This window comes from Hydractinia symbiolongicarpus, chromosome 4 (genome assembly GCF_029227915.1).
Source record: "Hydractinia symbiolongicarpus strain clone_291-10 chromosome 4, HSymV2.1, whole genome shotgun sequence".
Taxonomy (NCBI): domain Eukaryota; kingdom Metazoa; phylum Cnidaria; class Hydrozoa; order Anthoathecata; family Hydractiniidae; genus Hydractinia; species Hydractinia symbiolongicarpus.
The window spans coordinates 9,981,578-10,049,145 of NC_079878.1; the positions used below are offsets into that span (position 1 = coordinate 9,981,578).

A 67,568-nucleotide genomic window follows, 5' to 3' on the forward strand; every position below is an offset into this window, starting at 1 on the left:
AGGAGAAATTGGTGAAAAGAAAAGAAGAACAAGTGAAGAAAAAGAATAAGTATACGAAAAGAGAAAAATAATGAAAAAACTAAGAAATATTTGAAATAAACAAAAAAATACAGCTAAAAAAAAGTAGAATGAGGCTGTAAATACATGACATCAGAAACAACCAAGGAAAGAGAAGGAACGTAAATGTGGAGAGGAACAATGACAAGAACGAAGTACACACACACAAAAAAAATTAATAAGAAAAATGCAAAAAAGAGAAAAAAAATCAATTCATTCATAAAAGTGTTTGGACCAAAGGAAAGATGGTGCTTGTTGCTATCAGCAACAAGGATTTAAAGCAATCTTGTCATTCTAGTGCATTAATCCTGTCATTCTAGTGTGTGCGACCAAACTCGCATGCCTCCACACACACCTAAAACCCAATTAGGTGTGTGGTCTTCAGGTCTTACACACGCATAATCCAATATAAATATGTGATTTACAACAAAATAAACTACATAAATTGTAGCTTCATAGTGAGATTATCTTTTGCTAAAATAGTTATAATATAAGTGAAAAACAAGACAAATAAGATAGAAACATTGTGGCTTCAGGATAAAATACCAATATTAGGACCAACAATGAGTATGTTTATTATTTTTTATTGACAATATATTTCGGATAAACATTATCCATCCTCAGGTCTAAAAGCAAATAAATAATGTTAAAAACAGTTAAAAACAAGTATAAAATTATTCAACATATCATACATAAACTACACCTCACACTACAACAAATCAAATTTACAAGAAAATCTAAAAACAAAACGAGTTTAGAAGAGAGTAAGGTAATTAAATTTTTATTACCAATGCTCTGCTTCTATATTCGTCTTTTGTATTTAAAACCGGTTTGATGTAATTGATCATTAACGCCTCAAGAGTCATTAAATGATAAACGTTCCGTGTTGATGAACATAAAATTGATACATTTTCCATTGTTAAAAGATTATTGCAATCGTCGAAATGCTTTCCCACCGGACCAGTTCTTTTATGTTCCTTAAGTCGTTTGATTAAATGTCGGCTCGTCTGTCCGACATAGCACGAGTTGCATCGTGGACATTCTATTTTGTATACCAAACAACTTTTGAAACATTTTTCAATTACAGGTTTCAATGGAGGCAGAGAACTTTTCAACTTTTTCAATGTGAAAATAATTTTACACGGAATATTCAACTTTCTCATAGAAGTTTCAAATTTCTCCGAAACTCGCCCACGATATTGAATGAAAATCATCTTCTCTTCAGACTCTTCTTTCTCGTTTTCTTCATCAGGATTCTCGTTATCATTATTTTCCATAATCTTAGATATCGTACTTTAAATTATCGGGTCATAGAAAGCTTTCGGATATTGATTTTTCTCAAGAACAGTTTTACCTTTTTCTAGACTTTGGTGAAAATTCGACCATGTGCTACACGCTCGATGTATTCGATGAACTAGGCCGGATACGACTGACCGTTTATATTTCCGTGGTGCCAGTGAATGAACAAGACAGATTGTCGTAACACCCTCCTTCGTTATGATTATTATATGTTTTTCTCCTTGTTGTTTACAAAAATACACTAATGAAAATTTAATATTTTATTAAGACTGTTGTTAAACAGACCACCTGATGGAAAAATCTATGCAAAAACAATGCAGGGTATGCTTGCTGTATTGCACTTTTTTCATTATAAATTTTAAATAATTTTAATGCTCCTGTGAACAGAATTGAAGGTACTGTTTTCAGGTCTTAATTGCATACATAAAATCCAATATCATCAACCAAAAGATATTTTTATACCATCTTTAGCAAAAGTACATGAACTATCACCAAAATAGTAAAAAATACAATGAAAACAAAACGAATGTGCTATAATAAAGATTCACCTATGTAGACACACCATCCTGATAAACTATCTGAGTTCATCACTAACATTGCTGCCATAGTGTAGTAGATTTGTCCGTGGCGCCGTAGATTAGTGGTTATGCCGGAGACCGGGGTTCGATTCCTCTTGACAGCGATTCAACACGGACAAGTGAATGTTAACATAGCCCCGGGATAACCCAAGCCATGTAAGTAAATTGGGAAGATGGCACATTATGTGGGCCGTTGGATGTTGCCGGGAGTTGTCTAGTAGAGCACGGGCCCTAATTGGGTTTACGTAGCTCCAAAAGAGCATTAAATACTCTAGGACTCTCCATCTAAGCCATGGTCCCTCCTGGAAATAATATACAGGGTATATCCCTCGATATTTGTAAGGCCAGCCATGTAAAATATGCACATCTCATCACTAAATCTAGGGATCATTGATCAAATCCGTTCGCTACCAGGCAGTATGTTAGTGATGACCAAAGTAGTTCTTTTTTAATATGGCATGATATGCTTGCCGTAACACCCTCCCTTGTTTTGATCTTGTGAAAAATTTTCATGTTGGGAAAGTCTTTAGCTAAATATATATATATGATAAAAACCATAAAAAGTTTTGTATATGACTTATATTATATCGTCTTATAGGACTACACAGCAAACACTAAAATAACGCTAAAAATTTCTATAATAACAGCCGTATTTTGTATGTTTAAAATGGTTGCATCGCAGCTTTATTCCAAGTACCGCAACAACAAAAATGCACAAAAATAATGTATGTATGAGTTTCTGTGAATTATTTTACAGGTTAACGACTAGTAAACATAATTTTTAGGACCAAAATAACTTGCTGTATAACTTTAGAAACAGTACAAGAATAATTCTCGCTGTATATAGCTAGCTAACTTTTTGAAACAACACAAGAATAATTCTTGCTTTTGGCCTATAATATTGATCCTAATAAACAGAACAAATTTATCCAAACATTTTTTGCCAACACAAATTTTCCTGTCGTAACAATAAATTACTAATTATCTGTGTGTGAAGCAAAAATACATGTAGCTATATAGTTAGCTATATAATTAAAGTGTACCAGCTAGCTATATGCGTCACCCTTGGTTATAAATCGGATAGTCTATATCATATTGTCTAATTAGGCAATATGGCCTAATTAAACTACCGTAGCCTCATATGCGTGAAAACAAAATGTTGGGTACGTGTAGTGTTGTCCTCAGAGTGCAGTAATGTTATTGGTGTTATTGTGGTCTCAACGTTTTGTTGCTTCGTTTTGCTCTCGCCGAAAAAAAAAATCCTAACGTTAATAGCGCGCATGACTTTTAGAATGCGGCACGTGTATATTGACTTATTGTTTTCACTATGCATTTGTTGACCTTAAAAACAACGAAACCCCTCCTGGAAAAATGCAACATACTTCTTCTGTTATCACCTTTTAAACGAACCTTGACAAGCTAAAAAACCCTCAATTAATCCATTGTAAATATCTGTTTAGCATTACATTACATTCCCGAAAGGCAATGAATTCACATTTTGCGACACTGTTAAAATCGTATTTAGTTTGAAAAAGCCTGTTATAACATCCATTTCAAAGCAATTTCTGTTAAGCCGCTATCTTCTCTAAAAAGTCGTAGTTTTTCGAAACGATGTCAAACTTATTTACCGTGTTTTTTCTTAGAAAGCACATTTAATAGGAGAGACTGCGCCTAAAGTTGCTAAACATGCATTACGTCACCCGGCTAATGATCAGCGCTCTCTACTCCTTTGCCAGGAGATAAGAGCCGCCATTAGTAAAAAAAGTATGAATCAAAATCGTGTAATATCTGTTAATTTGAGTGGGGTTATTTTGTGTGTTAGCATCTAGAAATGATGACTTAAATGTAATTTAACCTTTAAACAAATTATTTTTATACTTTAAGCAAAATTGGAATGTCATACATAAATGGAATTTTATATGGAAATTTTTGATTTTGTACAATGCAAAAAGGTATATAAACTTACTTTATTCTTTACGTACATAACTTTATGTTTTGCGGAAATTCACTGATCATTAATATACTTCAGCTCTAAGGGTATCACCACCATGCTTGTTAACTATAATAGAATAATCCTAAAAAAAGTACAGCTAGCTAACAGGAACAAGTTCCATTAATTGGAAATTTTGTTCTTATACATTTGTTTTTCTGTGTCTGTGCCATTTCTTAAAAGATAAATAATATTTTAAAAACTAAATGGCTAATAGTATATTTCTATGCAGGTCAATGGTTTCTCAAACACATGCTATGGCAGTTCACATCATAGTTTTTAATAAGGCTAGTTTTCTACCAGGTGGATTAGCGGCCTTCAACAAAAGATTGTCATCTTTTTTTTTCGAAATATGGAAATTTGTTTGGTTCCTTGTTTTTGCGAAGAGACTTTCAGTCAACCAGTTCGGCTCAACCTGCAAACCAGGGATCAGGTCCCCTGATCCAGGCATTAGATACCTGAACACCAGGAATATTGTTTTTTGCTTTTGTCGGCACATGCGTTTCGTAATCAGAGGTAGTTTGTTGTATAGTTCATCATCATCATTTTTGGCTTAACAGCTGTTTTTCATATTAGCATGGTTGGACGGGGTACGTTAATAACCCTCTTTCAATTGGATTTAGATTGTGTTAGATCTAAACTGAAATTCCTCTACATCAAGTCTGTTCTTGTTACCTCTTACCAAGTCTGTCTCGGTCTACCTCCAGGAACTATCAAGTCTTTACACTTTATTTCCCAATTATTCTCCGTTCTTTCTATGTGTCCCAACTCTCTCTAACAAGCCACTGTTGTACATCATTGAAGCTGGAAATACTTGTTAAAAATGTGCGTATTTTACATGGCTAGCCTCACAAATATTGAGGGATATACCCTGTCTATTATTTCCAGGAGGGGCCATGGCTTAGATCGAGAGTCCTAGAGTATTTAATGCTCATTTTGAGCTACGTAGACCCAATTATTAGGGCCCGCGCTCTACTAGACAACTCCTGGCAACATCCAACGGCCCACACAGGGTGCCATCTTCCCATTTTCCCTCACATGGCTTGGGTTAACCCTGGGCTATGGTAACATTCACTCGCCTACTACAAAGTCACACTTGGCTTCATTGCTAATAATCATCACTTTACACATTCACTCTTAACCTTTTTTCTTTTAGTCCTTTCTTCCACTTCTCAAACTTTTCAACTAATTCTTCCATCGACTCTGCTACGAGAACCAAATCATCTGCACACAATAACTCCCTTGGACAATCTGCTTTGAACTCCATCAGCAGTGCCTCTAGATGAAAACACCATAGGACTAAGTACAAAACCCTGATGTACATCAGCATTTTACACTAAATCCATCACATCAGATCAGCTATAGTATCTTTGTGGATTTAACTGTACCAAATCAGATGTTTTACGGTCAGATTGGCTGAAACTGGCATCCACTTTAGTTGACATATATTTGAAATAATCAAAACATTTAGGATTGACCCACAAAATTAGTCATCTGGCGTGTCATATGCCGATTATTTATTGTAACCAATGCTGGTCGTGCATTCCAATTAGGAAAACTAGGACACATATGACAGCCAAACTTGGGTGTGGAATTAATGTGTTGGTTTACGGTAGCGGCAAGTAGATAGAAAGTTTCATGGTATTAGTGACAACAGCTATACTGAAATATGGGTTACTTTTACCTGAGGTAATGAGTTACTGTATTTTCCGGTATATAACCCGCACAACGTATAACCCGCAGCTCAGCTTTTTTAGGGAGTTATAAACTAGATGCTATCAGATAGCCTGCACCTTCGTATAACCCGCATAAAATTTCAATCGATGTGTTTCACTTATCTGCATCTTTGCATAAACCGCATCGTGTTAAGAAAAAAATTCAGCGTATTACATGTACATGTGCGTGTGTTCTGTTTTTTTCATGATGGAGAGAAGTGGGGGACGTGTAAACTCGTGAACCCCAAACACCAGAACCGAGTGTCTGAACTAGCGACTCTCTTGGTCTCAACTTCCTTGTCTCCGATTGCCGAAATAATAATGAATTAAAATTAATTTGACAATGCTGTTTTCCTTTTATTTGTAAACATTAATTTCAGCCAACAATATCTCTTGCTTCCTGATATTAAACAAACAAACAAATAAAAAATGCTATTGGGTGATAAATCTAAAGTAAAATCTCTCTTTTTATGTATATTTAAGGTTACTGTAAAGGAAACAATTTTTTTTTAGGTTTTTTGCAAAAAATTCATGAAATATAGAAAAAAAAATCTCTTTCGAATGACATATTTTATATTCCATGAAAATATTTGGAACATCCTTTTTTTCTGGAAAAAGCCTTTTCAGAGGTGTTATATCCTTCACACCTTCGAGAAAATATGTGCAAAATGAGTTGAGCATATTTTTTGTAAACATTATGCATAATATGAAACTTCTGTATAAATATATGCATAATACAGGCCTCGTCAGGAAGAAAAATGCTGGCGTGCGAGCTTCGCACGTCATGGTACTTCTTAATAATTTTGAGGCGTGCGTTGTTCGCACGGCATAATTTTCAATGGCGTGCGATGGCGTGTGCTCATTTTTGTTCCCATTTTTTTTCCGAATAATCATAGAACTCGCATACAGCAACACTAATTTTGCCACGTTTTAAAAAGCAGGTAATTTGTTGCGACGAAACTAAAATGTGCGATGCGTTCATTATTTATTATTTTTGAAAAAAAAAGTATACGACGTAGCAACAGAACGAAGAAAAATTATAAAACATGCAAGTTACAGTCATAAAACTCTTTCAGTTAATAACTTTTTTGTAAATATTTTTTTAGAAGTAAATATTTTTTATTTTTATATTTTTCAAAAAAAATATATCATTAAATCTAATAATCTAATTAACTAATCTAATAATCTAATTAACGACATTGTTACAAAAAAAACAGAGGACCTTTTTGTTAATTTATGCTGAATGTAATAGTGCAAAAACGACAAGTCTGCAACTCGCGCTTGGAAAAAGAAGCCATTTTAAAACATACTAAAACATACATATAAAAATTTGATGTGTGTTTAATTCATTATATTTATTTTTGGAAAATTAACATCTCACGAAAATAACACCATCAAAAAAGTCTTTCATCAAACATTCAGAAACAAAAAAAAAATAAAAAAAATATAAAAGTATTGATAAATTATAAGGGTTTTTCTGAGACTACTCATCAAGTGAGTTTTTTCCTTTACAGTAACCTTAAGTTTTAATGGCATAAAAATAAACAACATAATAATTATCAGGATTGTCTGTAACATCAATGTACCGAACAATCTTTTTAAATGTTTATAGAATTTTGTTATCTATTTATATCTCAGCAATCACGGTGTGTATGATGAAATGAATGGCGGCAATGAGGAGGAGATAGTTGCATGTGTCTTATCAATTGTATTTTATATTTATTTTGATATTTTCAGCCACCTGTTGCCCGAATGTAGTGAAGATAAAAAAAGAAAATTATTATTATCTATACTTTAATTTTAATATTTTTCAATATTTTTAACAGGAATTAATTAAGTCCTGGGCACTAGGTTGTGAAATACATGTCAATTAAACCTAAAAATGATACCTGCTATATTGCTCTATTACCAGAAGCAAATCATTTCAATGTGCTCAATGTGATTGCAAAGATATAAATAGATTAGAATTACATTCAACACAAAAGAAAAATGATCTCCAGAATTGTGTTAAGAGAGAGCTCGTAATTAAATCACGTAGTTGAAGTAAAATTACGTAGATATAGGATCGCGCCTGCAGTTATATTATTGTACCATTCTATCCCGTTGGTACTATTTTCTTCATTGATTGTATAAACTTTAAATTTCACAATAAATGACAGAAAATATAAAACTTATCACATAACCCACACAACATTATAACCCGCACCAACAGTGGAAGTTGTAAAAATAAACTTATAACCCCCGGGTTATATAACGGAAAATACGGTAATGCTTGATAATGATTATTTGATATTGGTGCAGTGTTCAGAGTTCACTGCTACCCCTGGCTCCTAAAATAGCTGTCTTAATGTGTTGCACAAAGTAATAGAAGTACTTCTAGCATGAAATCAGATGAAAAATTGTTAATATTGTAATAATATTTATGTGAGTGATTTAATGCTCAGGCAACAAACATTCACACCTTGTGATTCATTGAAAGACCTGTAATCTCTTTAATAATAATCGCCGTCTGTCTGTCTCTGCACGGAGCCCGCGCTGAGTTAAATAGACGTGCTACGGAATCACGAATATCAAATGCGATATATTTTTATCCACTTTTTTGTGACAGGTAAATTTGAAGGACGGCGAACCGATGGATTTTTTATGGGCTACAAACTAGTCTCTTTAATAATAGCCGTCGTTTGTCTGTGTGACCGCGAAAGCCGCGTCCCGTAACGGAATCACGAAATTTTTATAATGCGCACCAATACCAAATGCAATATATTTTTGTCCACTTTGTTGCGACAATTAAATTTAAATGACGGGCGAACCCGTGGATTTTTCCACGGGCTAACACCTAATAATAGCCCTCGTCTGTCTGTCTCTGCGTGAAATGATACTGCAAGTAGTGAGACTTATAAAACATGGTTTATAAAGGACAACAAACCTGTGAATTTATCCAAGGGCAGTCTTCGAATTTCAGATATATTTGGTTCGGCGAATAATTGCTGAAGTAACTTCGCAATTTTTCTAAATCACTTTGGCAGTCCTTCGGCAGAAAAAATGCCAAAGACAATGGTCAAAAGCACTGAAAACCTTCGGCAATTGCCTCGGCAGACTTCGGCACTTTCTTCTGCACTTTTTAAAAAAACATCGTCGTGGAAACCAGGCGACTAATCGATTTTCGTGACACACTTTACATCATTCAAATATAAGCTGGGGGCATCGAGACTATATGTTTTTTATTTTTCGTCCTTTTCAAAGTGGGCAGTGGAAACTTATTTGTGTCATTGTTGTAGTGTCGGAGACTGCATATATACAGACTGTTCTATATTTGGATTTATAAGGCACAGAGTGAAGTGTTATAGCCTCTTTGTATTTAACTATATTACGAGACACACATGTTATTTCTTGTCCTGCTGGTATCTCTGCTGGTATCTCTCAATTATTGCGATATCTGTTTGGTGAAATCTAGGAGTATGATAATATGAATATTCATAAAAAAACAGATAATTCATAAAAAAAACTACAACAGTCGACGATCGAGTTTCGCTTCGGCAATATTATTGCCGAAGCGAAAGCCTAACAACTGCTAATACTTCAGCAATTACTTCGGTGCCGAAGCGAGTTGGTTTGTTTTGTTTTAATATGCTCTTCCTAAGGTGAATTTTCGGCTTAATGGAACTAGTCTTCTTACCTCAATACCTTTTTTCTAAACATTCTTTCTGCCTTCTGTGATTGCCAATAATTACTGAAAAATTTAACCCTTAAGATTTTTCAGAATTCATTTTAACTTTTACAAAATCATATTTTTAGAATTCATACCAAACCGAGGAGGGCAAGCACATTATCAAAATCAACAGGTTTGTTTATAAAAAAATATTTTATTCAATTACTCTCATACTTATAATGTTTCTGGTGTACTAGGTGGTGAAATTTACCCAAGCAGAAGGCAGAACTTGTTTGGATTTTTCCTATTTGCAGCTTTTCTGAATCTTGGTAAATGTATTAGTTCAGGGATTGTCTCCAAGATTGCTTCTTTTTTGATATCAAGAAAAACAAGATCTGGCATGTCAATGTCAATTACACAATATCACTGCATATATTAACAGGGTCATTTCACAAAACCTAAAAATTGACTTACAGCTATACCTGTTGTGAGGGATATGATGCATGGCTATAACACTTTTGACTTTTTAAATTTATCTATTAGACACCTGCATGTGAAATTTTTAGGTCCTATACCTCTAATAGCCTTTTGCCATTTCTCGAAACTAACACCTGAAAATTCTTATGAAATCTTTATATTAGGGAAATTGATTAGGATTATTCTTGGGAGAAACTCACAACAGAACTTTATTTCGTTAAAGGAATCATTTTGCAAAAAGAAAATCTAAAAATCATTTCTAATTCTCATCAATAAATACTTTCCCAAGCTGTCAAACTGGTTTTACAAATGATTGATATCAGAAGTCATAGGTTTGAATTTTGTCACTTTTGCCCCTGTACACCACACAGGGGTGGCTGTTTTGGCATAGGGAACCGGTATAGTACAAATTTCAGCAATGTGCACGGCTGGGAATTGCAACCTAGATATCAAAAAATTGTTCATTGATTCAGTAATTGAACTTTTTGATATTGTTCCGATATGTTTTTATATTTATATGACTATTTAATTTTTGCTGTCGTTGTGATGTAATACGACAGCAATAAGACAGCAAAAAAATTACCCACAGTAAAATGAAGTAGGACGGCAGTTGTTTTACAAAATATTTTTGTTACATTGTTATTTACGTTAATCTCATCCAAGACAGGAAAGTTCCAATTCAATACTGTTTTTTTCTTGACCATAATGAAAAAATTACATCTTGCGCGTTTCTGTTATGTTTCAGGCCATTTCGTAAGATTTTAGGTAGGCGTGCAATGAATCGCACGCCTTAAATAATTCTGCGCGTGTGGTTCGTGTGCAATCATCAAAAAAACAACTTTCAAGAAGGAAAACTAAGAACAAAATTTTTAGTTATTTTATTTATTTACCAAAAGAGGATTATAAATATAAAGCTAAAACGGAACATATAGATATTCGCTGATTCCTTTAATAATTGAAAATGCTATTAAAAATAGTAAAAAATGTTAAAATTATGTTCAAATGATAGTCTTCTTTCCTTTCTTTTTTATATTCGCTACTTTCAAACAACAGATGGCCACAAACAATGTGAAAAAGTAAAAAAATGCAATTAATAAGGCACATGAAACTTTGTCCTCCCCATTACTGCCACTCTCTTTATTATGCACACTATGATTGGGAAAATAAAAATATAATAAAATTATAAAAACATGGGAAAAAAATCTTTTGTATGTCGTTGTTACAGACGATCTGTAATAATATATATTTTGTTTCTTTTTAGGTCAAGAAAACTTTTTATGATAAAAGATCTAAACATAAAATTATAAGTGGCATCTCTTGCTTTCTTGTTATTAATTTATTTTTTCTTCTATTTTTACTTCGTTAGATCTCTTTAAATTAAAAGAATTGGCAAATTTATAAGAATATGTATTTTTAACTACACAGTTTTCATCGTACACTAAAAAGAAGGGTTGCAAAGCCATTTTAAATTATTCTCTGACTTCATATTTCGTTTTTTTTTGTCATTGCGATCATTTCAGAAAGCTATCACAGACATAGGAAGCAAAGATTAATCGCATGCCTAAACAAATCTGCGCATGTGTAGGGGCATGCGCATGCCTCTTACGAAATGGTTTGATGTTTCCAGAAATACTTTTGAACTCCGATGTTCGATTATAATTCTTCACAAGAAGTTAGAAATAAAATAGAAGTATTTTCCGATATTGATTCGGAAGTTTTAGAAAACAATTATTTTGACTATTTTGTGAAGTGTCAGTATGTTACATTTACTAAGTCCCTGTAATGCATATGTTTTTCAATGTCAGTTTATCTTGAACTTGTATTTGTTTCATCATTTGTTTTTTTCTTCATGTCTATTGGTAGCTACTTGGTTTTTCGACGAGAATTTGTATTTTTGACTTGCAAGCTTTACTTTTTCCTGCGTTGTTATTTTTTCTGTTGGAGATAAGTAAGTGGGGAACCCCAAACATAAGAACTGAGCGTCTGAACTAGCGACTCAGTTTTAACTTTCTTGTCTCCGATAGCCGAAATAATGTTGTAAAAATCAAATAGTTTATTTTTGTAGCATGCTGTAAGAAAATTATATTATAAAAGCTTTTCTATCGCCGATCTTCATTCTTAAACTTTTAAAACGAGATCTAAAAAGCTTTTCTATTGCTGCTTTTCTTTCTTAAACTTTTAAGATGCGATCTAAAAAAGCATTTCTATCGCCGTTCTTCGTTCTTAAACTTTTAAAACATGATCAAAAAAGCATTTATATCGCCGCTTAAAAATATTCGATTCGCAATTTCATCATTACCTTTGCGAATTGCGAACTGCTAATTGGAACACTGTTAATTTCTGATTCGTTTTAAATGGTTTCGTTATAAAGCTAAATTTGCTTCAAAATCGTTTTGTTATGTTATTTTGTTATTAACTAGATTAAAAAATTGAGCTGGGTTTAACATAAATTTATTTAAATAGACGATCAGCAAATGTATGTGTCATAAATAATTTGAAATGCAATGTGTAATATTTCTAATTGATTTTGATTTAGGTAGGGAACTATCCACCTGTTATGCAAAGTCAAATGCCGCAAGTGTATGTGCAAAATGGCCAATCTATACGAATGCCTCAAATGACTCAATTCACTAATGCACAGTCATATGTTCCAATTCAGGTATTTAAAGAATATAGTAATTTTACTTTAAAAGGGAGCCCATTTTTTCCGGGTCTTATTAAAGTAGTCCCCTCCTATCTTCAAGTCTTAGATAATTGGATTATTAAAGAATTCAATAATTATTTTGCACACAAATTTTTTTTACACGTTGCCTTTATTGTGTAGAGTGAAAAACTCTGACCAAGATAATGAATAGAATTAAGTGCTTGCAACAAACAGGAAATATAGCAAAAATTCATCAATGCACCAAAAATATCTCTTTAGAATTTCGTATTACAGATACTTCCTTGTATAGAGCTTTGATGACGCTAATTAAAATAGTAAATAGGATTGTGTGGATTTGATCCCTTGTTAAGGAAATATCACACTTTAAATAGTTTTTTGAGGTTGAGGTCTCTTCATCCAGTTAAATTATGATTATCATTCCTAGAACACATATAATTTGCCCCTAATTATACAGCACTAGAATGCGGTATGGCTTTAAACTGTTTGGTTTTAATTTTTATTTTTTAACACATAGAATACACAATATGCTCCTCGTGGCTACATGCAGCCTCAATATAATGCACAATATCAGTATCAGCCACAGCCTTACTTCACTCCTCGAGGTGGACAATATCATTCAGTATATGTGGTACCACAAGGTTTGTTGAGAGATTGCATTTTTGTTGTTGTAGCTTTTTTTTTGGTTGCTATCATGATTTTTGACTTTGTTTTTAGGACAATTTCCTGTACAACAGTCAATTGCTACAAGCCAAAATCAACATATAACTGGTCAGCGCATGTACAATCAAATCCCTACTCCTCAACAACCAACTCCACAGCATACTTATGTAGCACCTCAAGAGCAGGCGCCACAACAGAAAAAAAGGCCTGCTATTGTTTTAAAAGATCCTACAACAGGAAAAGATGTGACAAATATAATTTTAAAAAAAGTTGATAAAACTACTCCAAGTAGTGGGTATTCCAGTGCATCAAGTACACCACCTTTACCCCAAGATGATAAAAAAGCTAAAATACAGGCAGAATTCGCAGAAAAGGTAATTTTACGTTGAAAAGAATTACTAAAAACTGGTAAATTTTTGTTGTGCAAAAGTAGTTAAATTTTAAAAGTCACATGTTAGGAAGCATGATTTAAGGAACATAAGAGATTACCTTTAAGCCAACTCAGTAGTTCTCTCAATACCTATGGGGTCATGTCATAATCGTTTTCACATAGGTAAACTTTTACGTAGTAAATCACTAATAAAAAAACATAATTTTTTTATTTGTAGCTGTAGGTATTTTGCGCTTTGACTTCCCCCTAGTTTTACAACATTAACTTTTTATCAGGCATCTGTTACAATATTTTATAAAAATAATCTGTTAAAAAACAGTATTATTAATAAATAAATAATTAAATAATGATTATTTGCCTTTCAATTGGCCATTCAATTTTATAACCTGATGATCAAATGCCAAATTTGTGTCAAAGGTATTAAGTCCTTGCGAAGTGAATTTTGTTGTTCTCTTTTGATGCTGCTATTAGTACTATTTTGTTTTAAAAATATGTCAACCAATGTGTAAGTTAGAAGAGGGTGGCCACTCTGTACACTAGTACCATCAATGATGACAAGCTTTTTCTTAGTCTTCTGCTGAAAACAGACTCGCTGACTGAGGTGGTATGTGTTTTACAACCTTGTATTTGTTTTCACCCTTTATCATCCAGCATAAATATTAAAAATAAATGAAAGGAAATTTTAAAGCAATGTCAAAAAAATATATTTATTTTGCAATAACTACATTACCAGTAATTCTGTAGTGGGAGGAGAATAGACCTGTATTCGCCAAGAATTTAAAAGAGGGGGAAAATAATACTTAACGAAAGAGAAAAGCTTATTTTAAACTTTAAGACTGCAAATACATATTCAACATACATACATAAACACATATTCTAACAGTTTCCTGACTTCTGTTATGCAATTGTTGCATCAATACCCGACCACCAAGTTTCTGTAGAGCTTTTGTTTTACCGCAATATCCACCATTATGCATGCAAAATTCAATTTTTTTCATTGATAAAAACTTAATAGCTTGGAACAAGTTTAAAGGTTTTAAGTAACTCCAAGTTCTAGTTGTTATCCCTGACTAGGGACATGAAATTGTCCCATTTATTATTAATGGCAAACATGGCAACAGGAATTTGACACAGAAGTGAAAAATAAAAAAATGACTGTTACAAGTAAATGGTGAAAATATATTTGCCAAATATTAATACTCTTTGCTAAGAGAAAATCATTCACACTATTTAAAGATCAGAGTAACGACCAGATAACAGAACAATCGTTATCCCCAAATTTCATGCCTTTGTATCCAATAACAGTAATTCACTGCCACTTTCAGCCGCCATATAGATACCGTCGTACATTGCCATTAAGCCTTTATTTTGATAGCTGGTTTAAACAAATACGAAAAAACTTTTTAATGTTTTTGTAGCTATGTAATTATTATGTATTGCATGATGATATGCTTAAGGATAGTTGTGCATTTTGAAGCCATCTCTCTAAGCATCTGGATAAATAGTGTGAAAGATTATCCCCCCTAAAAGAAAGCCAGTTTAAATTTGCGAGTTTCTTTAATTGAAAATAATTTTAAAGTGCATATGAGGTCACAGACGTTAAATGTGAGGGGCCTAATACATTATTTTTATCTTCAATCCTATAATCCTATTTAACTTAAGAATCAGCGCAAACCTGTAAATCAAAGTTTATTCAAATACCATCAGTGATGACAAGCTTTTTCTTACTCTTCTGCTGAAAACAGACTCGCTGACTGAGGTGGTATGTTTTATAACTTAGGGTTTGCTTATATCCAATATAATCCAGCAAAATTATATTTAAAATGTTTATTATTCCATCAACATTTTTGTGAGAACTTTTGCATAAAGTTACTATTAGGAAATAAGTATTTATTGCGTTTTTCAAGTTAGGCTGCATCCAGATAAGGGGATAGAAAGTCAAAATTTTATGATTGTTTCAAGGATGGCATATTTTGACCTTCATTAAAATTGTAATGAATAATGAAACATTTTATGAGAAATCTTTTCTACAGGAAAAAAAGTTGTTACGAAGAACACTTAGCATTAAGTTAAATAAATTGTAAAACATAGTTCAAGGTGGCACTAACCCTTTTTTAGCTGTTTAAGCTGTGTTATTTACTTAGTGTTTTATGGACGCATATTTTCGTACTACTTTTTCAAAATGTAGACCTTAACACGTACGAAAACGATTTTGACTTTTATCTAAATTGCTAAATCAGCAGAAATTTGCACTTAAAAATGCCCAAAAAAAAAAGAAAAATTCGCTTTTATAAGATCAAATATTTTGTAACCTCATGATTTTTTGTCTACTGTTTTAAAATGAGTTTTGGGTTAACAGTGATGAAATGGTGTGAGGATTTTTTTCATTTTTTTTTTAAACGGAAGGCTTTTCTTTCTTCAAAAGATTTGTAGGTGGCATCCCAAACTGCATCAACCCATGTTAAAAAAAAAATGTATAAAAAATATAATTCTCCACACCTTTTCATAGCTGCATAATTTCTCAGATGTATGAAATTCATACAGAAAAACAAAGATGCTGTTGAAAGCAAAAGGCATACAAGTGTTTTAGATGTGCCTTCCAGGCATGCATCGTTGGTCAAACTTCTAAAATTTTACGTTTTGCATGTGCTAAGAATAGCATGCCTTATTCATCTTGTGTCCATCATGTGTGTGCTTTTTTAAGTTTCCAATTAGTAAATTGCTATTTAATGGTGTTTGAATGTGAATGGCCCAACAAGAAGTCAATAAGTTTTAATTCTGTTATTATTATTTCCATTTTTTTTTCCAACTTATTTGTGTTTGTGTTTTTAAACTAGAATATGCCTTAATTAAACACATAATGTTGCTCTTACAAGGTAGACTTTTTTATTAGGTTGCTGCAGTGGCATCAAGCTCAAGTCCATCTCAAACCGACGTTAAAACAGTTTATAATGGAAAATCATCAGAAGTCACATCAAATACAGATGCAGTACAGCCATTAACTTTATCCATGGAAAGCAAACCTGTAAAAATTACAAAACCTCCACAAACAGAAAATTTGCATAAATCCAAAGCATCAGAAAATGCAATTGAACATAAACAAAATGAGGTAGAATTTAAAACAAAAGAAGTAAAAGTAGATGAGAAAAAATCTTTAACTGATAACTCTGAAAAACTTGAAAGCTCTGAAAAACTTGAAAGCTCTGCGAAAGTCGAAAGCTCTGAAAACATTGAAAGCTCTAAAAAAGTTGAAAACTCTAAAGATATTGAGAGCTCTGAGAAAGTTGGGGACTCTGAAAAAGTTGAAACCCTAAAAAAAGATGTCTTAATACAAAGTGAAAACACAATTAAAGCGAGCATTGCTGAAGACAGCAAACAAATAATACAAAAAACCGTTGTTGAAGAAACGGTCACTAGCCAGGTTGAAGATGTGTTGGAAGCCCAACCAGAGAAAGGCATGCAAGATAACTCTCAGAATGATAATAATACAATTGAACAGGAGGATTCAGAAAAACCTGTTTCAGCATTTAGTACAGGTAATATGTCCTAAAGCCATACTTTCCTTGTAATTTATACTATGCGTCTGTGAGGTGCACCATTAAAATAGTGCACTTCACATTTATATAAAAAATAGTTTAATTGTTCTTACATGCTATTATCATGTTAGTCTGTTTTTCGACATCTCATAAAATCTGAAGGTCCATGTTCATTACTCTTAATCTACTGTTATCAATACACATTTAAATAGGATATTTTAATAAATTTAACGACATGACCGAAATAAAATAAAGGTGGTAAGTATTGTTTTTTTACCTGCATTTCAAAAAGTTAGTTCATCGTCAAAGCCCACGTTTTGGATACTGCCATGTTATGCTTTGATAAATTCCATTATTAGTGTAAAGCTATAAAATGATGATGACTAAATTTAGGATAAGGAGAAAATAAACTTTATTAAACTGCTTATTTTTATTCTGCTTTTTTAATAGTTTCAGTACCCAAGAAAAAGAAGCCTAAGAACAGATTTAAAGATATGGATGCTAAAGATTCAGCAAACAACAATGATATGCTAAGTGCATTTGTTGATAACCCTGTAGAGGAAAAAATTGTTAAGCAGCCTGAAGCTCCAAAAGTTCTTGAAAAGGCTCCAGAAGATAAAACATGGGAGGAAAAGGTATGCAAGGCAAAATTCTTAAAGTCAAATTAGCAAAAAAGTTTAAACATTTAATAGGTTGATGGTTAGGTACAGCTGTTGTATAAATGTGTACAATTTTATGGTATATGTTGTTTTTGTTTGTTAAATAAAATACAAACTTTATTCATATCTATTTCTTCTGCCAGGAAAAAAGTATAGAAAAAGAAGTCATCAGAAACGAAGACGCAGAAGAACCAGAAATACTTCCAAAAAGAACTGAAACAAAAATCATTAAATCAGAAGGTTTGTCACTTATGGTTAACATAACATCTTCACATAGTATTTTGCTAGGAGGCAATACAGGGTTTTAGACGATTTAAATTGTGGTCTAGGTAAACTAGGAGGGCAAGGTATAAATCTTACTAACATAACTACTTATTTTAGGGGATCATTAAATTACATACATGGCGTAGACAATTATAATTGTCAAAAATATAAGAACTGTATCTAGTCCATACTTTGTTTGTTGATACAAATGTGATGCATAGAGGGCACATGTTTACTATTGTGACCTGAATTTTGAAGTTCTGTGTCTCTTTTTCAAATTTTGCATTCTATTTTGTTCTATCTTAGTATTTTCTATGTTTTTAACTTTCCAGAAATTTTATTGGAATGGTTTATGTTATCTCTGCTTCACAAGAAAGTTTTTTATTTCAATTGTTCTTTTCGTGGATTTTTTTCAATGTAAATTTTAAAGAAGAACTATTGAAAAAAGTTACATGCTCACATGTTTAGGCGGTGAACTATTCGATAAATTATACATCAAGTTTACTAAAAATAGCATACTTACGGAACAGCTGATTGTGTATTGTACCGAAAATTATTAAAAATTATTACAAGAAGCAAAAAAATAGTTTGTTTAACGAGGAATAAAATCAAAACGTTTTGATTTTATTCAGCAGTAATTAAAGGAAAACCCAGGTATAAATTGAATAGGCTATTGTTGTAAAGGTCAGGTTGCGAAAAACTCTTTTACAAGGAATTTTAGATGTTCGTTTTTCACGATGTATACATCACGTAAAATGTCCGAAACTCCCCCCACAATGGAGAAACTTAACAAACCTTTGCACACGTGCTCATCGATACCTGTTGCAAATACTTTGTCACATTTTATGTATATTTTGATTATTTAAAGAAAAAGACAGGTTAAAACATAAGAGCGAGCAAAAATTCGTTTTTTCACAAATGTTTAAATAAAAAACGAACAACGCGTTTTTTCGAAAAAATGTGACAGTAATGCTAAAGTGTAATAAATATACTGAATACGTATCTATACCCTATAAAGCTCTTTTTCTTCTCAAGATATTCACATTTAACCTTAAAGCAGGAATAATTACCAACAGTTAATAACATGCAAAAAATGAAATATTACTACTTTCAAAAAACAAATAACTCCGAGGCTCGTTTTGTTTTACAAAATCAATTTCTGGAATGAACAATTTAAGCCCAACTTGTTATCAATTGTTAGTTCCCCTTTAACAGTAGGGACTTTTCAGCTTGCAAAATAAATTAAAAAGCCTATTTATTTTGTAGATACACCGAATACAACAATTTCTGATGATGAAAAGCTCCAATATGATCGAGATTTTCTTCTCAAGCTTCAATTTGCATCTATAAGCACCTCAAAACCTCAAGGACTACCTGATATAGATATTGTGTTAAATCAGGCTCATGCACCTGTAAAAGCATTGGTTCCTGGACAAAGGCAAGTTTTTTTCAACAAAATAGAACCTGATTATTTTTTTTTTATTCTGTGGTTGGTAAAGTCAGCTTCCTCCTTGGTTTACCGGCTTTTTAAACAGCAGATCATATCTCCTGATGCCTGTTCGGGAGTATGGCTTTGTGTTTGTGCACAAGAGCCATACTCTGATTTGAAGACTGTTTTTAATAGGCTTGTTTTGACTTTGCATAAAGTCTAATGCTTGTAACTAATCTATGTAAAAATATATCTTGTTTAAGTTTTTAAGTATAATGTCTTTAGGATTTCTGCACCAAACGATTTTATGCCCCAATTTATGCGCTCCACAAGTGGTGGCAGGTCATCTTCTGGTGGAAGATCAAAAGGAAGTGGAGGTGGACGTGGAGAAGGGCGACCAAAAAAAGTAATACAAGCTCCAGTATTCCAAAAAGTGGAATTAAAAAAATCAGAGAATGCCTGGGTTAGGCCTAAAGACCAGGATAAGGAATTACCAGAAGAAGAGAAAATAACAAAAGTAAGTTTCTGAAAGGTTCAATTCTTTTTTTGACAGTTAGTTAAGTTCATAGTATGTGATCGGATCCACATTTTCTGTCCATCAATAGAATAGTTTACAATTCTTTTAGGAACTGGAGCGTAATGTTAGAAGTGTACTTAATAAACTCACACCTCAAAAGTTCAAGACTTTGGTCGCTAAAATGTTAGAATTGAATATAGATAATGCAAAGAAATTAGAATCAGCCATAGATTTAATTTTTGAAAAGGCTGTTAGTGAACCTGGTTTCAGCGTTGCATATGCCAACATGTGCAGAGTTCTTACCGATAACGTAAGTAACACATTTCTCAGATTTTAACGGGAAAATGTTGCTTGAAGTATGTGTTAAATTTATCTACTGTTATTCATTTAGTTCAAATTTTCTGCTACAAATACAGCCGAAAAAACGTCGACAAGTACAGTTACGTTTAGAAAGGTTTTACTAAATAAATGTCAAAAGGAATTTGAAAAAGAGAGTTCAGATGAAAAATTGTTGGAGGAAGATAGGCTGAAAAAGTTTGAAACAGTAAGTGGTACATATGTAACATTATACACTGGAGTTGTACTACATTTAATTAAAATTTTCCAAATGTTTGTAAAGGCCACAAAATTTATTTTAAACTAATTTTGTTTGAATCAACTTTGCATGGATTGAAGTTAAAGTTAAAGCTTATTTTGTTTATTTCTGTATAATTTAACCTATGCAAACTTCTAGTTGCATAATGTAATTGAACTCGAACTTAAAATCATAAAATAAATTTTATTGTTCTTTTTCTGTGTATGACTATGATGATAAAGATTCCCCTTCATGTTATTGTCATGCATGAAAAATCTTTTCTGAGTATACATTTACACACCTAAGTAACAGGTTAGTTAGAGTTACGTTTTTTGATTTTGAAAATTGTGATATTCATTTTTATAGGAAGAAGAGAAAAAGGCATGGAAAGAAGAACTTGATTATAGAGAAATGATGAATAGAAGAAGAATGCTTGGAAATATCCGTTTCATAGGTGAACTATTTAAATTAAAGGTGAGCTGAATTTGTATAATACAAACTTTGTAGGGTTGGTGTGTCTAGTGCTTAAGGAAATGATATGATAAGGAAACAAATTTTATCTTTCATTTTTTAACTTATTAAGTGTAACATTTTCCGCCATACTTTTAGCAGGTAAAAAATCTTGATTTGCTTTTTCTCCAAATAAAATTTATATTTTTTCCAACCCATCGTTTTGCCAAAAAGCAAATTTGTTGTCATGATAATTGTGGCCTACTAAACTTTTTTAAAACAAAAAGCAAGGTCATAATACAGTTATCGCTAATGCTTTAAAAGGGGTAAATCAAAAAAGACAACTATTTTAAAAAAGTTTTAGAACTGAATCAGAACTTTCAAACCATATATTTTTCGATTCTTCCAAGTGTCCCAACCAACTCAATCTTCTTATCTAGATAACATCTTCAATGCTATATATATTTAGCCTGCTTCTTAGCTTATCTGAACTTTTTCTGTCTCTCACACTAACGTTACACATCCACCTTACCATTTTCATATCATTCCTTTCTAAACAGTCAAGATCTGCCTGTTTCACTGCCCATGAATCACATTTGTACAACTTACACTTCCTACACAGGCCTTATACAACCTACCTTTCACCTTAATCGACAAAACTATACTAGTCAACAAAGCCAGTAACTCTCTGGATTTTTTCTAGGCAGAACATCCCACAAGTTACATGTCTTACAACACCCCTTCACTACCCAACATATCATCTAAGGAACAAAAGTTCTTATTTCTAACGAGCCACTGTTGTACATCATTAAAGCTGAAAATACTTCATTCTCTATAATCTCACCTTCGCAATGGTTGCATACAAACTGATTGTGAGCTATTAACCTTTCTTCAATACCACTGTACTTTTTTTGTACTTACAAGTCTGACAAAAGTTTAAGTTACTGCCAATCCCTTTCATGCAAACTCCACAAGGCCACTTTCCAACTACAAGGTCACACTTTAGACTGCATTCACTCTTAACCCTTCTTTTCTAGTCCTTTCTTCCACTTCTCAAACTTTTCAACTAATTTATCTATTAACTTAGCTATAAGAACCAAATCATCTGCATACAATTACTCCCATGGACAACCTGTTCTGAACTCCATCGGCAGCGCTTCTAAGACTAGAACAAACAACAAAGGACTAAGTACAGAAACCTGATGTACATTAACATTTACACTAAATTCATCACTAAGTTAATCATTAATTCTGACACGACTTCTAGCATTGCTTGCTGTACATAGACTGTACCATCGCAATTGGCCACTTATTCACATCTAATTTTCTCATAGCCCACCCAATAACTTTTGTGAGGCACTCTATCACAAGCTTTCTTTTATCTACGAAGGCAGGATAGAGGTGCTTTCTCTTTCCCAAATATTTTTCCTGAAGCTGTCTGGGTAAAACTATTGCTTCTGTAGCAAAACCAAATTGCATCTCCTCTATATTAATTCTTTTCTTAAGTAACTTATCAAACACTTTCCAAAACGTTCATTACTTGATCAATCACCCTTGCCATAGAATAATTCACTGTTACACTTGATTACCAGTCACTCCTGATAACACCATCCTTTATAATTGCCTACTACCCATTCTGTCTTAATAGATCTACATAGTTGGCCCATTTTCAACATCATCAGGCAAATTATCCTCATCCCAATCAAACTTAGTATTAGGCAACCTCTAATAATAACTCTTCTAAGCTGAGTTTTTCTTCTTTTGCTAGCCAAGACACCATCATTATATATGCATTCTCACCTACAACTACTTCATTTGCTCTCCTATCTTGAACAACTCATTGCACTGGTCTTCCCATCTTAGCACATCTGCAGATCTGTTTCTCTCTGCTTCTGATTTTGCCGTATTCACTGCTGTACGAGTATGATGCTTGAGTTCTAGGTAAATATTTTAACTACCACCTGACTTTTCTCTTTCCAAAGTTTCCTCTTTTCCGTTATACACTGCTCAACCTCTTTATTCAACCACCATTCCAAGTCAAACCAGAAGCTGCCAATCTTAAAACAAAAGAGGGCTATCATTTTTAAAAAAAAAATATTTGCCTGCTTTGTTGTTTAGATGATTTCAGAAAATATCATGCATGATTGTATTTTAAAACTGCTGCGAGCCGAAAAGCAAGACTCTTTAGAAGACCAACTGGAATGCTTATGCAAGCTTTTGTCAACAATAGGAAAAGACCTCGATCATGCAAAAGCTAAGGTATTGAATTTAGTTGTTGTTACGTCCATAGCTTTGAAGAAATCGCCATAATATTGACAAGCTAGTTCACTTTTACTCTTGTTTATTACAAAAGTTAGTCGTCATCATTTTACTTTTGTAAGTTAGCTCTGTGGGAATTCACTTTTTTTTATATTAAAATTTTCGTAATGTTTATTCAAAGTACCACTAAGGTAAAGTTACAAGGGTTTATCTCTGACAAACTATACCACTGACTTAAATTGCTGTTTGCGATTTTTTGTAGGGGTTTGTTTAAATTTGGCATTGTTTGCATATATAAAAAGCAAATCTAGAAATAAAAATTAATGTTGTCTTTGTAGTTGTGAAGTGGGTGGTATAAATAAATTTTTTTTAATATATCCTGCACAATCAATCTCGTTTTCATAGCCAAGAATGGACCAGTACTTTGTTCAAATTAACAAAATAATAGAGAAAAAGAAAATATCCTCTCGCATAAAATTTGCCCTGCAAGATGTAATGGATCTCAGAGTGAGAGATTGGGTGCCAAGACGCGATGAAGGAAACCCCAAAACCATTGATCAAATTCATAGGGAGGCTATACAGAAGGAGAAAAAAGAGGAAATGGCTCGTCAGCAAGACAAATTGCAACGAAAACTAGAACCAAGAGGCGGGAGAGGTAAACTTTCGTGTGCAAAAGTAAATTTCTTAATTTATGTCATCTAATTATCATATTGATTGTACATATCATTTTGCATTTAGGTGGACGAGATAGTCCAAATGTACGATCAGGTGGCCCAAGTAGTGATGGGTGGACAAATGTTGCTGGTAAATCAAATCGTAGTACAACACCAATTGTTGCTAGTAAATTTAAATTGACAAAGGTCAGTTCTTCGTTTTCAATTTGTACCACTACAAAACTTAAAATAATTTTAAAGAATATCATAGCTATCTATAAAAGTATTGTTTTCAGTATTTTCTTCTGTTCTGAAGATGTAATTATAATGGTAAAATACGTTTTTTAGTTTGTATTTTCTTTAAAAATGTACCTTTGTTATTGTTTGTAGAAAGTTACAGATTCAAATGAGATTTCGCTTGGACCAGGTGGTGGTAAACCTGGAGCATGGTCAAGAGGTGCAAGTGGTGGTGGTAGCAGATCTGGTTCTGGTGCCAACACCCCTACCAGTGAATTCGAGCAAAGGCCTAATAGATATGATCTTCTCGCTGATCAAAGTATGATGCCAACACCATCTGATGGAAAATCACGTGGAGGGTAAGACTGATTTTTATTTTAGGTTTTAAATTTACTTTGTAATTCAGGTGCATTGGTTTTTAATTATTTAATTACACAAAAAACTAACTGTTTAGTCGTAATAATGTGCCATCACGCAGAGGAACTCCAACAAGTGGTGGTGGACGCATGGGTAGTGACGATGGCCGCACTTCTGCTTTACGAGCAGTTAAAGATATGACTAGTCGATCAAGTAGGAACTCGTCACCAGCTCGTTCAAGTCCATCTGAAGAAACGTACAGTGCACCTTCGTCAGGCACACAAACTCCAGTTGAAAAATCACAATCGCCAGTTGCATTGATTACAGAAGAAAAGATGAGAAAAACTACTAAATCAACTGTGGAAGAATATTTGAGTTGTAGAGATGTGAAGGTTGGTGCCCAATCCCTTTTCCATTAGTTTATTGTTTTACATTCGTCGTACTTATGTTTGCTTTTGTTTCCAGGAAGCTCTGTTGTGTATAAAAGAATTGAGTTGTCCGTCAATGCATCATGTATTTGTTGAAGAGAGCATTTGCGTTGTCCTTGAAAAAAAACCCGAACATCGTCGTCTTGTTGGCACATTGCTGCATTATTTTATTAGGGAGCAGTTACTTAGCACAGAAGATATGTGTCAAGGGTATGTCGTTATAGTGGTCACTAGCTCCACCCTTTTTTCCGGTTTTATGCTATTTTATACTAGTGTAATTCCTCGGATGTGCTGAAAATAAGCTGAACTACCGAATATATAGTTGTGGTTTTATTGTTTTTACTTTAGCTAGTTTAGCTAAGTGAGTGATGTACTTTCTAGGTTTGCGTCCATGGTTGAACTTGCACAAGATTTGGCATGTGATGTGCCGTTAATATACAAATATCTTGGTGAAGTTCTTGGGCCAGTCGTATATGATGGAACCCTACCTTTAAACAAAGTAAAAGACACGCTAGAACCACTCGTTCAACGAAGTAAAGCAGGACTTGTAATGGCTGAAGCGTTGTCTGTGGCTGTTGAACTGGCTGGGGTAAGAGAAATTTTAAGTCCTTGAAGTATTCTGTTATGGACTATTTTGCACTGTTTGAGGGTGTGTTGAAATTTAAATTCACCAATTAATACAAAATTTCTCCGAGAGAACCCTGACTTAAAATCAACCGATGACAACAAAGGCAGCGTTTTCACATCTTACCCTCTTAATTATATTTTTAATTAATTGTCAGTGTTTTTTTTTTTACTTTGCCAAATGTTCAGTTTGAGGACTTTTTTTCCGAGACCAAATTTGATGGTAATTTAATTAGGCAGTTCACTCAGTATAAAGGGTTTCAGAGGCAAAAAGGATTAAAAATTCCATTTTCTTTTACCCAGAGCTAAACGTATATACCGTTCACTAGATACTGATACTTTAAGTCTGGAGCAATTAGGAATAAAAAAATCCACTAAACAAATTGATGAAAAATTCCAAGGACCATATCTTTTGAATTTGAAGTACTTGTACGTTCAAATTTAACACGAAGGGAAGTTTGTATTCCATTTCACTTTTCTGCAGGTTAAAACGGAAAAAGAGTGCATTTGGAATAGCTATTCCTAAAAAATTAAAAATATTTACTGTATTAAAGTGCCCTGTTACCAATTCTGCAGCAGGAAAATTCATGCTATTTTAATTTATCCTAATGGAGAAAGGTTTGTAGAGTCACAAATGAAATGTTTTATTCCATTGAAGCACCTTAGGAAAGAATGAATTATTCCATAGAACATACAATGGCCTAAAATTTCCAACGTAAATTGGTGTTTGTCTTCGATCCTAACATGACTAGTGGTTTTTGAATAAAATGTTAGTAATTAGCAGTGTAGCCTTCATTAAGGTACGTCACAGCAATGAAAGAAAAAAAAATTATTTGGAGCTTCCTGGGATGAAATATTCCAAAATAAAGGTAAAATAGGCTCTTGAAATTTGGAATTATGATTCCTTATTTCAAAAATTTATCCACTCAAATTGATTAATGAAGCTGAAAGCATACAAAAAATGTGAATTAAAAAATATAATGGGAGCATTTATACGAAGAAAAATTCATCAAAATAATCTGTTTTCCCTAGAGAAACTCTTATAAAAAAACTCTTTCGTTTGAATTTCGAATGTTTTAAATTTTCGAACTTTTTTTAAAACATTTGAATTTGAAGTTCGAATTTCGAATGTTTTGTTACTTTTAAAGAAAACAACGAACAAAAAACATTGACGGTAAAAGATGGTTTTTCCTTGTCGTAAGGACACTTGCGAGAAAACATTTTTAACGAAATTCAACAGGAATAAACATGAAAGAACTAAAGGACACTTTCAAGAAACAAGGAAAGTCCATATACTGTACGACGACAAGACAAAACTCTTCAGTTGCCCAACAGATACGTGCAATTCATCTTTAAAAAACAGATTCCAATAGTAAAAAGAAAACAGACAACAAGACATGCAATATTTGTAAAAAGAAATTTAAAAGAAAATCAAACCGAGACCGACATGTCGCAACTGTACATAGTCTTGAGGAAGATCTGCCAAGAATAGAAGATGACAATGACAGTGAATGCCCTAGTATGGCCTATCAAAGCATGTCAACACCGATGGAGACATTATTTTCTGAGATGGAAATCGAAGCAGTATCGTCAGGTACAAGCTCAATTACTACATGCCCGCTGCCTACTGAACCGCTGTCTTCCGACCGGCTGCCTACAGACCAGCTGTCTACCGACCCGCTGCCTACCGAACCACTGCCTACAGACCAGCTGTCTACCAGCCCGCTGCCTAGCCTGGCTCACATTCTTCAAAAGAAATATCGTTTAGAAAGCATGATTCAAAGGATATTTACACACTTTGATTAGAACACTTTCTTAGAACTTTCAAATATATTACACATGACAATGTTCGAGAAGAAGCTAAAAGACGAAAAAAGGATCGATGGTGAAAATGATCGTGGCTACTAAAAGAATTTATACCGATTCTATCAGAAAGGTGCTCCAGCGATTCAGCTAAACCCAAGAAAGGCCTATTTCACTGTCTTCATTTTTCAAGCTGAAACCCTTTTATTGCCAGAAACCCACAGAAAAAGAAAAGCAGAGCTGTTTATGCATCAACTGCCTCAATCCACACATTGTGTTGAAATACACCAATGGCTTTCGAATCAATCACAAACTCGCACCTCATGATTCTCTGACCACATATTTGAAGAATTTGGAATCGAGGACAAGATTTGAGGAGATAGAAGCAACAAGCGACTGCAAGTATTATGAATATCGGCGAGTACAAGAAAGTTACATCGGGAAAATGGGGAAAATGTAGAATAGGACCGCCAGAGTTGATCTGGAATAACCAGTTAATATGCTTGTCGAGAAACTTAAGGGCTTAAGTGAAAAATACTTGAAGCATAGAATTTATGTTGATAACTGTAGTTCAGTGTTGCCTCTGTTGAAAGAATCGTACACTGGGAAATATGTTGAGCTAGATTTTTCCCAAAATTTGTCATTGAGACCAAAAGATGAGGTACATTGCACTGTGATATCGTCGAACCCGTCCAATATCGCTATCGCTATCACATCAGTAATGACACGAAACATAATCCAGCTTTCGTTGATCACGTACTTCGGAATATCATCGAAAAATATGATTTCAGAAACGAGGATCTTTGGATACAAAGCGATAATGCCCCCTCCCAATATAAAAATATGTATGCCCTTAGATTCTCCCAAAACTTGGCCGAGGATTCAACTTAAGAATAATTAGAGTGATGGACGCAATGTCAAGCTTTGGGGCAAAAAACATTCTCAGGCACGCTCTTGTTACACAAGATGGGTTTTTTAACGATAGTGAAGTCATTGTCGACTACCTAGCGATGAAAAAACCTGAATTTTCATACACAAACGTTTGTAATTACAAAGAAAATGAGACCAAATGTTCCGTTGGAGATCAAGAATTGCATAAAACAGCATATGATGGTATATGAAAAGGGAAAGTACGTTCTGCTGAGGGAATATTTATGCGATTGTGTCTCATACCGTTTATTGGACTTTGGTACATTGCGAAAATGACGAAGTTACACTTAAAGAGAATGATGGGGAGGATCAAACCAATGATGCGAATCTTGAGGATGGAGAATTTTCCGCGGATAACGAGGATAAGATTTTTGATTTCGTTGCTACTCCGTCCTTCGTCACGCTTTTTACAGGAGTCAGTGCTGAACCCCTTTATTTTCTGAAAATTTCAGAGAAAAGAGTTTCAAGTGATGCAATTTCCGACACGTTATTCCTTCAGGTTAAAAATATTTCAAGGGTAACTATCTTAAGACGTACGCTCTAGAAACATTTCATTTAACAAATTTTGAAATTCTCCCACTAGACGTATGTATAAGGCCCAACGAAGTTTTCGACACATATGTCGAAATTGATGATGATTTATTATTGAATATAATGATTTATAAAGAGTTGATTAGGAACAATTTTAGCAATTACGTGCTTTAGTTATTAGCTAAATTAAAAAACTAATGTTTTTGGAATATTCATTTCGAACGGACTCCTCAAAATTACGGGAAAATTTCGAGGGTCTTAAAAGACAGCACCTCCCAAAATTTTGTTCTGTAAATCCTATTTGTTTTTATTTATTATTCCAAAAAAGCTGATTTTCAAAATGTTGAACCCTGAACATTTAGCAAATTAAAAAAAAAACAAAAAAAACACTGACTCTATTTGTCCGAGTGAATGAGGAAATTCGTTTGCCTTTGCGATCCAGCATAATTTTTCCCACCTCAACTATTCCGATTTCCTGCTGGGAACAAAATTACTCTGGCTAATGTGTTCTAGATTTTTTTGATAGAAAGAGTCTAACAAAAGGGAAAAATTCAGTGCTTTGCAGAGTAAAGGAATTAACTTTTTATCTAACGTGATTTTTATTCGTAGCAAAATATAATGAAAATCCACTGAAAATATTTTTAAAATGCAGTTCTGTTCCAAAAATATATCATTTATATGTGATTCTCAAGACATTTTTTAGCCTAAATCTATGCTTCCTTTTCCTAAAAGGTTTTGAGCCCACATCAACTGTTTTTTTTTAGAAGGAAGATTCCGTTGTAGCTTTATGGTGTGAATCTCGTGTCACATGGGATATGCTTTTGAATAACGATGAAAATGTCGAAACATTTGTAAAAGAAAAGGTAAAGTAATTAATTTTAAAGGAGTAAGAGTTTGCTATTTTTTGCTGTAATTTTGGAATTCAAACCCATGTACCTGTGATATTTTTACAGAAAATGGAATTTACTCTAAAGACAGTCTCCACGCAGTCATCTCCAAGTCATTCCAGTCAGATACAAGAAGAAATGCTAAAAATATTTAAGGAAAAAGAAGACGTAACGAATGAAATTATGAACCTGATCACGGTAATCCTTTAAAAATGGATAATTTGATGCTATTTGTGATGACAAATTCTTGTTTTTACGTGTCCGTCACATAGACTGACTCTTTATATTGTTATTTTACACTGAAAAATATTTATAATACGCGGTTAAAAAGGGATTCGTTTTTTAAGAGGCATTTTTTTTATATTGTCTAGTTTGTGACTAAAAGCATTTTCATTTTTTGTGGAAGTATGGCTCTAAGGACAATTGCTTGATAATTTGTATTTTAATGTAGAATAAAGTGCCTGCTGAGCAGCAATCTTCTCCAGATTTCATTCGACAATTGACTGGAGTTGTTTGCAATTCCACTATATCAACCTCAGGTATAATTTCAAACTATTTATATCAAACAACAAAAAATAATTCCTAAAATTTCCAGTATGACAGTTCAAAAATTTTTCTCTGCCGGAGGCTTTAAAAAGTTCAAATGATGAAAAAAATATTAAAAATAATTAGTGCGTTTCACATGGACTCGTATAGAAGTAAAGTTTGATGCCCAACTGTCGTTTTGACCATTAATGTTTGCTAAATGTTCGAACCCAATTGCCGCATGCCACCCGAATGATGGTAGATAGTTAACTTTACCATCGTGATGTTGCATGCAAAAACAATACTTGGTTTACCGCTAGACTTGCACGTGACACGGCAAGTTTGGTTTTAAGGCTGAGTAACAGGTGTATGTTTTAATTTTGTTCTTTGGTGATCTTTAAGGCTAGAAAACCTATTCTGTAATATCTCTTTACTAGATAATTCAACTACGTGCTCCTGTAATAAAGAACTATTAAAGAAGCGAAGTAATATTATGCGCCGCTACATCAATAAGAATAGGACGCTAGAGCTACATGCATTATACGTTCTTCAAGAGTTAGTGACAGATTTGAACCACCCTCGAGGTAAGACTCGCACGGGCAGGAAGTTGCTCCTATAGATGAGATTACAAAAACGTACAACGCATTAATAAGTAATCGATTATGAATTTGCCCACTCTAAAAGCTGCGAATTTTGGTGGCGCGTGTCTTAGCGATCCAAGTGGACAAGCGGCCATTAAATCTCCATATGTCACAGCGAAGTAAGTAAACGACAAAAGTTGAAAATGAAAACATGGATTCTTCGGCAGAAAAATATTTTCGCTCACTTTTTTCAGCATGTTTATAATTTTCATTCTAATTGGCTCCTAAACATTTGTGACGTCAAAGTCGCAAAAAATCGCTGAAAAAGTTCAAACTGTTCGATCTCAGCGAACAGCCCCTGTTGCACAATTTTACGTAAACAAATCTTATGCGCATGCCCACATTCCAATCGCTATAGCGGAGCGACCAAAATTCGCCTAATGAAGATCAGCCTTAAAAAAAAAATTGTGTGATCTGTGAAATTAAATACAAGACAGTAAATATTGGCAGTAGGCTGACTTGAGGTGACTTGGATTGTTCACTTATTTTCATGTCTTTAGATCTGCTGCGAGTGTTGTTTGAAGAATTGTATCATGCGGAAGTGATATCTGAAGAAGCCTATTACGATTGGGAGGACAGTAAAGATTTCCCGGACGGCAAAGGTGTTGCGCTTAGCACTGTTAAGTCATTTTTAGAATGGTTAAAAAAAGCAGAGGAGGAACAGAATGAAGAGGACGTTAGCGCAACACTGACGACAAATGTTGCATAAATAAATTTAGTGGCTTGAGGTTAAAATTTATACAGTAAAATATTTTGGATAGCTTCTACGTGTCATTAGCGCTTCTTTTTCTGGATTTACAAATTTACATATAATTTTTATTTTTTGTTTTCAAGTATGCAAATGCTTTACAGCCGTTTGGTTCGCGTTTAATTTTCTTTTTTATCATCGCCATTTTTTTTTTTTGCAAATACTTTCGACCCTACTCCCTTGATATAAATTTTATGTGAAACAGTTCTCAATGTGTTTTTGTACGTGTCCTCTTGCCGTGTTATTATTGTACTGTGTCTGTTTCGTGAAATACTTCAGCGTTTTGGTCGACAAACAAAAAAAAAATTATCAAGCTACATATTGTCTAACCAAACGTGATACTTTTTTGTAAAATAATTTATGTGAAGATTAGTGGATCGGTTATTTAAGCGATCTGCTTGAAAGCCTTTTTTGCGATACTGCGCATTTGTAGATTTCGGTAACGTAAAAAAAAATAAAAAAAATTCAACCGTTTAGATTCAAGCGGGAAGTCTCCATTATTGTATTTCAGATATAGATTATATTGTATTTTTTATGAGAAAATACAGAAAATATGGTTTGGCCAACAATTCGATTTCTTTTGTTAATATCTCATTGATTGTTCTGTATGAATTACGATACAATGACGCGCTTTGTATACCTTTTTAGTTGTTGTAGGTGATATAAGAACTGTTCTATAAGAAACAATACCGTCATTCAGCAAGGTAAGAAAAACAACTAGCTAACTAGTCTGTATCTTTACCAGTGTCATGCAGTGAAAAGGGCCCAAATTTCGTTGCCAGAACTGCTAATCTTGCTCAGCAGTACACTTTCGCTTTCATCATATGTCCCGATACTCAACCTTCTTGATTAGATTTAGAGTGGCGCAAATATTCTTAGTGAATCATTACTACACGAATTAGCCGTGATAAACATAACATTAGTAGTGTCATTTTTGATTAAGAAACAATTATAAAGCTTTTATAGTCTAGAGCAAAAAATCTATACAGTAACCCATGTTACTCGATCATAAGATCTCTTTTGTTTTTCACGTCTTTACGAAGATACTATGTTCAACATTGTGGTTACAACGGGACGTAATAAAAAAAAACTTGTAGCGTTACGTAAGTGCTGGGAAAATGTGTGTTCAAGGAGGACGCCCTTTTCTCTCATCAAATATATAAACCTTTATTTTCATTCAAAATACCAACAATGGAAATCTGCTAAAATAACATCTTTTATAAAAATATTTACTGTTTGGCTCACCGTTTTTTAGTCAATTTTTGAACATTTCTCATTGTCAGAAATCCTCTTTTATTCATTGAATGTTTTTGTAACAAAATCCACCATCTTTATAGAAAATCGTTGCATATATTATGACGAGGGAATAAATTTATGTCAGGTGTAAACCAATGGCATTACGGAACTCACCATCCTGTACCACGAGTTTTATTTTCACCGGCGACCTCAATGTAAAAAGGGCAAAAGCCCCTGGGGACGAGGTTGCTGCTATACGTCTCTCGTACGCGTTTCTTCCGACCTTTTATAACCTACGGCCCTGACCCTGAGGTCGAAGTTCGACTGAGTCTATTGTTCAGTCTTCTTTGATCGACTTTGTCTTCCCACTTTCACTTTCACTACAAAGAGTTGGTTTGGGTAAAAAACTTGATGTCAACAAGTAAACGTAATGTGGAATTTTTTTTGAAAATCTTGTAAAATGACGGTAAGTGACAGAATACTGGGGAAATACTAGATGATGTTAAAAAAAATCAAGGAAACTTGACTTAGGGATTATAGTTTCATGTAAAAAACTTCTTAGCCAGCTAGTTATAGCAATTTTGACTAATTTATTTTATGATATTTAGCTATGTGTAATTTGTTAGGAAAAACACTCTGGTTCACTGCAAAAGAAAATAATGCAGAATTAATGTTTGCCTTGTTTCAAATCATGCCATTTTTAAAGGTACGTAAATCACCTTCATCGAAAAAAATTAACGTATGCATTTTTTTACTTTATTTCAAAGCCCCGAACAAGTTATGACTATCCTAACAATTTGAAGATCTAAAAGTTACTGGAACTGAAAATAATGAACTGAAAATTTTTTTTCAGTCACCGTATTTCACGATTTCCTTGATCACTTATTCCTGGCCAAGAAGCCGACATCACAAATGGATTTTTTCCGTCCTTGGTAAACAGACATCCTTGTTTTTTTATAAGCGCGAAGACAGAGTTTGCTAGTGTTAGTTGTTTTGGTAAAACAATAAATCAGGGGCAAAACAAAACAACAAAAAGAAATTGTGGGATTGCCTTATTGACTTATATAACACAAAAACTTTGATTGTTTAGTAGTTTGTTGGTATATTTATAAAAAGCATAAACATCATAAGCCATAAGGGATAAAATGTTTAGCTGCATTTCCATCGTAACTGGAGTAAGTAATGGTACAAGAAATGATATCTACAAATGGTTTTAAAAAAGCTAATCTTTTAACAAAATAATTAAATGTAATAAAAATGTAATTAAAAATGGAGGTGTAATGTAGTGAAAACGAAGGAGTGCAAGCCGTAAAAATGTAAGAAGGAGTGTACATAAATATTCTATATATACAATTAAAATCATCTACCAATCAGCAATTTTAGTTTTTTGCGTTCTGCTTTTGCGACCTCAGTCATGATAGTTATTCAATCCTTTGTGTATGGCACATAAAGTGCCAATTCAAAATTTCTCCTTTTCAATTAAAATACTTTTGACATGTTCAACATATTGTCATTGTCAACGCTGTCTACTAGTATAAACCTCATAAAGCGTGTTGGGTACTCACTATCGCAACAATTTTCAATAAAATGGCGGGCAATGCTGCATGATTTGTAATTCGCCAATCTAGCTTTCCAATTGACAGTGGAACCAACTTCTTGTAAATTGCATTTAGTTCAGTAACATAAGTTACTGACATAAGTTCAGTAACAACGTTTTTGCTTGCACAAGTGAGTGATTTTCTTATCTTGAAAACTTTGCCAGTTGCGTGGCATTTAAAGGAAGTAGATTTAACATTGTTTTGATATTTGTAATAACAGTAATAATGTTCATTTACTCAGGCGTTGTTGTCATTTCACACCCTAGGATTTTGATTTACCGCCCTCCAGTGTCATGCATGCCTATGTCATGTATTGCATCAGGCATAAATGGCACTGTTTGGCATAAATCAAAATCTATGGGTCTCAAATGACAATGACGCCCTTGAAATTAACATTTTTATATTAGCAAGAGATTAGCAATTTTCTTAGCTTTTATGTGTATTTTTTAGTGCAACAACATATTTTTGTGTCTTCTTGCGTTAAACTGTGCTTTATGTACTATACTTTTTTTTGTCCAAACTATAACATGCTTAAAAGAAACAAAAATTCTTTGTTTTGTTCTAAGGCACAAGTTTATATATAGGCCCTACCATGAGCAAATTGTCCCCTGAGTTATTTTGCTTGTTCTATGTTTGCCCTAAGACTTCCACTGAAGTATTAAACCATCACAGGGCATGTAACTTTTTAGTCTACATTTGACTGTTGCAAAGTGGATTGAAGTGATTATTTATCTTTAAAAGTTTTTTGTGGAGCTAAACCAGCAAGCAAAGACATTTAAATGAGCGTAAATATTTCTTACCAGGGAACATTTTCAAAAAGTCAGCCAGTTTCTTTGTAGAATGAATTAAAATTCGAATGTTTTATATTTTTTAAATTACACGAAGAACGGCTGCATTTTCAATGAAAATTTTTTTTAGGAATTGGAGCGTAATGTTAGAAGTATACTTAATAAACTTACACGTCAAAAGTTTAAAACTTTGGTTGCTAAAATGTTGGAATTAAACATAGATAATGAAAAGAAATTACAATCAGCTGTAGATTTGATATTTGAAATTGCTGTCAGTGTACCTCTCTACGCCGTTGCCTATGCCAACATGTGCAGAGTTCTTACAGATAATGTAAGTAAATTTCTCATATTTTAACAGGAAAATGTTGCTTGTAGTATGTGTTAAATTTATCTACTGTTATTCATTTAGTATAAATTTTCTGCTACAAATACAGCCGAAAAAACGTCGACATGTACAGTTACGTTTAGAAAGCTTTTACTAAATAAATGTCAAAAGGAATTTGAAAAAGAGAGTTCAGATAAAAAATTGTTGGAGGAAGATGGGCTTAAAAAGTTTGAAACAGTAAGTGGTACATATGTAACAACATACGCATATAGTTGTATGTGCATTTGTAAATAATTGTATATACAATCATGTTTGTGAAAGTTTGTAAAAGCCACAAAATGCAATTGCAACAAAAATTATAAAAAGAATGTCGAAATCTATTTTATTTGATGATAACAATAAATAAGAAAGTCAGAAATTCTGTAAAACAGATAAATTTTTCTACGAATTAAAGTTTTGCTAATTTTGGCCTAACTTATAAAATTGAACCCATAAAAACTTTTGTTTCCATAGTTTAATGCAACTAGATGTGCAAATTTAAAATCCTTTAAAATTTTGTGGTGATATTTCTGTTTATTTCTTTTTCTAAGAATAAATAGGGTGTGAATGGTACTATGATGATAAAGATTCCCCTTCACGTTATTTTCATACATGAAAAATCTTTTCTGAGTATACATCTACACACCTAAGTAAAAGGTTATTTAGAGTTAAGTTTTTTAATTTAAAAAATTCTGACATTCATTTTTATAGGAAGAAGAGAAAAAGGCATGGGAAGAAGAACTTAATTATAGAGAAATGATGAACAGAAGAAGAATGCTTAGAAATATCCGTTTCATAGGTGAACTATTTAAATTAAAGGTGAGCTGAATTTGTATAATACAAACTTTTTAGGGTTAGTGTGTCTAGTGTTTAAGGAAATGATAACCCTCTTAAGGGTCTTTCTTTAAATTTAATTCTTTAGTATATTGTTTTTAAGTTTTTAATAAAATATTAAAAATCTTTATTGGTAAGAGGGAGTAATTGAGAAAAAAAATCTCTTTTATATTTATTTTTTTCAAAATTGTGTTTAAAACATCAAATCCCTTAAAATTTCTTGAATATTTTTACTGTACGTGAAAATTAAGGAGAGTTAGAAAAACGCATAATGCAAAATTTTTCCTTGTTATCCTGTTATCAGTGTTACTAAACTCAGAATCATGAGAAAATATCTTTAATTTGTAAGAAAATATTTTTGATATATTCATGGCGTTTAATTGGTTGTAGCATTTCTCCGGCGTCCTTTTTAGCAGGAAAAAATTCTTTATCTGCTATTTATAAATTTTCGAAAACCAACCTCCATTTTGCCTTAAAAGCACAAAAACAAATTTGTTGTAATAGTTATATCACAGGCTACAAAACATGGAAAGCGAGGACATATATAGTTATACTTGATGCTTGAAATGAGAGAAATTAGTTTTAAGACGACTATTTTAACGCACGGTATGTTGTATTTTTCTAACAATAAGCTGTTTAACAAAACGTGTTGTTTTAAAAAAGTTTTCAGAACTGTATAAGAGCTTAGACCATAATATTTGTCAACAAACAAAAGTTTACTAATGGAATTGTTTCAGGAAATAATCTGTTTCTCATTTTTTTATTTTTGCCATAAAAATTATTCTAATCATTATTCTGTACTTTATTTGTGTGGCTTTCAGAATATACATAGGGTTAGGGTTGTTAGGGTTATATTAAGGTTCAGGGGATTACTGTATCCCTTAAGTAACAGTTATAAAAACGTGTCATTGTCTACTATATTTGAACTTGCTTTATTTTAATTTTATCTGCAGCACATATGGGAGTAAAAATATTTTCGAAATAAAGTTGTATGCAGAATGTTAAAAGAGTTTTTTTTGGGGGGGAAAGTTCATTAATTTCTTGACAGGTGGTATTTCTGCCAGAAATAATAGTATTTTATTTTAACCTCTGTTCTATAAGTTAGTTAATTTGTTTGTTAAACTGTGACAATATGTGGTCTCCTCAACCAGAAGGAAGGCACTTAAGTCACAGATACCTGAAATTTTAATTTTCCCCCTTTCCTGGGGTAAGGATGCTAAAACAGGTAGATAAAGAAAACTGTTCAATATTTACATATTTACTTCTCTTCTAAGGAGACATATTTATGCAACAAAATTTCAAGTATAGTAAATTGAAAATATTTTTTGTAAAAGCACAAGAAATGTTAACATAAATTCGACATTTTTTTAAAAAATTATGACGAGATGAATAATCGCAACCCAGTATAATAATTATTGCGAAAGTTTTTTATAGTGGAACATCTGGCTATTTGGTTGACCTTAATTATAGTTATCCTGCCCTTAGCAAACCAGTACATTTGCTTTAGCCACATAACTTGTCCATAATATTATGCTATAATGCTATGCTACACCTAGCATGCGGTTTAGTGTCTACTTAATATTTATCTCATTGATAGAAGTGCTGCTCAATTTTATTTTGATTTTGCCACATTTCAACTATTGTCAACAAACAAATAGTTTCTTCGTCCATTTTTCTAAAACCAAGAAAGAACATACATCTTTTTAAATGTATTGTAAGAATGAAACCTAGATTTAGTACAACAGGTGAATGTGTTTGTTTACACTAGCAGCTGCCAATCTTAAAACAAAAAAGTGCTATCATTTTTTGAAGAAATATTTGCATGCTTTGTTGTTTAGATGATTTCGGAAAATATCATGCATGATTGTATTTTAAAACTGCTGCGAGCCAAAAAGCAAGACTCTTTAGAAGACCAACTGGAATGCTTATGCAAACTTTTGTCAACAATAGGAAAAGACCTCGATCATGCAAAAGCTAAGGTATTGAATTTAGTTGTTGTTACGTCCATAGCTTTGAAGAAATCGGCATAATATTGACAAGCTAGTTCACTTTTACTCTCGTTTATTACAAAAGTTAGTCGTCATCATTTTACTTTTGTAAGTTAGCTCTGTGGGAATTCACTTTTTTTTATATTAAAATTTTCATAATGTTTATTCAAAGTACCACTAAGGTAAAGTTACAAGGGTTTATCTCTGACAAACTATACCACTGACTTAAATTGCTGTTTGCGATTTTTTGTAGGGGTTTGTTTAAATTTGGCATTGTTTGAATATATAAAAAGCAAATCTTGAAATAAAAATTAATGTTGTCTTTGTAGTTGTGAAGTGGGTGGTATAAATAAATTTTTTTAATATATCCTGCACAATCAATCTCGTTTTCATAGCCAAGAATGGACCAGTACTTTGTTCAAATTAACAAAATAATAGAGAAAAAGAAAATATCCTCTCGCATAAAATTTGCCCTGCAAGATGTAATGGATCTCAGAGTGAGAGATTGGGTGCCAAGACGCGATGAAGGAAACCCCAAAACCATTGATCAAATTCATAGGGAGGCTATACAAAAGGAGAAAAAAGAGGAAATGGCTCGTCAGCAAGACAAATTGCAACGAAAACTAGAACCAAGAGGCGGGAGAGGTAAACTTTTGTGTGCAAAAGTCAAATTTCTTAATTTATGTCATCTAATTATCATATTGATTGTACATATCATTTTGCATTTAGGTGGACGAGGTAGTCCAAATGTACGATCAGGTGGCCCAAGTAGTGATGGGTGGACAAATGTTGCTGGTAAATCAAATCGTAGTACAACACCAATTGTTGCTAGTAAATTTAAATTGACAAAGGTCAGTTCTTCGTTTTCAATTTGTACCACTACAAAACTTGAAATAATTTTAAAGAATATCATAGCTATCTATAAAAGTATTGTTTTCAGTTCTTTCTTCTGTTCTGAAGATGTAATTATAATGGTAAAATACGTTTTTTAGTTTGTATTTTCTTTAAAAATGTACCTTTGTTATTGTTTGTAGAAAGTTACAGATTCAAATGAGATTTCGCTTGGACCAGGTGGTGGTAAACCTGGAGCATGGTCAAGAAAAGTGTAAGACAGATTGTTGTTTTTAAGTTGTTGTTCAGGTGCATGGCTGTGTATATACATTATTTAATTACACAAAAAACTAACTGTTTAGTTGTGTTAATGTGCCATCACGCAGAAGAACTTCAACAAGTGGTTGTGAGCGAATGAGCAATGACGATGGCAGTAGTTCTGCTTTACAACCAGTTAAATATATGACTGGTCCATCTGAAGATACATACAGTGCACCTTCGTCAGGTGCTCAGACTCTGGTTGAAAAATCTCAATCGCCAGTTGCATTGATTACAGAAGAAAAGATGAGAAAAACTACTAAATCAACTGTGGAAGAATATTTGAGTTGTGGAGATGTAAAGGTTAGTGCCTGGTCCCTTTTCCATTAAGATATTGTTTGACATACGTCGTACTTATGTTTGCTTTTGTTTCCAGGAAGCTCTGTTGTGTATAAAAAAATTGAGTTGTCCGTCAATGCATCATGTATTTGTTGAAGAGAGCATTTGCGTTGTCCTTGAGAAAAAAACCGAACATCGTCGTCTTGTAGGCACGTTGCTGCATTATTTTATTAAGGAGCAGTTATTTAGCACAGAAGATATGTGTCAAGGGTACGTCGTTCTAGTGGTCACTAGCTCCATCCTTTTTTCAGGTTTTAAGCCCACTAGTGTATTCACGTGTATGTGTTGATTCTGGTAATAAATTGCAAAAAAGAATATTTTTACTTAAATGGAAATATGCTGGACTACCGAAGAAATAGTTTGTTTAGCTAAGTGAGTATATGCTTTGTAGGTTTGCGTCCGTGGTTAAACTAGCACAAGATTTGGCATGCGATGTGCCTTTTATATACAAATATTTTGGTGAAGTTCTCGGACCGGTCGTCTATGATGGAACCCTACCTTTAAAGAAAGTAAAAGACACGCTAGAACCACTCGTTCAACAAAGTAAAGCAGAACTTGTAGTGGATGAAACGTTGTCTGTGGCTGTGGAACTTGCTGGGGTAAGAGAAATTATAAGTGCTCTTTGTCTCAACTGAGAAATATTCTAGTTGTATTTTCTGGTATTATTGTTGTGTTTCTAGCCTAGTTAACTAATGTTTTCTTTGAAACTAATAAAATTCAGTTTCTCTCGTACGAATGCTTGACGGAAACGAATGTGTCAGAGTAAAATCCCTGAAATTCAATTCCATCAATAAACACAAAATAATTTCTGACAGTGAACCCTGACTTAAAATCAACCGATGAGCACAAAGCCAGCGTCTTCACATCTTACCTTCTTATATATTACGAAGAATAATTATATTTGTCCGAGTCAATAAGGCTATTCGCGCTTAAAACAAAGGGTTTCCAGATAATCTCTTGAAAGAGGAATTTCGTTTGCGTTTGCGACCCAGCGTAATTTTTCCCACCTCAACTATTCCGATTTCCTGCTGCTAACAAAATTACTCTGGCTAATGTGTTCTAGATTTTTTTGTTAGAAAAGGTCTAACACAACGGAAAATTCGGCGCTTTACAGAGTAAAACCTATTACCTTAAGTGATTTTTGTTCGTATCAAAATGTACTGAAAATCCATAAGTATTCAGATTATGAATTTGCCCACTCTGTAAGCTGATCTTCATTATGCGAATTTTAGTCGCTCTGGCTTTAGCGATCCGAGTGGACAAGCGACTATTAAATCTCCATATGCCGTAGCGAAGTAAAGATGAGCAGCAAATGTTTAAAGTGAAAACATGGATTTATTATTCTTTTGCAGAAAAATATTTTCCCTATTTTTTCAGCATAATGTTTATAATTTTGATTCTGATTAGCCTCTAAACATTTGTGACGTTAAAGATCACCAACGATCGCTGAAAGAGTTCTAACTGTTTAAACTCCTTCGGCGATCTCAGCGAAAAGCTCATGTTACGCAATTTTACGTAAACAAACCTTTCGCTAGAATCGAGCGACCAAAATTCGTTTAATGGAAATCGGCCTTGGGAAAGAAATTTGTGGTATCTGTGAAATAAAATACACACAACTGAAAAATGAGCGGTTATTATTAGCGGTAGGCTGACATGAGGTGACTTTGATTGTTCACTTCTTTTCATGTGTTTAGATCTGCCACGAGTGTTGTTTAAAGATCTGTATCATGTGGAAGTGATATCTGAAAAAGCCTATTACCATTGGGAGAAGAGTAAAGATTTTCCAGGCAGCAGAGGAGTTACGCTTAGCACTATGGTTAAAGAAATAAGAGGAGGAACAGAATGAAGAAGAGGTCAGCAAAACGCCGACGATAAACGTTGCATAAATAAATTTAGTGGCTTAAGGTTAAAATTTTTACAGTAAAATATTTTGGATAGCTTCTACGTGTCATTAGCGCTTTTTTTTCTGGATTTACAAATTTACATATAATTTTTATTTTTTGTTTTCAAGTATGCAAATGCTTTACAGCCGTTTGGTTCGCGTTTTATTTTCTTTTTTATTAATACACGCATATGTCTGTCTGTCTGTCTGTCTGTCTGTCTGTCTGTCTGTCTGTCTGTCTGTCTGTCTGTCTGTCTGTCTGTCTGTCTGTCTGTCTGTCTGTCTGTCTGTCTGTCTGTCTGTCTGTCTGTCACGCAAAATGGTAGCATAGCTGCGCAAGTAGCGAGACGCACGCGATGCGGTATAAAAAAGGACGGGCGAACCCGTGGATTTTTCCACGGGATACCGACTAGTTATTACAAGCTCGTGAGCTTGTATTAAAACGCAAATGTGTCCTACAAGAATGGAAATTTTTGCCTCTCTGAGCACCGACACGGGAGTCGTCGTGTGTTCGAATCTCATCTTGGTAACTATTTTTACTTTTTTTTTCTTTTTTTTTTTTTAAAAAAGATAAGACAAGTGTTCAAAACACTTGTTTAACTAACTAGTAAATAAAGGTGTTTCCACCAAACTTTTTAAAAGTGAATGTAGGCAGAATTAACTGAATTAATGAATTTCGCAAATTTTGGGGTTTGTGGGTTTGTGGTCTTTCTTCTTCCTGTCAGTCGGTTCAGCCAAGACGGACCCATCGAAAATTAAAAGTTCGAGGAATTTTCCGTTCAGGAAGGTCTCACAAATCAATTTTGAAAAATAAGTGTGTAACAAATATTATTGCGTATCTGAATAGTAAAATATGTCGTGTCTAACTTGTAACAAAAATCCCAATTTGATAGACAGCTTTTTGTAAACTTTATTCGCGAGGTTGTTTGCGTATATCATACGTCTTGTTGCAATTACTTTAGACCCCACTCCCTTTATGTAAATTTTTATGTGAAACAGTTTTCAATGTGTTTTTGTACGTGTCCTCGTGCTGTGTTATTTATTGTGTCTGTTTCGTGAAATATTCCAGCGTTTTGGTCGACAGACAAAAAAAAAACAAAAAAAATATCATGCTACATAATTGTCTAACTAAACGTGATACTTTTTTGTAAAATAATTTATGTGGAAGAGTAGTGGATCGGTTATTTAAGCGATCTGCTTGAAAGCCTTTTTTGCGATACTGCGCATTTGTAGATTTCGGTAACGTAAAAAAAAAAAAAAAATTCAACCGTTTAGATTCAAGCGGAAAGTCTCCATTATTGTATTTTAAATATAGATTATATTGTATTTTTTATGAGAAAATACAGAAAATATGGTTTGGCCAACAATTCAATTTCTTTTGTTAATAGATGAGAATTGATTGTTCTATATGGATTACGATACAATGACGCGCTTTGTATACCTTTTTAGTTGCGGCGGGTTTTAAAAGAAACAGTTCTTTAAAAAACAATACCGTCATTATGCAGAGAAAGAAGAACAACTAGCTAACTACTCTGTATCTCCACCAGTGTCATGCAGTAAGAAGGGCTTGATGTGACGCCACCAAAACTGCTAATCTTGCTCATAATATATCCCGATTATACTCAGGTTCAGATTTGTAGTTGCATTTTTGACCAAGAAACATTTACAAAGCTTTTATAGTCCTGAGCAAAAAATCTAAACAGCATCCCATGTTACTCAATCATAATATACATCTCTTTTGTTTTTCACGTCTTTACCAAGATAACTATGTTCAACATTGTGGTTGCAACGAGATATAATAAAACTTGTAGCGTTACGTAAGTGCTAGGGCAATGTGTGTTCAAAGTCTGGATGAAAGACGCTGTTATCTCTTCAAAAAGTAAGAAATGTGTGGTAACAAGGGTGTCTTTAAAGAGTTTCATTTAAGTTAAGTAAGTCTTTAATATTCCTTACCCCTTTCCTCTTCGCTTAAATTTTACGTATTTTCACAGAACATCTGTTTTAAATTGTGACACGGTTTCTTATGAAAATGTTATGGAAGCGATTAGAGACATGTTATACTTTATATGTAGTTTACACTACGATCTAAGATAATTTCTACGATCTAAAATAATTTGTAAAATTTATCGTAGAATTATGTTAAGAGCGTGAAAATTATGGGCTTCCGTGAAAATGAACACGACTGAGAACTAATACAGCTTGGTTTTTTATACAACTTAATCCTCAGACTCAGGACCAAATTCAAGTGAGCGGAAAATAAAATGGTTTTGTATAACGTTATTTTCTGAATTAAACTAATCTAATAAACTAATATTTTACATTATTGCGCAATCTCGTCTCAGGAAATCTTCTGGGACGAGGTTGTGCCTGTTTTCTCGCGTCCTCCGAAATATCAGCCATGCGTAAAATTTTATAAAAGGCACAATATAACATCCTCGCCCCCAGGGTTATTTGCCTTCTTGGTATAAGAGATGACGGCGCCGAAGAAGAAGAGTACTTGTTTTTTAAGAAAAAAGAATAAAAAATAAGAAAAACCTTTATTTTCATTCAAAATGTCAACAATGGAAATTTGCTATAATAACATCTTCTAATCGAGACTATGTTGTGTCATTTCAACAAAAAGCATTTTAAAGATGACGGCTGGCGAAGCTTTTATTTGCTCACTTTTTCATTTCAAGTGCTGAAAATTGTTTTTCTGAATGTATGCCAGCTTGTAAAGTGTTCAAATTGTATTATGTTTGAAGCCATATCATTTTCACTTCGTTTCATATCATAAACAGCTTTTGTTCCATGCAATTGGTGAATATCTTCCCCTCCTGTGCAACGATTCGCGGTGCGCAACGATTAGAGAACTGACTATACCTGCTGCCTTCATCGTAAAGATCTTGAAACGTTGATCAAGAAAATGTATAGGATCATGTATCTTTGACAAACGGTTGCAGAGATATTTGGGTTTAAAGGTTTTTTGGTGACGTCACAAACCCGTCTATTCCGAAACGGATTTGGTGTCACAGGTTTGGGAAACTTACCCAATTTGGTCCCAGGTGGTCCCTAGTTACCCACGCGGTGAAAATGACCAACGTCACCACCTCGTTTCCAAGTTATTTGGCCTCAAAGTTTTGAGTGCACTGTAATGGTTTCATTATTTAAATTAAGATATTGACGTTAAAGTAGTGATATTGAAATCGCGCTGCAACGTCAGAAAATTTAACATTTGAGTCAATAGTTATAGAAGGTCGATACTGGCGCACAATTCTAGCGCAGTCCATTTTTCATAAACTTTCACGCGTCACCCACACCCGCTTGACGGATGAAATTTCGTAAATTTTTATAAAAAATGGACTGCGCCAGAAGTTATGCACCAGAAGTCGATCTTTTATAACTACTACGAAAATACAAATACTCCCACCAGTTTTTCATTCCTTAATTACTTACTTAATCTCGTTCACCAAATCCGCTCGACGTCATAAAATTTCCTCAGTTTTTGATAAAAGGCTTATAACTCGCCGTCTCGCGAAAATCTAAAAGAAGCCTACACCGCCTTTTTTATGCTCAGGTCGACCCTTGTTAACTATCCCACTGGTATAGGAAACAAAAAATCTCGACTGGTGTTTTTCTATCTGATAATCTACTTGTGTTGTGATTTTTAAGGGGATTTCATTGGCTACACAATAATCTTTACCGATTTCATAATAAAAACTGCGCTAGAATTAAAAAAGTATATTTTCTAAGCTATAGAATGGCTACGAGTGCGATTGAATATGCCGCGCATTGGAAAAAATTGTTGAGTTTGACAAAATAAATATTGCACGGTGCGCAGTCAAGGCTTTTATAATAGGTAAAAACAATCACGAAAGGGTAATCAAAAATCTAAGGCAGGTTTTTACGCTTTGAAAAAAGCCTAAATTAATCGAAACCGGAATGGGTAATGCTGTAAAAATCTATCATTTTGATGGTGGCGAAGCCTCGATGTAAATCAGTATGTAAGGATATTTGAAAGAAGTTAACGTAAGGTTATGGAGCAGCAACATGGTTGTGATAATAGAATTGAAACAATTAGACCCAATCACGGTGAGTACATATATAAAAAACATTATCTGCGTACACCCAAGATAAAATATTTACATCCCGATGGACTTCATGAGATTTTTGAGGAATTGGTAGATGATATTCTCAAAAGGTTTGAAAAACTAAGTGAATCCCCAAACAATGGATTCGGTTGGATAATATCAAGGATTGTGAGTATGGATATTGAAATTGATATGTTTCAACCACTAAGAGGATCAACCTATATCGAACTACCAAATAAGTTACAAGCAACAAAAGTCGTAATAAAAATGTTAAAAACAATGACGACAAATGTTTTATATACCCAATACAATCAGCGCTTCACCCACAACCCAAAAACCCACAGAGACTAACCAAGTATAAAAACTACCTCGACAATCTCAGCTTCAACGGTATAGAATTCCCAGTGGCCATCAGAGACATAGCTAGGTTTGAAGAATAAAACAACTTCAAAGTTAACGTGTTCGGTTACGAAAGATCAATCTACCTCATAAAACCTACAGATCAGGAAATGCAATTGACCTCCTGTTTACTATCCATTGAACAAGCCTATCATTGTTGTTGGAAAAAGAACTTCGAAAGGTTACTATCATCACAGATAAATGATCATGGTCATGCAAAATTTATATGCAAGGGTTGTATGAATCGTTTTCAGTTTGAATCCAAATAGAAAAAACACATTGAGTCCGGTGAACAAAAAATGTGGTGACGGTTGATACGGAAGCCTTATTCAAGATAAGGTTTAACAACTTCAACAGGTCAATTGGAGTACATTATGTAACATATGCCGATTTTGAATCCTTTACACAAAAAAATGAATCGAATCAAGAGGTGGACAAAGAGGTTCATACACAACAAAGTACCAACACCACAAGCCTTGCGGATTTAACATTCCTGTCGAAGGTCTAACAAAGTGCAAGTCAATACTCTATCGTGGAGAAGATGCAGCAAGTCTTCCGTCAAAAAACCTGGAAGAGTTAGCAAAAAGGATATACAACGACCACTTAAAACCTATAAAGCCAATCGAAATGACTAAAGATGATTGGAAAAGATATTGGAATAAAGGATGTCACATTTGCAAGAAACCAATAGAATACGGACGAGTTCCAATTAAGGGTTAGCTGGTGTATTCAAAGTGTATAACCAACGAAAAAGGTGTAATATGTAAAGATGCAGACACCTCAAAAATTGATTGGAAGGAATACTACCCACAAAAGACTGCTACATGTGTAAGAAATCGGTAAAAAACCCAAGAGTAAAGGACCACGACCTTATCACGGGAAAGTTTAGAGGTCCAGCACATAACAGCTGTAACCTAAATTACAAAAACCATCATTCATACAAGTATACTTCCATAGCCTACAAGAATATGACTCTCACCTATTCATAAACTAAATAGGAGAAATAGAAGGAGATATAAACTACATTTCACTGAATAAAGAAAAGTAAATATCCATCTCAAAAAAAAACATACCTGTCGACGACAAAAAAATCATGGAACTAAGATTCATAGACAGTTTCAAGTTTATGGCATCATCCCTGGACAAACTATCTAGCAATCTCACGGAATACAAAATGATTCAAGCCATTATGAAGGTAAGCAGCTGGACTTTATAACAAAAAAGGTGTTTATCCATACAATTATATGGATAGCTTCGATACATTCAGCGAAAATTCATTACCACCTATCGAAGAGTTTTATAGTAAACTATACGAAAAACACGTAACTGAAGAAGATTTTAATCTCTTAATCTCAAACTTGCAATCGAAAACTAAATACGCGCTCCATTACAAGAATCTAAAACAATACATCGATCTAGAACTAAAACTGACAAAAATACATCGTGGAATCAGATTCAAACAATTGTCTTTGATGAAGTCATAAATCGATAAAAACACTTAACTAAGGACAAAAGCCAATAACGAGTTTGAAAAAGACTTCTTCAAACTCATGAACAATTCGGTGTTCGGTGCAATTGAAAACTCCAGAAACCGGGTTAGCATAGTCCTATCGAGCAACCACGACAAAACAGTAAAGCTCTGCTCAAAACCTAATTACACTAAGCGGATAATATTTAGCGAGAACCTAGTTGCTATCCACCTACTCCAAACAAAACTAACTTTCAACAAACCTGTCTACGTTGGAGCATATATCCTAGACATATTAAAATCGTAGTGTAGACTTCCACTGCAACGTTATAAAGAAGAAATACGATGATAGAGCAAAGTTGTTATTCACCGACACCGATTTCCTTTGTTATGAAATCCAAACAGATAACGTAATTACAATTTATTGGAAGATAAAGACCTTTTCGATTTCTCCAATTACGACAATCTCCAAATACGATCATCTAAACTACGACGACACAAACAGAAAGGTGTTGGGAAGGTTTAAGAACGAGTGTGGTGGAAAGGTTATCGAAAGGTTTGGCGGGTCTAAAATCAAAATTATATGCATTCGAGGTTGATAAAAGTGAAAGAAAAAGGGCAAAGTGAATAACGAGAGCCATCAGATAACGACTAACATGTGATGCGTATGAAGACTGCCTGCTTAAAGAAAAAGAAAACAGACAGAAAATGAACGTCATCAGGAGCTATAAACATGAAATATACACAGAAACAGTAAACTAGATCGCCCTATCCTAAAATGATGATAAACGAATCATCAGAGACACATACGCCTGACTATGTAGAGAGGGCTTTTGACACTTTGCTGGCTTTGCCTACAATTTTAAGTACATCAAGAATAATATACTTCGACAAGATAGTTATCTTGAAATATAAGTTGCGAAATGTGTATCCTAGTAACTCTTTAAATAATTTAATAAGACGTGCCAAGATTTGTTAAAACGCTAAGCAATTATCCACAAGATAAGTTTACACTGTACTCCGGAGCCTAAATTTATTAACACGGTGTTCTACATGTAAAGTATAATTGGAAGTTGCATGCTCGATTTATCGACGATGAAGTAAACAACACTTTGCAACTGACAACATCATTGAAAGATAGTGGTGTTTACACATGTGTTGTTTCATCTTTGACTGGTTCAATATCCTTTAAAGGAATCCATCTTAATGTTTATCAAACTCCAATATGAAAGATGTTACAACCCACCTTCCCAGGAGCAATACTACTGATGAATTTTTTATATCGACTTTAAAGCGAACCTGTACACTGCCCCAGGTAATCGTCAAAAAGCGTGGGCTTGTCGATATCTGTAATATACAATTGTTTGGGTGGCCTCTTTTTGTAGAAGAAAGATGAACATTTATTCGTATAATCCCAAAACTATGTGCAAATCGAACAGGGAAGAATGGCCTCTGGGCATCACGAAGCTTGAACATCAAGATTTGTACGCGTCAGCAAAGTCTGCATCACAGCTACGTGTTTTGGAACTATGTTCTGCGTTGCTGCCTGCGTACCACATCCCTGTGATATTCTCAGAGATTAGCAAGTATTCCATCAATATTTCAACTACTTATTTGAACGATCCCGTTTAAGTTGCAATGGGTGAGCAAGCATTCGATTACTGGGACATTCAGGTCAATTTTGAAGCCCATTGTTCAACAACAGCACTCAGGATACCTGCCAAAAAGATGACAGGATCTTTACCACTTATCAACTCTATCTTTCGATTCCATGTCTACTACCACATGCGACGTATACTAGGAAGAATGAAAGTGCCCATGCCTTTTGATGATGGGTTTAGCCAGTACAGGAATCCTATTCGACATCTGCAGAAGTTGCATAAGTGTGCCTTGAGTACGGTGCAGATCCACACGGAATGTCTAAATTCAAAGCAGTAGGTGCTTCATTAACCAACGGTGAATGGTGGCTTCAAGTTGATGGAGATTACACAAAGTTCATCAAGCCAACAAGCAGAGCCTTACATCGGTAGGTTTGACTAAACTTAGTGAAAGTGTTTTGATACTTGGGTCACAAGCACAGGCAAAAGCTTCCTCGTCTTAAGTCCCTAAAGTTCTCTTTTATCTAAAAAGTTGTGAATGTGAGTAAATCGGCTCTTCAGCTAACTCCTCTATTTTTTTATTAACGTTATTAATAATTTGATAGTTGCACTTCCTATTTTCACTTGACAGATACAGAAATATTCCAATTGTTTTGCATAGCAATTTTTGCTTTTTTCAAAATATCAGTATTCACTTATTCTTGTATACATAGAAATATTAGAGACAGTCGCGCCTACTTTTAGTCTGGAAATTAGGTTGCATGCAGTTTGTAGTTTTTTTCTGATATGTCCACCATTAGAATTTTTTTTTTGGTTTAGAAGTAAAAATAATGCCTAAACAAAAGTAAAATTCAGGACACATGGCTCATTGTGGAGGAATGTAAATCTTGATTGCAGAGAGAAAGGAAGGATAAACAAATATTTAACATAAAGTTTGTTACAAATCATTTAGCATTGCAAACAGTGGAATTAAGAATATAAGGCAGTATGCTAGAGGAAAAACATATAGAAAGATGTCATCTATTAGCAATAAAATATGTTTTGTTGAAAAGCCTTCTTAAGTAACTATTTCCAGCAGAACAGAAAATAGCTTAAAAGCCAACCAATGTGGTCAATACAATATTAAAAGATCAGAATTGAATACAGAGCTAATTTGGTCATTAAAACTTTTGAAAAAACCAGAATCAAAAAGTAAGCCGTTTTGTTCTATGATTCCAGATAGTAAAATTGCTCTCAAAAGTTCATTGTGGAAAAACAAAATTAAGTTACATTTTCTGTCATAGTGTTGCTCCTTTTGTTAAAGACACACTGTTAAATGATTTAACGCGTAATTTAAGGAAAGCTTTACAAATTTAAAAATGGTGTTAATAAGAAGGTAGAAGAACAAGATATAAAATAGTAAGAATAAAATCAACTACCAACATGGTTCCTAGGGCTCTCTTATGATATTTTGACGAGACGGCTTCGTAATAGCCTTGGTCCAGGCCGACGATACACGGATTTTAATTGGATTGGCCTTTCAAATAAAAACGGCGAGAGTTGGACAGAGTTTGTATATTTTATAACAAGGCGAGAGTGAAAAAAAGTGCACGAAAAAAAAAGACGCAAAAATGCTAGAAGAAAGATTTTATCAAAAAATATGAGCTTATTATGGCATAAACGAAGGTTAAGAAATAAATTACTAGATTCAAATATATTGGTTATGAAGCTAACCAGTCACATGTTTTGCATACATTAAGTTACATGCTTTATGTAGGTACCTTTTGAATACAAAAAGTTATGTTGGATATACAGTAGAATTTATAATTCGCATGGGGAACAAAAAATTCGTTTGAATTACGGAGAGTTCGAAAATGGCGAAAAATCGCGAATTCGCGAAAGTTTCTCTCGCGAAAGTTTCTCCAATTAAAGTGGTAGAAAGTTGATATAGTCTTATAAAAATTTGTTGTTTTTTTATTTCCGGGAAGCAACTTTCCATTCAGATCTATTATTTAGGACTCTAGTCGATAAGGGCTGATTTTAAACAAATGAAAATACATTCTGCGTTGAACTTATATTAAAGAGCTCAAAAAGTTGGTTAACAAGTTGTTTCAAATTTTTTAAAAACTTCTTTTCGTTATCAAAATATTCACATTTAAAGAATTTCAGATTTAATTATTATGCTGCATAAACTATGATGTCATATTTTCCTATGATGATTATGATGTCATATTTAAGTAATAGCAAGTTTTGTCATTTTCTGTCATTAGTTTTGGTCTTCAGCGCGAAGACCAAAAATCGCAAATGTTTCTGCCCGAGAAAGTACAATAAGAATCTAAGATACTTGCTTTTAATCAGCACAATATTTTCTTCATTGCCCATTCATATCTCGGATAAATACAGCCTTTTTTGCTTTACTATTTACTTGTTGTGTTATGGAGCACATTATTCTTTTTTGTTCAAAAGTAAACGTCAAATGCAACATTTGTTAAAATAGAACGATGTTTCTTTACAAGTTTATTTTATGCGGTCTTTCGAACGCGGTTTTTATTGCAAACTGCACTCTTTTAGACAATTTAATTCGAATTTTTTACCTACCTCTGTATAAGAAATTCTGAAATATCAAAAACGTTTATTTGTACGCCAATTATTGCGAATGGGCAAACAAATAACGTACAGTAGACGTCCCTTAATTCGAACATGCAAGGGACTAAATTATTTGTTTGAATTAACGAATGTTCGGATTATCGAAAGTTCAAAAAAAAAGGATTTTAATAAACGTTTAAAGGTTTTAAGCTTTAGTTACAATTTTACTACAAATTTTTATGAAAATCTTTTAACGTTGTTTGCTTGCCGATGGCCAAGGCCTCCAAATTCCTTGTAAACTTCATTTTATTGGAAATGCCAATTTAATTGATAAATTAAAAGAAATTTTGCCACCACTGATGCAATAAAAATCAAAACTTTTGCTTATTTTCCCATAAAATTTTATTTATCGATGCACAAAAGTTCGAATTAACGAGCATAATGTAGCCTTGGGACTAAAAAATTGTTCGAATTAGCGAAATGTTCAAATTAGCGGAGTTCGAATTAAGCAGCTCAAAATATAAGACTTTATTAAACCCAACTCAAGGAATTGGAAATTTGTTCGAAATAACAGAAAGTTCGAATTAAGCGGCATTCGAATTAAGGGACGTCTACTGTAGTTATTTGTTTGTTGTGAAATTATCTTTAAAACGAAAAGAATTGATGACATTCATTTCGTACGACATTTAACTGGTCTAACGGAGACCAAATAAAGACGTCTTTGAGACGAACATTTCAAACGAGATTTTACTGGTCTTACGGAGACCAAATAAAGACGTCTCTGAGACTTTCATTTCGAACGAGATTTTACTGGGCTTACAGAGACCAAATAAAGATGTCTCGAAGACGTCTTTTTTAATCAAAAGACGTCCGGACACATTAAGGACGAAAAAAAGCCGTCTTTAAGACATCTTTGTATTTACTGGGAATTTGCGCATTTTTACGACCTGATTGAGGTTAAGAAAGAGGCTTCTTTTGCAAATAACTTTTAAAAAACTAAGTTTGACATTTTCTCCATTTTTTGTTCAGTTAAAAGCGTAATAAGTTTCAGCAAAAAATAAGCACACCCAGCTTTAGTGATGTCATAATAAATGGTTGAAGATAAAACAAAACTTACAAAATAAATTTTAAATTCACGTTTAGAACAAACAAAAAATCACTTACAAAACTTTCTAAAATTTGTTATTAAAACCTTGTTTTCGTTAATTTCCTTTAAAAGGCGCGAGTAATTAAAACATCTTTAATGAAACAGACAACGCAATGTTAATTGTCCGCAACTTTGTTTGCCCGAGTAGTTTTAGAACAAAGAAAAGAAGGAAAATTAAAAGTTAATTAACCATGAATTTTGTATATGTATAGGTAAGAAACTTTTAAATTAAACTTTTGTTAAACTAAGCGAAAGACAAAATAAAAATAAAATTTTAAAATAGCGTAGCAAAAAGATCAAAGAGCTGTGTGCAATTTCCATATACCAAACAGACAGACGGAATACGGCTATTATTAAAGAAACAAGCCGGGAAACCAAGCGTCGACACGTCACAAGTCAAGGTGTGACCCGGCGTTGAACACTCTGTGGAGCACTTAATAAGAGCCGTAAACTGTGCCAAACAATCAGGTGGAGCGCTTACAGTAGGTATGCAGTATCTCGTTAAGAAAGTGAAGCGCATACACTATTAAAGTGTTGCGACTGAAACATATTTTTCTAAAAATAACTTTCCTGCAACGATAGCTAATAAAAACAGAGCCTACAAACCGTTGGTACTCCGTCATAGCAAAAACAATCAGTCAATATTATTTTACTTTGCAGAATAAGTTTTTGTAAAAGTTAAAAAATTAATCGTGACACCGGGCTGAGCGCTTATTACAGTTAAACGGTGTTGCACTGGCATATAGGGATAATACCCTTTTTAAAAAAACTTTCTCGCAGACTCTGTTTAAGTAAAACCACAAGAAACAGTCCATTGCTGACACGGGGGGCTGAGCGGTTACAGGGTGACCACTCCTCCTTAAATTCCTTAACAAAAGAAAATCTCCTTAAAAGTACTTAAATATACTTAAAAAAATTGAAATTTTAGCTATTCTCCTTATTTTCTCCTTATTTCTTAAATTTTCTGATCGTAAAATTTTTGGAAATGTGTTCATGATTTGTTCATCACCCGTTAAATAAGACATATTTCTCTGTTACCTAATATCCTATAGTTTCTATCTTTCAGGGCATAATTTATATGTACTAGTCGTTAGCCCGTGGAAAATCCACGGGTTCGCTCGTCCTTTTTATACCGCATTGCGTGCTTCTCGCTATTGCGCAACTAAGCTACCATTTTGCGTGACAGACAGACAGACAGACAGACAGACAGACAGACAGACAGACAGACAGACAGACAGACAGACAGACAGACAGACAGACAGACAGACAGACAGACAGACAGACAGACAGACAGACAGACAGACAGACAGACAGACAGACAGACAGACAGACAGACAGACAGACAGACAGACAGACAGACAGACAGACAGACAGACAGACAGACAGACAGACAGACAGACAGACAGACAGACAGACAGACAGACAGACAGACAGACAGACAGACAGACAGACAGACAGACAGACAGACAGACAGACAGACAGACAGACAGACAGACAGACAGACAGACAGACAGACAGACAGACAGACAGACAGACAGACAGACAGACAGACAGACAGACAGACAGACAGACAGACAGACAGACAGACAGACAGACAGACAGACAGACAGACAGACAGACAGACAGACAGACAGACAGACAGACAGACAGACAGACAGACAGACAGACAGACAGACAGACAGACAGACAGACAGACAGACAGACAGACAGACAGACAGACAGACAGACAGACAGACAGACAGACAGACAGACAGACAGACAGACAGACAGACAGACAGACAGACAGACAGACAGACAGACAGACAGACAGACAGACAGACAGACAGACAGACAGACAGACAGACAGACAGACAGACAGACAGACAGACAGACAGACAGACAGACAGACAGACAGACAGACAGACAGACAGACAGACAGACAGACAGACAGACAGACAGACAGACAGACAGACAGACAGACAGACAGACAGACAGACAGACAGACAGACAGACAGACAGACAGACAGACAGACAGACAGACAGACAGACAGACAGACAGACAGACAGACAGACAGACAGACAGACAGACAGACAGACAGACAGACAGACAGACAGACAGACAGACAGACAGACAGACAGACAGACAGACAGACAGACAGACAGACAGACAGACAGACAGACAGACAGACAGACAGACAGACAGACAGACAGACAGACAGACAGACAGACAGACAGACAGACAGACAGACAGACAGACAGACAGACAGACAGACAGACAGACAGACAGACAGACAGACAGACAGACAGACAGACTTATACGGGTATTATGATATAGATATTTGTATAATATGTATACATTTCATATAGAACATAGTATGTAACATTAAAGATAGAGAACTAAAATTGGTTTTCTCCTTAATTCTTCATAATTCTCCTAGCCTTACTTTGTTCATATTTTGTTTGTGGTCACCCTGGGTTAGTCCAGGTAAACAGTGTTGCGCATCCGCACAGGGGTGATAACCAAGAAAGTTTAAAAAATAATTGTTACAGTGGGCACATTGTACATGCGCATAAGCGTAACAGCCTTTTCCAAAAAAACAGTCTGTTGTTAACACTGGGCTAAGTGCTTAGTACAGTTAAACAGAGTTGAACAGGCGTATAGGCGTATTACCCTTTTCCAAAAATCTTCAGTGCAGCTTCGGTTTAAATAAAAACACAGGGAACAGCCTGTAGTTACCCGTCCATCCAAAACAATCGCTAAGCTATTTCATTTGCAGAAAAAGTTTGCAGAAAAATAATTAAATATGTACCTACCTAGCTAACTCCATTTAGTATAAAAATTTTGCTTAAGAATAATGTTGTAGTCAAACTGCATTTTTATACTTTCACTGTTTAGCCAAAAATATAGCTAAGGAGCTTGCTAAATTTTAAGAACCTTATCACCAAAATAAATGTTGGCTAGGATAAAAGGCTCTAAAATCTTCGTTTTAAGATTTGTATATGGCTAAAAAAAACGTGACAATATATTTATCTTAGCATGTAAAAAACATATAGAAAACAAATACTACAAAAATGGAAGTATCAGAAAGAAAAAATAAAGCAAACATTTAAGAAACTTACTTCTCCTGCAATGAGTTGGTCCAATCTGCTTGCCAAATTTCGGACCGATATTAGGGGTACGTAAAAATCGTTTGCTATTTATATAAAACTATGCCTCTGATTGGACTAGCGGGAACCCGTCCCTGTGACAGCAGGGGCCCGACGGCTTTTCGTCCCTGTGCTAGCGGACTAGAATTTCATGCGTGGTTAACAGTCGTTTTTAACGCACGAACAGACAGACGGACGACGGCTATTATTAAAGAGACTAGTCGTTAATCCGTGTGGAAATATCCACGGGGTCGCCCGTCCTTTATATATCGCATTCTGTGTTTCCGTAACAAAAAGACAAAGAGACGCACGAGCAGACAGACGACGGCTATTATTAAAGAGATTAAAATACCTCTTACTCTTTCAGCTGAAAACGCAAATTTCCTCTACTATAAAGTTTCACATATTGATCAATAAAAACCGTGTCTCGGTCAACCTTAAAACTCCTGCAAACCTTGCACTGCATGTAATTTTAATTCCATTTTCCAATTATTCGCTCGCTCGGCCCTACAGTAGTCTTTCTAATTAACTGACACCATTTTTGCAAGAAAATAACTATTTTGACATAATTTTCGTTGTTGAGTCGAAAAATTGATGTATTTTGACGTTTTGGATTATTTAAAGATTTTTTTGTCAACACAAAAAAAAAAAAATATTAAAAATCTAGAAAAAATACGAAAGTACGTTTTTGTTTCAAAATATCAACAAGCTGTACACATGCCGATAAAAATATACCTATAGTATACACCATGATTAACATCTAAAAAAATCAGTTATGTTCGCTTGTCTCATCTTTTTCGTTATCTTTTTTTCTAGTTTAGTGTTCATCAAATGCAATGTTTTTCTTTTACTCTTCATTATATTTTTAACCTTACCTCGAATTTTAAAAAAATTCCATACAATTACAGCAGGTGGTGTGCAACGCCCATTTTGAAAGGCACTGTTCTGATTATTATTAGCATTTTGGTATATGAATATTATAATAGACTTTAAATGTGACAACCAGACGCACTGGTAATATGCGTATTAAATCCCCGACACATTTCCTGGCTAGCTTGTTTGGCTGTCTTCTCTTTGATCCATTTTTCATAAAGACAATAAAGGGGCGTGTTCTTATGACCTCCTTATGGCACTTAAAAATTATCAGATATGTTAAAAGATTTGCATAATAAGGGTTTTAAAGTAAACAGTTAAAAAATTTTATCCATGCCCTACACTTATGAATATAAATACCAATGTACATTTTAAGCTCTGCGACCTTTTACATAACCATGAACGCCATTACCTTGTTGATGCTTTGACCGCGGAATTTCAAAGAATTTATGCTAAAGAAAACTTTCCCACCAGACAATCCTATGTATTTCAGGAAAAGAAATTACGCATAACCTTTCAACCTTAAATTTAGCCAGCGCATTGAGTCTTTCGTGGGATAATACTTGTATTGTACATGAGTAAAACAAACAGTATTTAGAAATGCAGTATTTTAGATATTAAATTAAGAAGTGTTCAGGTTGTAGATCATAATCTCTGCTAATATAGATCAACAGAGTAGTATTCAAAAAAAACAATGTTCCTTCATGCATTGCATCATCGTGTGATTTTAAAACAATAGTGTTCAACTTCTAAGTCACCTGCCGATAAACTCAATTCCTTTTCTGGCGTGACACCCCTCAAGTATTAGATGTGGTCTGTTCTCTATCCTAACGGAAAACCTTTTGTTTCCTTTTTAACTTACAGACAAACAACTTGTCAACCCTAATTACGAGTTATTTTCAGGCGATAACTTAGGCAATCTTTAAAATTCACAATAAACGTGGCAAATAGATATACGATTAATTACTGAGCAACAAAATGAATAAAAAGCAGTGATGTTATCACTAACTGCGCATCAACTATACCCCTTCATGGGCAAAAACGCAAGTTTAAATGTTTTTCTAACCATTGCAAAGTACAACTACATCACTTGTCACTGTACTATTGCCCTGTCAATAGCGTATTTGTTAAATTTCTGAATTTTTAAAAGTGAATGCAGGCTTGGTCAACACAAAATGTTGACATTATGGAAGTAAAACTGAGTATTTGACTTACAAATCACAATTGATTGTTGAGAAACAGTACCCAATAACGCTGCCATTTTATCAGAAAATACTATGTTTTAACAGATGAAAAAGCAGCTTTCAATGTTATGTCTATTTTTTATTTACAGCTCATACTCCGTGACAATTACATATTCCTCGGTTGTTAAAAAAGATACCACGTTTTACGGATCGTCTAAATTATGTTCGTAAAATTCCATAAAGCATATTAATTTTGTTATATAATTTATAGTTTTTATAGTACACTTCTTTTCGAATTTCTACACGATGCTTGGATCTTAGAAGTACTCTTGTAATTATAATTTCAGTTATACGCCAGAAGGCAACACTGAAATTTTACCTTAAAATTGTATTTTACTTAATTTAAATAAAAAACAACAACTTAATTTCACTGCAATTTTTCCCAAAGGTGCACCAATCTTACTAACCATAGCTACATTATTTCCACAATAGCGGACACACAATAAGGACCACCATGCGCTGTTGTACGAATTACATTAAAATATCAACAATAAAATCAATGATCAGCTTTTTTTTTTTTTTTTTTGTACTTTGCTGATTTTTCCCGATAATCCTTTTCTTTTCAACGTATTCTTTTACCACAAAGACTTATCCGTTTATACAGAGAATAACTTTCTCGCTTATTTCAGGATTACAGAATCTTTGTTTTTAAACATTTTAAAATCATGCTAACAAAGTGTGGTGTGCAGTAGCCGCAGTGATTATAAAAACCAGAAGGAGACTCGATAGACAAGAAGTATTGGACTTAGACCGTGAAAAAACATAATCACGCAATTATAAAACACAATAATCTATAATTTCAAAAGCCACATATGATTTTAATAATTTTAAGAAAAACATTAAAAGAAAAATGCACTGAAGCTACTCGATTCCACGTGTGTTAATAAAAAAAGTCTCAAATTGTAGAAATGGTAGTCAATGAAAATATAAGGCGAACCTTTAATGCAAATAGGGTATTGGATCAGTAGCATATTTCTGTTTGTACTTAATGTTATTGGTAATGTAACCAATTCTCATTATTATTATCAAGTTATTGCATGTACACTGCTCACGTCACGCTGTGTCAGTCGATAGGTTTTGTAACTTCCTTCCATTTTCTCTTCGAATGTTAAAATTATATGTCTATCATGACCACGTCCGCCGCTGTGATTTTTTATAAAAATCACAACATGTATTATGTAATTTCATAAGAAGCATTATCACATAATTATCGTAGTGTCTTATAACTTTTAATTCTCACAACCTAAACCGTAACCTTCTCATGACTCACATCTCCTATTTAATATCACATACATATCATAAATTTTGTATGCGAACATTCTTATGATGAATAGTAAGTCAAAAATAGTGCTCGTACAATGTGTGGCTCTGAAAAGAAAATGTAATAAATCATGTGTAAAAAGAATGACGCAACGCCGAAATATTGAGGATTTAATATAGCTTAGTTGCGTTTAGATTTTTTACCCATATTTTTTACGTTAACAATACGTTACAATAACAAGATAATTATTAGCCAAAACATTCATGTTTAGCCACATCATGCTGACGTAATCAAATTCCGTTATACTTTAGCTTTTGTTTCTTACAATAAGAGTGATAATTATATTTAGCTTATAACAATTGTGTTGCCTAATTCGAGTTAGTACTGATGTAAAAAATTGTAGTCTGGTCATAGACAATCTTAAAAATATCCATACTACAGAAATAGATTTTTCAATAGCAAAAAAACGAATCGGAACTAAACGGCCACTGTCGTCTGTGAACTGTTAGAATATCCTAAATACGTCATACAAGCCGTCATCGACTAATTAATATCAACATAAGAGGGATATGCTACAATTTAAATAATTGACTTTCAATTAAATAAAAATGGTTGAACAGAAGAAAATAAACAAACGTTCGTAATTTCTTAATTAACACGCACTTGCAAGTTTATACCATTTTCTCGCTCTGAAAAGTTTCACCCCTGGAAGAAGACAGACACACATTTTTAGATGGGGGCCTAATTTTGTGTGTTAAGTTCCTCTTCAAATCATAGGGTGGCACCATTTTTAATTAGCTCCACAATGGTGTGTGTTTTTATAAACACTAATTAACTCGTAATTGTTCATAAGTTTAATAACGGCTCAGAGTCGTTAATAAGGCGTTTGTCAGCACGAAAAATAAAATGGAAAGAGGAACAATGTATCCGATTTTATTTTATTTTTTGCTTTGCGTAATCATTTTTTTATCAAAACATAATATTGAAGACTTCACTTGTTAATTTAAAGATTAACAAATTATACAGAAATTTTTTCAGGATTTTATCTTTGGAAAAGCTGTTGTATTATAGTTTTTCCACGCCCCTGCGTTTATCTTCAGTTTCTGCATCATTGCTACGTCTGGTCAGTTTGATTTCTATCTATATTACCATTGTATGTAAATTAACGCCTACATTCACCTATATGTGTGGCTGTGTGATAAATGTTTTTTAGGGGGATGAAATATTGTATTCGGAAAATAAACTATTCTGTACAAGCCAAAACTAAGTTAAACAATAATTATAAGAAATAAATATAGAAGAGTTTTTGTAGAACGGACAATCAAATTGTTTCGTGTGGCAGTGGTAACGTCAAAATCACCGCAAGATCGCTGAGATAATATTCCAATTTTATGTAATTTACTGGAAGATAAGGAAGCTGAAAAATGCAGAACGCATGCTGCAACGGTGTGGAAATGTGTTCCTTTAGTGTTTGTCGGAGGAGACTTTAAAACAGGAATGGAAACCTGGACCTTTAAAATTAGTAGGATAGCAAGTGATGTGAAGACTAAAGTGCAAAAATGGTTACCTCAACTCAGGCTGATATGAAAGTAGATCAAAATAATCTCTAGTGGTTCTTCCACCATACTTTTTTTTTGAAGCTGACTAAATTTTAAAATTCCATGCAATAAAAATCATATGAAAATTATATTCTTAGTAGCCCGTTTTTCTGAAATTTACTTCAAGGCTGATACCAGCTAACATTTAGAGTGGCGACAATAAAAGACCTACAACATTGAACTTAAATTATTTTTGTCTAGGATAACAAAAAAGTTAATTACTAAATAAGAAATTTGACATCGACTTCATCGATTTCATCGACTCCTCAGTGTCAACTTATGTGGTCTGATTAAAAAAGGTCGACATTTATATATACAAACACACAAATCGACTTGTCATGTTTTTTATAATTGACTTAAAAACAGCATCACTTTAAAAACGGACATTAGGTGACACCATTGCGTCTTTCAAAAATTGTCCTTCTCTTTTAATATAGGTTACTTTATTTTTTTAAGAATGTTAAATTGTTTTTTTCATACACTTCCTTCCTTGCCGACAATGTTTCAGCTGCGACAAAAACAAGAAATTGCCATGTTGGAGCAACAATTTGAAGAGAATTACCACTAAATATATCGCTAATAGTATGTAATTAGACCAGGCGTCCCTCTACATGAAGCTATTAGTTCAATGAAAAGACCATGTCCTTCTTGTGTGTTGTTTTTTATGCATAATTTCAACAATATTCTCCAAAGCGTTGTTGAAAACATCCTACGATGGTGTGTATGCGCTCCAATTACCTTCCTTTGTACACTTAAAACCTGACAGACACAAATAAGGAACAATTTTATTAATATTATATATTGACATGAGCAGTATAGGAGAGGTTGGAAATATATATTTAACGAGTTAGTTGTTTGTTTTGATCGTGAAGGAAAAGACAGTGTTTTTCACACATTTTCAGAAAGTGAATTTGGAAGCATATTTAAAGGTAAAACAATCGTTTTTATTTTTGTAACTAGTTGTATATTAATTTGCATTTTATTATCAAAAATGTCATTAGCGTAGGCTAACGATGTCTTGGAATTATATTAGCTACACTGTCTATGGGATTATAATGGGATTTTAAATATTTTTGTGGCTTTTATTCTCAAAAAAAACCCCGGCATTGTAATTAGCAACATAAAACTTGAATCTTCTTTTACGCTTTAGCTATGGGATCAGGCTTGTCTTTATTTCAATTAGCGCAAATTGAGTCGACCTTAAAATGTTGCAGTGATTTTATATAAAAGCATCTAGTTATTATGAAAATACTTTGCTGGCATAGTAAATACCACGTCAAACTCTTAAAAATCTTTTACTTAGACATGTCAATGTTCCTTCGAATATTTTTTTTATCAGAACAACAAGTTCTGTCCTAGCTGGTATATTTACACATAGATATCCAAGAATAATTTATTTTTGTTTTAAAAATAAAACACAGCAAAATTCAAAACATTACAAAAAAATCAAAAATTTAGACGGTGCCAAAATAAACAGCGATTAAGGAATCAAAAAAAATTGTAGTCAGGTTGTTTGATGTCATAAACTCTATCTATCCTAGCTAGCTTTAAGTGCAATAACTTGCCAGGACTATGAAAGATTACATATTACAAGATGAGAACTTAGGGAGACATATATACCAAACAAGCGAAAAGGGCGTTGTACAAACTTTATATTTTCTAGGAATAACGCATGACAGGCTAATTGCGTTGTTCAAAGGTCTCTTCTGAGTAACTGAAAAAGTTTTTACTGAGATCTTAAAATATAAAACACATAACTTTCATTTCGTTTTGTTTCTATGCCATTGCGTTGGACAGGATGTGATTAAGTAGCCAAGAATAAAAATAATATGAAAACTGTCTACCGTTTGAATAAGAAAAAAATATCAGAATTTTCCTGCACGCGTAATTGAATAGACATATTGGCAAGACTTCACACAATTTAGACCGTATAAAAATTATAAACAGTCAGGAATTTAACCACAGACAACACTAGTAATCTATTTCGGTTCTCATTTTCTATTTATGGTTAAGAAAGCACAATAGGCTATAACAGACATTTATATATTCATCAAAATGTCAGTGATCAACATTGTTTGTTTTTTTTACTCCCAGAAATTTTCCATAAAAGGGAAATCATATTCTCTTTCTTTTTGAACGCCGAACATTGACTTATTTTATTTGCAATATAATCCATTTCTTCGTCAAAGGAATTGATGGGGAATGTCGTTCACCACAATATAGTAAATCATGTCCTAAATATATATTTCTTTCTTTAGAAATGAAGTATTTTGTCGTACCAGCAATATATTTTGTCGTGTTGACAATATGCCATTGCGTTCAATACACAGTGCAATACACAAAGAGGACAGAGCCATCTCAATTAGCAAGATTACAGACTGTGGCAGAACCAACACATAAAACTAAACTCAAAATATCTGACGTATCTTCGACCCAAATGAGTTGTATGTTGGTAAAATCCATGAAAATAATCAAAATTAAAGGATGCAGGAAGAAAATAATGGAAGATGGATATTGTACAGGACAGTGCAACAGTATTTATGTTCCAAATAAAAAACAACTGCAGTACGCATCGTCTTGTTTTCCAGCATCTTACGAGAGGAAAACTGTTACTTTAAAATGTGGCAAGCGAGGCAGAAGAAAGTACACTTATGTTACAATCAAAGCCTGCAAGTGCAGAAGAGCAAAAATTCTTTTTAAACCCTGATAAATGGAGAAAATGTGATAAAATAGGAGGATAGAAACTTTTGGAAGGTAACAAGGTCGATTTCAAATACTTGTATACCACAATGGATGTCAGAGTTAGCACTTGCAAATCATGGCCATTATTACAGCATAAGGCATGGATTATGAAATGTCGTTTTATGATTGATAGTCCATAATTATATTGCTTAAAAGCTACCAAAAAAGTATAGAGAAACAAAAACCTAGATAAAATGCATTTGGTTTAACAAATCTTATATATATATATATATAAAAAATGTACAGGTAAATATGTATATATACAAAGAAAATATATATATGATATGACTTGTATATAACTGCTGTTCTTCGCAATTTTATTTAATACATACTTATGAAAAAGAAACATAGATTTCGTTATTCAAATGTTTAATCTTTTGCGTGAAGAATCCAAAATTATTATTAATAGCAGTATTCCCACTTTTTATTAATATGAAAAAACGAAGTGTGCCAAATGTCTTACAAATTGGCTTTGCGTCCAATAAAAACGTTCTGGAAAAACATGCAGAAGCGTATACTTGTAACGAAATTGTAACGAGGTGTTGCTACCCTTTTAGAAAGTATACAAGGCATTGCGGAATAAAAACAAAAACTGTCTATCCAATGGAATAAAAAGTCATCTAGATGGATATAAGAAAGATGCGTAGCACTGAATCATGAGTTCAATAAGTCATTACAGTTGGGTAGATAAGAGAGAGATCTGACAACATTTCCAATTTTAAAAAAAATCCGAGCGCAGATTTGTTTTTATTTATTTATTTTTTAGCAATGATTATTTGTGTGATGAAATGAAAGCTTGCTAATGCTAATCTTAGAGTCACATTTGTGGTGGCAAAGAACAAACAATGATTAAGATCGGCGAAAAGAATTTATCCTAAAGTTATTTTAATCGTAAGAATGGACGTGCAAAATGTGTAAAAGTAATAAAATGATATGTAATGCTATGGATTTTATTGGAATCACCAAAAGTTATTTAAAAACGGATATATATCTTTTGTGCTATGTTAAAAAAAATTTAAATCATAAGCAAGCATTTTAGGAATAACAATAAGTTATTTCGAGCTTGTGTAGTCTTTTTGTGTCGCGTTTGTTTCAAAAGAAAAACAATTAGTCAGTATGTATAAATGCATAAACACTACCTTATCTGGAATCAAAATATTTCGATCAAATTTTAGATTATATAAACGTGTATACAGATGTAGACGATTAACAATGTTTGGACGGACATGCATGAAATAACTGAACAATGACAATTGAGGGTTAGAATAGTGACATCATCATGGCTGAGATTGTATCTCTTTTTCCTTACCATTATAGTTTTTATAAAGCTAAGAGAATCTTGAATGTTTAAAAGAAAATAACTTTTTCTTTTAAAATGTAGAGTCTAAAATTTCTTTGGAAAAGGGAAGTTTTAGTTAGAATGTAACTTGTTTAAATGCAATTCTTTTGATGTTCTAATTTTCTTCCAATTTGCAGCCTAAAAATGTTTTTAGACGTTTTTTGATGATGGCATTGTTTCCACACTGGTTGCACGTAAATAATGTTTTTCTTTTTTTTTTCTTCGTAAAATGATAAAAATCACAATATTTAATAAAAACTAAAACTTAGTATGGGTTTTTAAAATTTGTAAGTAAAATCTTCCTGTTTCATTTCAACATTCGGGGGCTATTATCTGATATGACCTGACGATGTAAAAGAACAACAACTGGTCATACACAATGTACCAACCACTAAATTCTCTATGTAATACTGTAAGAATTTCAAGCTCAATAAGCGTCCGTACGATGCTCTACTTTCATGGGCTCCTAACCTATTAACCATAAATTTTTGCAGATATAACGGATAAAAAAAAAGGTTATTGTTAGGTTATTTTTGACTTGATTAGGTAAAAAATACATATTTATACAACTTAATGTCGTGTCCAGCGCATTTTGCGCCGACTTTCACTTGTAAGAGACAAAAATGCGCTGGAGGCGAAGTTGGAGACTAATGAAAATGATTACCAATATTAAAAAAGAGCGCCATTCGATACTTTCAGATTTAATATTCCTATTCCCTTTAAAATGCTCAAATTATTTTGAGGTTTATCCCTTTGCGCACACCATTTTGGAGTCATTCCAAAACATTTCCTTTCTAATCATGTCAACGCACGTGTGACGTCAAGGTTAGTTTTCCCCATCCTCTTTTAAAGAAAATCTTAAAAATTCAAAAGAATCTTCTTTTTGGTTTGAGGTAATTCATCCAAGTTAAATGAATCACGGAATAAGGCACGGTTGTTTACTGAGTGACAGATGTTAGCAAGAAAAACTTCAAAACGAAATAGGAAACAAACAAAGCAAAAACAAAAAGAAAACAAAAACAAAAAGCAAACAAACAAATAAACAAACAAATACCGACATACAACATGGAAATAACCTTTAACCTGCGCACCTTTCCGTATAGACATTTCAAATTGAAAAATTGACAAATGACAGAATCGAATGTCGTCTCTTGTGTAACTTTAGTATGAGCTTAAACGTAGTAATTAATTGAGCCACCCCGAACAAATACATATCTTATTCTTATTCATATTGAGCTCTGTCTAAGCGACTTGACTCATGAAGGAAACAAAAAACAATAACAAAAGAATAACAATAACAACAACTCACTTATGAACTAAAAACTGATTTGATTTGTTGTTTTGTGAAACATATGTGCCAATCTTTAGCAATCACACCCACGGATGTTTTCATGATTGTCATATCAAGAAGTTAATAACTCTTTTAAAGCATTTTTTGCATCAAGTAATGTTGGAACAATCAGGCCTTCTAACAATCTTTTGACTTCAGTCAGTGTTTAGCTTGTCTATTGTTTTATTGGACATAAAGCCTAGAAATAATTAAAAATTTGTACCAACAATAAATTAATTGGTGTTTGGTAACTATGACAATTTGGTAAACAGAATTATGATACTATACCGTTTCCATGGAGCATTGTATTATTTTACTGACTTTTTGCTTTAGTTGTGTTGAAGACATGTCGAATAGAAAAATGTTAAACTGATATATCACAGAGATTTTAAACTTTTTTTAAGAGTCCAGAATCATTTTGATAAAGTTAAGTAATTTTCATAGTGTGCAGAGATATGAATGCAATCTAAAAAAACGTAAATCAACATTTTTTATGGCATCAATTAATTGACGTATACGCTATATTGGCCAGTACTTTTCAGTTCATAAAACGTGTTGTTTTTGTTGACAACCTTTACCAAAGAAACCAATCGGAAATTAACAACAAATATTGGCAATTTTAGTTAGTTGAAATTGACGTAAGTTCACGCCTGTCCATGTTTCCTGTTAATATTTTGTGGCTTTGTTTTTGCCAGGAGAAATATAAACAAGAATGTAAACAAACAACTAGCTAAACAGTAATTATATTGTCATCAGCTTTGAAAATAGGTTAGCTGTTGATCTTGCAACGAAGTTTTGTCTGAGGGAGCACATCAAAGGCAGTGAAATGTCATTCGTTCGATTTTAACTTTTAGTCATCTGCATTTAAGTTGCAAATATTTGTGGATTCCTATTACAAGCCGAGTCATTCCAGCGATATGACAATGTTTGACATTTCTTTCCACCTTGTCTGACATTGGATGTTTAGAAACATCATTACATCATTATCAATTAGAGTTGAAAAAAATATTCAAAGAACAGGAGTTTTATCGTACCTTTTAAAATATCACAACCTTGCATGAAAACAATCATAGAAACGAGAATTTTCCGACAAATTG

General features: G+C 33.5%; 4 protein-coding genes across 6 annotated transcripts; 3 read left to right on the top strand and 1 right to left on the bottom strand.

Moving 5' to 3' along the window:
- Positions 1–603: 603 nt before the first annotated feature.
- On the bottom strand, positions 604–3,541 carry LOC130641173 (uncharacterized). Its single transcript, XM_057447863.1, has 2 exons — positions 846–3,541; positions 604–683 (listed from the first exon to the last, which is right to left on the bottom strand). The coding sequence occupies exons 1-2, from the start codon at positions 1,332–1,334 to the stop codon at positions 678–680; spliced, it is 495 nt and encodes a 164-aa protein (XP_057303846.1). The 5' UTR covers positions 1,335–3,541; the 3' UTR covers positions 604–677.
- Positions 3,542–3,661: 120 nt separating this feature from the next.
- On the top strand, positions 3,662–32,102 carry LOC130641170 (eukaryotic translation initiation factor 4 gamma 1-like). 2 transcript variants are annotated; one of them, XM_057447858.1, is made up of 26 exons: positions 3,662–3,698; positions 3,819–3,886; positions 9,435–9,481; positions 12,302–12,424; positions 12,945–13,068; positions 13,145–13,464; positions 16,375–17,017; positions 17,468–17,652; positions 17,820–17,916; positions 19,207–19,378; positions 19,655–19,886; positions 19,996–20,196; positions 20,278–20,430; positions 20,827–20,934; positions 23,029–23,169; positions 23,575–23,824; positions 23,908–24,029; positions 24,213–24,418; positions 24,514–24,808; positions 24,882–25,054; positions 25,226–25,433; positions 29,497–29,595; positions 29,686–29,817; positions 30,071–30,158; positions 30,582–30,728; positions 31,286–32,102. In XM_057447858.1, exons 2-26 carry the CDS (start codon positions 3,877–3,879, stop codon positions 31,492–31,494), a joined length of 4,485 nt encoding a protein of 1,494 aa, XP_057303841.1. In that variant the 5' UTR covers positions 3,662–3,698; positions 3,819–3,876; the 3' UTR covers positions 31,495–32,102. The 2 variants fall into 2 exon arrangements, with proteins under 2 accessions (XP_057303841.1, XP_057303840.1); XM_057447857.1 differs by lacking the exon at positions 3,662–3,698 and having other exon boundaries at positions 3,719–3,886.
- Positions 32,103–32,915: 813 nt separating this feature from the next.
- Positions 32,916–43,096, top strand: LOC130641171 (eukaryotic translation initiation factor 4 gamma 1-like). Of its 2 annotated transcripts, XM_057447859.1 has the most exons (12): positions 32,916–33,235; positions 35,286–35,486; positions 35,565–35,717; positions 36,231–36,338; positions 38,192–38,332; positions 38,737–38,986; positions 39,071–39,192; positions 39,376–39,446; positions 39,535–39,793; positions 39,867–40,039; positions 40,221–40,428; positions 41,524–43,096. In XM_057447859.1, the coding sequence occupies exons 1-12, from the start codon at positions 33,230–33,232 to the stop codon at positions 41,566–41,568; spliced, it is 1,737 nt and encodes a 578-aa protein (XP_057303842.1). In that variant the 5' UTR covers positions 32,916–33,229; the 3' UTR covers positions 41,569–43,096. The 2 variants fall into 2 exon arrangements, with proteins under 2 accessions (XP_057303842.1, XP_057303843.1); XM_057447860.1 differs by lacking the exons at positions 39,867–40,039; positions 41,524–43,096 and having other exon boundaries at positions 32,994–33,235; positions 40,221–40,390.
- A 20,224-nt stretch (positions 43,097–63,320) lies between these two features.
- On the top strand, positions 63,321–63,767 carry LOC130642225 (gremlin-1-like). Its single transcript, XM_057449313.1, has one exon. It carries the CDS (start codon positions 63,321–63,323, stop codon positions 63,765–63,767), a length of 447 nt encoding a protein of 148 aa, XP_057305296.1.
- The last annotated feature ends 3,801 nt before the right edge of the window (positions 63,768–67,568 follow it).

What these genes read in the sequence shown, in the direction of transcription:
- LOC130641173 (XM_057447863.1), bottom strand. Translation starts at nt 1,334, where the DNA reads ATGGAAAATAATGATAACGAGAATCCTGATGAAGAAAACGAGAAAGAA.
- LOC130641170 (XM_057447858.1), top strand. An exon ending in CACATTATCAAAATCAACAG is followed by an intron (nt 9,482 to 12,301) that starts GTTTGTTTATAA and finishes ATTTTGATTTAG; the next exon opens with GTAGGGAACTATCCACCTGT. An exon ending in AAAAATCATTAAATCAGAAG is followed by an intron (nt 17,917 to 19,206) that starts GTTTGTCACTTA and finishes TTTATTTTGTAG; the next exon opens with ATACACCGAATACAACAATT.
- LOC130641171 (XM_057447859.1), top strand. An exon ending in AGAACCAAGAGGCGGGAGAG is followed by an intron (nt 38,987 to 39,070) that starts GTAAACTTTTGT and finishes TTTTGCATTTAG; the next exon opens with GTGGACGAGGTAGTCCAAAT. An exon ending in GTAAATTTAAATTGACAAAG is followed by an intron (nt 39,193 to 39,375) that starts GTCAGTTCTTCG and finishes TATTGTTTGTAG; the next exon opens with AAAGTTACAGATTCAAATGA.
- LOC130642225 (XM_057449313.1), top strand. Translation starts at nt 63,321, where the DNA reads ATGAAGTATTTTGTCGTACCAGCAATATATTTTGTCGTGTTGACAATA.